Source organism: Ipomoea nil, unplaced genomic scaffold (assembly GCF_001879475.1).
Source record: "Ipomoea nil cultivar Tokyo-kokei standard unplaced genomic scaffold, Asagao_1.1 scaffold2942, whole genome shotgun sequence".
Taxonomy (NCBI): Eukaryota; Viridiplantae; Streptophyta; class Magnoliopsida; order Solanales; family Convolvulaceae; genus Ipomoea; species Ipomoea nil.
In genome coordinates, this window is record NW_017619370.1 from 1,908,107 (window position 1) to 1,974,970 (window position 66,864).

Genomic DNA, 66,864 nt, shown 5'->3' on the forward strand with positions numbered 1-66,864 from the left:
TAAACAAGTTGGCAAAAAGACGCATGCCACGTTTAATTAAAACCTGGTTTATACTTTATTTGCACACTTAATTAGTTATTAGGATGGACATTAAATTGAAGTTAAAACCCTAACACTTAATTAGTTATTATGAGTTTATGTGTATTATGTATTATGTTAGATTATGTGTATTATACTATTATGTTATGAGTTTATGGGTATTATGTTATGAATTTATGTGTATTATGTATTATGTTAGATTATGTGTATTATGTTATAAGTTTGTGTGTATTATGTGTCATGTTAGATTATGTGTATTCTGTTATGAGTTTATGTACATTCGAAACAGAGTTTTTTTTTTTTTTTTTTTTTTTTTTTTTTTTTTTTGAATTTATAACGGTAGAAACGGGAAACGGAATTTCTAAAAAAAATAAAAAATAGTCAAAACGATGTCGTTTTGGCCAGGGTGCACAATGCATTGTGCGCCCTGATGCACGATATAATTTGTCATCGACACTAGCAGGTAGCCTTTTTCACTTTGAATGATTTTATTGCGGACCTTATCAAGCACCAAATAATCTTTACTTAAGTCGTCTCCTCAATTATGCCAATATTGGGCGAGTAGACGATTCTCACTTTCGATAGTTTTCACTTTGGATTCTTATTAATTCCCTTTGAACCTTATCAAATACGGGAAAATTCTGATCTCTTTGATCTAAGCAGTACGTCTTTCTTGTCACTACACGCACCACCCTCAGTCCCTCACAACAAAGAGTAAAAAATGAGACACACAAGCTAAGACCCTCACAACAAAGAGTAAAAAATGAGACACACAAGCTAAGACTCTAATTTTACCACAAAAGATAGTTTCTTTTTTTTTTTTTTTTATTACAAAAGAAGGGGGATACTCATACAATCTACATCTACTACAAGGCTCAAACCTTAGACCTCCCACATAAGAGACTAATCAAATACCAATAGACCACAAGCCACTTTACTCATAAAAGTGAATAATTGACCCCAACTTAAATATCAGGCCGGCAACTTCACAATCTTTTATGGAGTAGATGTCAAATCATATCATTTTAGTTTCAATTTATTCAAGAAAATTTTAATGTGTCATATATGTAGTATAGTATAGTGATAAACTGATAATCATATATTACAATTTTACTAATTAAACGTAAAACACATAAAAATTCCTTTTATTTAAAGAGTAATACTAAAGGCATACATATTTTTGTTCACAGTCTGCACAACTTTTTAGACTAATTTCGCATTAAATCTTTTTTTTTTTTAGACCACAAGATTACTTAAGAGACCCTAACTATAGAAAGAACTTTCAAACCTAAATCATACTCACACTAATTTGGTCAAAGTACCTACGAGGTCCCTGTACTATAGCGTTTTGTTCAATTTAGTCCTTATACCTTTATTTTGTTCAATTTAGTCCTTGTACTTTAAAAAATGGTGTAATTAAGGACAATGGTTAATTGTGTTAATATTACGGCTATCTTAGGTTACGTGGCGCTGACGATATTTATATTCTTACTCATATATTTCTTTATAAATATTTAAAATTAGTTATTTTTACCACCAATATATTAAATTAGTATGTCTAAAATAAATAATTAAAACCATGTTCCTAATGAGATTTGGACAATTGTCCTTAGTTTCACCACTTTTTAAAATAGAAGGACTAAATTGAACAGAATAAAAGTACAAGGACTAAATTGAACAAAACATTATAGTACAAGGACTTTATATGTACTTTGACCCACTAATTTCATACTAGCTTTTTTTCAATTCAAAAGTTATCAAAGTATTGCGTTTAGTGGCATGGCCCAACTTATCAGAGATTCGTGATTAGATTAAAAGCACCCTTATTTGATAAATTGATACTCCCTGTCTCCCTCTATCATATACTCCCTCAATCTCACTCAATCACACTATATATATATATATATATATATATATATATATATATATATATATATATAGGAAGGTTCAAGTGCGGCGGTGCGGCGTCACCAATAGTTCAACAGATATACACCATCAACGTTAGGAAAATACACCGCAAGAAACAGAGGCAAATTAGGTACGCATCACAAAAAACACACCATTTGGTGTGAGTAAAAACACCATACAGTGTTCGGAAATACACCATTGGGGGTGGTGAGTTATATGGTGTATTTTTTTGGGTCTGTTGTGTAAAGATTATAAACTATACTTTATTGATGTAAAATAATGAGCTATAAATAGTGTACAAGAGAGGGAGAATAGTAGGAGGTTGTAACAACTTGTTCAACACACCTATTCTACAGGAACTTAACTACCACAAATACAAAGAGATAAAATGTCAGCCACACATATCCTTAACACGCCCCCGCAAGATTGAGGATCCGTCGGAGACTCCAATCTTGGAACGGAATAGAAAAAACAAAGAGCGGCCCAACGGCTTTGTGAGGAAGTCAGCTAACTGAGCCGACGAAGGAATGTGCCGCACTACCAGTGAACCATTAGAGACTAAGTCACGAACAAAGAAGTAGTCCAGCGCCAGATACTTCATACGTGAATGGAAAACCGGATTTCTGCACACATATGTCGCACTAAGGTTGTCACAGAACATAACAGATGTTTTCACTAGTTGCACCCGCAGCTCGTGAAGCAGATTCTTTATCCACAAGACCTCTGCAGCAGCATTCGCCAAGGCTCGATATTCATATTCCGTCGACGAGCGTGACACGGACTTCTGGCGGGTGGACTTCCAAGAAACAAGATTAGCACCAAGATACACCAAGTATGCGGTGGTGGAACGGCCATTGGTAGTGCAACCGCCCCAATCAGCATCTGTATAAACACTCAGTGACAGTGGTTGCCCAGTGCGGAGAAACAGCCCATGACAAACTGTTCCTTTTAGATAACGTAGCAATCGTTTGGCCGCCTGCCAGTGCAGCTCTGTCGGTGAATGCATGAACTGCGAGAGACGGTTAACTGCATAGGATACATCTGGCCTAGTGATGACCAAGTACTGCATTGCACCAAGGAGACGCCGAAATTGAGTGACATCCACCGCAACACTACTAGACTGCGCAGGTAGCAACTTGCTCGTAGTAGCCAATGGTGTTGAAACAGACTTTGCACCATCCATCTTAAACCGAACCAGAATATCTGTGATATATTGACTCTGAGACAGGAACATGTCATTAAGAGTCGAAACTACTTCAATACCCAAGAAATGATGCAAGGGACCCAAGTCCTTAAGAGCAAACTGAGCTGACAGAGTTCCAACAAACTTGTCAAGCCACGCAACATTATTTCCTGTTAGGATAATATCATCGACATACACCAGGAAATAAACAATAATATCATTAGCAGAATAAACAAACAAAGACGCATCTGCCTGTGACTTCAAAAACCCACAACGCAACAAGAACTGGGAAAGTTCTAAGTACCAAGCCCTGGGAGCCTGTTTAAGACCATATAAGTCTTTGGTCAGTTTGCATACATGAGATGGAAATGACGGATCAACAAACCCGGGAGGCTGCTCCATAAACACCTCCTCGTGCAATGTTCCATTAAGGAACGCATTATTTATATCTAGCTGGCGCAGACCCCAGCGATTACTCAAAACAATGGTTAGAACAATACGGATCGTGACCGGTTTCATAACCGAACTATATGTCTCAAAATAATCCCGTCCAGCAGTCTGCAAGAACCCCTTAGCGACAAGCCACGCTTTAAAACGATCAACCGACCCATCCGACTTGCGTTTAACACGGAAGACCCATTTGCAGCCAATCGGAACAGCTGCGCCACGGGGAACCAGTTGCCACGTGTTGTTACATTGCAGCGCTTCGAACTCCTCATCCATTGCTTTCCTCCACCGAGCGTCTTTAAGAGCCTGAGCGACGGTAGAAGGTTCTAAAGTAAGAGGCAAGGGATGGGAAGTGGCTTGATTAATGACATAATCGGAATATCGGGGATTAGGACGACGCTCCCGGGTGGAACGGCGAACATTATGCAACGGTTGAGACGTGTCGGAGGTGGAGATAGGTTGTGAATCAGACACGGATTGGGCTGCATGGTGACCATTTTCTGAGATAGTGGGAGACGACGAATTGGACGCATCTGACGGTGATGGTGTTGGAACTGGAGTTGGAACTAGACTCTGAACTGGAGTTGAAGCTGGTGTTGGAACTGGTGTTGGAACTGGAGTTGGAACCGGTGTTGGGACTGGTGTTGGAACTAGTGTTGGAACACCCACGGGCTCAACCTGTGTAGACAAAGGAGACGACTTGCACAAAATATTGCGTGATTCTGAATCATGAGAATCAGAAGGTAAGCTGTTAGAAGACTTTTGCAAATCGTTATAAGGAAACACATGGGGCACAAATCTCACATGCCTAGATACATATATACGATTCGAACCAAAATCTAAACACTTATAACCGGATTGGCTGTTCGAGTAGCCAAGGAAAATACATGGATGTGACTTTGGTTGTAGTTTCTTAGTGTTATAGGGACTCAACCAGGGAAAACATAGGCGACCAAAGGGTTGTAACTTGGCATAATTAGGCAATTGTTGAAACAAGACAGAAAATGGGGATTGGTTACCTAAAGTCGGAGTAGGGAGTCGATTAATAAGATATACGGCTGTCTGAAAGGCGTAGGTCCAGTATGAGGACGGCAAAGACGCGGAGTGAAGAAGAGACATGCCAGTTTCCACGACATGTATGTGCCGTCGCTCGGCGACACCATTGAGCTCAGGAGTGTGTGGCGGGGTGGTGAAATGAGAGATACCGTGAGTATTAAAAAACGGCCCAAGTCTCATGAACTTGCCCCCATTATCTGAGTAAACAGAAACAATTGACAGGCTAAAATATTTTTCCATTAGCTGTTTGAACTGAATGAATATTGGAAACACATCCGATTTACGTTTCATGGGATACAGCCAAATGTACTTTGAGAAGTGGTCTACAAAGATGACATAATAGCGAAATTCATCAATAGAGTACTCAGTAGGTCCCCACACATCAGTATAAACAAGTTGCAAAGGTTTAGTGCTAACAAGTGTATTTTTAGAAAAAGGCAGTTTATGGCTTTTATGAACATTGCAGGAGGAACAATAAAAATTTCGCAGAGATGACATGGAGACTGGAACATTACAGCGTTGTAACACAAGTTGCAACACCTTATTCGACGGGTGGTCGAGTTGTTGGTGCCACTGAGACAAACGAGCCAACTGCGTAGCATGAACTGTTGGGTGAGAGACAACTGGTCCAAAATAGACACCATTAATGTTCGCCCCCCGTAGCAGCGGAATCCCCGTTCGAAGTTCCTTAACCGAAAAATAAGAATCAAAGAATTCAACAGACACACGATTAGTCTTACATAACTGGGAAACAGAAACTAAATTAGTGTGTAACTGTGGGACACACAAGACATTATCTAGAGTGAGAACATTAGAAGGAGTGGGAATGACAGACTGGCCAATGTGGGATATTTGTAAGGAATTACCGTCACCCAGGCGTAGTTCATCCGATCCACTGTACTCGGTGAAAGTCTGCAGAGGAGTGAGGCTTGGTGTCACATGGTGCGACGCCCCACTATCAAACATCCAGGGAGGAGACGCCCCAGTCACAGCATTAGCTGTAGGAGACATATACGGTTGCATAGGGACAACATTATGCTCTTTAAGAAATCTGGCTAGCTTGCGACATACCTTGGTTTTGTGACCTGTAAGATGACAAAACTTACAAATAATACTCGAGCGATTACTACCCCTTTGTTGCCAATTTTGTCGGTGGGCGCCATTATTATAGGCATTATTGCGGGCCCTCCGGTTGGAAGCTGACTGCTGGTTAGACCATGGGGGTGGCGAAGCACGGTGAGTCATATTGGCAGTAACCAGTACCGATTGCCGCGTCTCATCCGCTGCCTTCAGCTGACGTTCATGGTTAGTCAGCACGTCCGCCAATTCACCAAAGGAAATTGGCTTTTCACGAACACGGACAACAAATATAATAGAGTTGTACTCCTCCCCTAACTGAGTTAATATATAAACAATTAGATCTTCATCCGAAACTGGACACTGAGCCAGCGCAAGATCATCAGCTAAGGCTCGCATGTCATTGAGGTAAGACATAATGGACCGAGACCCTCTCGGATTTTTCGTGAGCTTGGCCTTGAGGGATATGATACGTCCTCGAGAGGCACTGGCGTAACTAGCAATCAGACGTTGCCACGCATCGTGGGCTGTCGTAGCCGAGGAGATGAGGGGCTGTATGGTGTCAGTACAACTACCGAGAAGTGCACTGACAATGATTTGGTCTTGACAATACCAAATTAAATGGGCCGGGTTAACGGCAGTTTGAGCAGTATCAGTGAATTTAGCGGGTTCCGTGGTGGTACCATCGATGTAACCCAGAAGATTAAACCCAATAAGTGTGGAGTGGACTTGACGTCTCCACACTGGGAAATTCGTGGTATTGAGTTTAATGGGAAAGTTTGTAGGGGCATTTAGTTGGATTATATCGTTTGTGGCTGTAGTAGCGGAAGCCATGTGGGTAGGGGAAAAAAAAACTTCGTAGGAGATTCAAGGATCTTGATACCATGTAAAGATTATAAACTATACTTTATTGATGTAAAATAATGAGCTATAAATAGTGTACAAGAGAGAGAGAATAGTAGGAGGTTGTAACAACTTGTTCAACACACCTATTCTATAGGAACATAACTACCACAAATACAAAGAGATAAAATGTCAGCCACACATATCCTTAACATGTTGTGTATCTTTTGATGTTTTATTGCATTTCATTGTGGTGTGTTTTCCTTACATTGTTGGTGCATAATTTTAACACTATTGGTGTATTCTAAAATTCCGCCGCACCAATACACATATATACATATATACATATATACATATATACATATACACACATACACACATACACATATAGACATATATACCCTCCATGTGTGTGTGTATGTGTGTGTGTGTCTATTTTTTTTTTATGTGTTCTTGTATGCTTTTATGTTGATAATAATTTATAAATGGTAATTAAATCGTTATCTTACATAGCTGCATTTAAAATTCATTATTAAAAATGTCAATGTACAGCAATAGAACATCGTGACACATTTGACGCATTTATATGATGGCGAGACTACAACAATATTGCAATCAATCTAGCTTGCAAAGCCAGAAAATGAAGAAGTTTCAAAAATAACCACCGTTGTAGCATTCAATCCTGTATGTACATTACAAGAAAAATCGTGAATCGCGACGAAATGGGCAAAATTTCGTCGCTAATCACATTTTGCAACGGAATAGATTTCGTTGTGTATAGGTTTGTCGTATTATGATACACAAGACGGTAAAATAAGGCGACGGAAACCGGCGTCGCAAATTTTCCGACGAAAATATTTTCGTCGCAATGCGATCGCAATTTGCGCAATGGAAATTATTTCGACGCTAATGCCCTCGCCATATCTGAAACAAATATTCCGTCGCCTTATTACTTTTTCAGTCGGAAATGTCGTCGCATAAAAAATGACTGAATTGTTTACCATCGTGATTCCGTCGCATTTATTACAACAAAAATTCTGTCGCGAAATTTATATTTTGTCGCATTTTTTGAATTATTTTTTAAAAAATTTATTTAAAATTATTATTTTTAAATAGTAGTGAAAGTTTTTAAAATATTAATTTGAAACTAGAATGATATATTACAACACTATTAATTCTAAAATATAACATAATTCTAAAACATTATCCATTCACATTAAATTTAAGTAATAATACATTACCAATTCACATCTAATAAGTAAACAATTCTTCAACCTAACCGAAAATACCTTGCAAACAATTCTTCAACACTTTGAACCATAACCACAATCATGAGATCGAGTCTTAGTGGAGACGGTTCAGAAAGTATAGATGAACAGATACGTACTACAATGTAAAATAGAGTCAATAGTAGTAAAAAAAAAAAAGTCTCTATTTTTTAATTTTTTTTTTGTTTTTTTCCACACGTTATATACTTGCTTTTTGACTCTTTTTATTTTATTATTTTTAATCAAATAAGGGCACTTTCAAGGGCAGTCGTTATATCGTGCACCGCGGTGCACGTGCACCGTGGTCAAAACGGCGCGCCGTTACTATTAACGGAGCGCTCTTTTTTTTTTTTTTTTTTTGTGTTAATTAACAACTGGAACTACAGTGTATCTAAACCGATACTGCCTCATGTATTATTTTATATATTATCAAATGAAACTGTAGTTATATCAAAATGATACTGTAGTTGTGGTGAAATGAAACTGCAGTGTATATAAAATGAAACGGAATAACATTTCACATAATCGACTATGTATCGCGGTGCACGATATAATTTGCCTTTCAAGGGAACTCTGCCTGTCTGCTCTTAGCAAAACGAGAACAATATAACCAAATGAGTTAATTTATTTTTTTCTTAAATTTATCTGTCTCCTTTTTTTTTTTTTTTTCCCATTTCCTTTGGTCCTATTAGTATTATAAAGGTATGACCATTTTTTGTCATTTATCAATAAAACTTCTAAAATTTCTTAATGTCATTAAATATATGGACATTTCCATCTTCTTTTTTTTTTTTATACAAATGGGTTAACCCGTTATATATTTTTATTTTTATGTTTTTTGAAAAAAATATATCCCTAATTGAAGATCGAAATATGATTGTATTTAATTGAGTTAAACAATTTTGTTGACGGAGGACAAAAATTAATTTTCTCCAACCAAACTAGTGTAAGGGTTTATCACCTTTTTTTTTTTTGTTTTTTTGTTTTTTTTTTTTTTTTTTTTTTTTTTTGTGCTTGGTTTAGCTCCTCCTTAGTCATGGAAAAAACTAATCTAAAGCAAAGAAAGGAAAGTTTTAAAAATGAAGATGGAATATATATTAGTTTTTCCTTTCTACTTTTCTCTATTTGCTGTTTCAGACTTTCTTAACATTTCTTATAATATTTGTCAAACAACTTGTGCTCAGATTGCACTTCTGTGACTCCCCTTGTTGGAAGATTATAGGATCGAACGCGATCCATTGGTGGAGTATCGACTCTTTGGGCTGCAGTAGTTAGAGAAAGTATAAAAAAAAACATAAAGATAAAAAAAAAAAAAAGTCATTGCTTAAATTATTGCTGGAAATCTTTAATTTTTCGACCACTTAAAACATGGTTGAAAAGGGGACATTTTTTCAATTTTTTGTCGTAGGGAAATAGGTCGGAATTTCCAACCACCTTTACTTAGTGGTCAGAAATACCAACCATAAAGTAAAGGTGATCGAAAAAAATTCGTCAGTTTAAATTTTTAAAAAGGAATTGGGAATTTCCGTCAATCTTTCTAGTAGCCAATTTTTCTGACCACTTTACAAAATTGGATACTATTTCCGACCATCTTGTCCGGTGGTCGGAAATAACAACAAAAGTTTTTCTGGAAACCAAAAGTGATCAAAACAAGGACTTTCGACTTGACTTAAGATCACTTTCAGGTGGTCAAAAATTCCTTGATTTCCAGCCGTGAATTACAGGACCTACCATTATTCCCATATGACATATACACACGCTGACACACATTTATTTATGTGTGTGTATGATGAATAAAGATGAGAACACACACTCGATCAAGCGTGAACGTACACCATTATAGGTGAGCAAATTATCTATTAATCACCCGAGAATTGATTTTAGATTTAGAATTATTTAGCATTGTATATTTTGAATTTTTAGCTATTAATGTGTGCTCTTATTCAGGTTTTTCCGTAACCAGTATAACCAACCGAAATCAACGTTTGATTTTTAAGTTTGTTATATTATTCTTTGATTGATTTCGATTAGTTATAAAGATCTAAAGTGTTAGTCAGTTATTCCATTGTTTGGTTGGTTATGTAACGGACCAATGTAACCGTTTGCTAATCTCTATATGCAATGCAACTATAATGTGCATCAGTGCACTATATGATATTAAAATTAAAGTGGACTCATGAACATATGCATTCTATATATAATAAGTAAATTTAAAACTTAAGATCTTTTCTACCGCAAATGGTTGCTACTTTGAACTTTAATTTCCACACTAAACCCTAAACCCGAAACTTACACTCTAAATTGTATATGATCTCAACAATAGCATCATTGATAAATGATATGTATATATATATATACACACACACACATACTAGCATATTCCTATATAAAATGTGAGATAGTATTTCTTTGACGTACACAAGCAAATGCATGGGTAAAATAATTTAAAAGCGGACAATTACAATGTTTCAAGTTCGACTCTCGGTGATTTATTGGTTTTCTTAGTTTAAGCTAGTCAATTATAAAACACTTAAATTAGTTTACAATTAAGTAAATAGTGACTATGAATTTTTTTGTCGTCATTAAAAAAAAAATATTTAACAGTCGTAGAAAGTATGGCTTGATTAACGTTAAAAAAAAACTTTAAAATAAAAAACAAATTAAAACAAAAGGGTAAACCTAGAGGCTGTACTGGTCTTTTTTTTTAATTATTATTTAGTAATAAAAAAAAAAACACCTGAATGGTTGAAAGAATCATTTCAGATATTTGTTGTGCAATTATACGTCATGGCTATTGCGTAATGCACTGATGACGTGTTTCTGGACATACTTAACTCGAATTAATTGTGAGTATAATGTATTAGTAACTCTATTTTGTTTTAGTACTATTGACTTTGATACTATATTACAATATAGTATCTGTTCATGTAATGTAATTTTATTTAAAATTTTAAAAATAATATAAGATACTTTTACTCAATTTAGTTGTGAGTACGTACGTGTAAGATAAATTTAGTTCCTTGAGAAATGTATGTAGTAAAATGTGTTTCAATAATGGGCTGTTTGGTTCACAAAATATGCCTAGAATGTCATAGCATTCTCAGTAATAGGCATATTCCTCTATTTGGTAACCACTTGTATTCTCAGGAACATATATTCCTCTATTTGGTAACCACTTGTATTCTCAGGAACATTGTTCACGGGAATGACATCTTCCTTGCCTATTCCATTCTTTATGGAATAGCATTCCTATTACCTCAAAATTCATTCCGTGAACCAAACGTGCCGTAAGATAGAGAATTCAGTACAAATGATATATAGAGTGTGCATGTCTATACATTACATGAGTTGTCCTCTAATACATATTAAGTTGAAAGTGAATGTTTTTTTTTTTTTTTTCTTTTGAAAGGAAGTTGAAAGTGAATGTTAATGTAGTATTACTTACGTTTTATTGTCACCTTCAACACGTATACATAGGCAAAGGGATCGATACTTTCGCACTATTCCACAAAAATAAAATTTTATAAGTTTTCAGACTGTATTCCACGCATAACTTAACTTTGCATAATACAATTGCATGCATGCATATCTTATCAATAATTGCATCAAAAATAGACAACATGATTTATTCCTTTTTTAAAAATTCTTTTTCTATCCGATTTTGTTCAATCAGTGAGAAATGTGTGATAAAAATATTCTCTATACAAATTTGCATCGATAATAGACCACATAATTTATTCCCTTTAAAAAATTCTTTTCTATCCGCTTTTATTCAATCAATGAGAAATGTGTGACAAAATTATTCTCTATACAAATTTTCAACATTAACAAGAGAACATGGTCAAGAATCTAAAAAAGGCTGAAAAATGTCGTAAACAATTAGCGGTCGACTTTAAAGGTTACCACTCACCACAGAAGATTGAAACTCAAGGAAAAAGTGCATATGTAGTTACTTTTTTGTTGGCAATTTTATTTTTTTTCCTGTAGTATCTTATCCACAAAGTGTCTGTGTGTGTGTATATATAAGAGTCCATTTCATTATTTTGTGTTAATGATCTGTGTTAGTATTTTATATTTATATGTGACAGGAGTACATTGGAGATTTTTTTTTTTTTAAATCCTACGAAAATATAAACGAATCAAATGTCTAAAATAACATTCTAAATAATTTAATTGTTATGATTATACTGTTAGATCTAAATAGTCTAACTAATACTGAACAATAGTATACGAGAGATCTGACCTCGTATGAGCGGAAGCGTAGCCATGTTGATCTCCAGCCACAGTCGATATTCCTGTTGTGTTGCCTCTTAACGGTGGACCGTTAGCCATTATTTGCCTCATACCTGACTCAGAGCCCTAGACGGTGTATTGGTGTCTACTGAGCAGTATGAGTACCGTAACTAAATGTGCTAACATCAATCATCCTGTATCCCATCAATCCAGGTAAGGATTATATTAGGCACAGAGTCTGGTGGACTAACAACTTCTAGTTATTCAGTCCAACCAGGGACGGAGCCAAAGGGGGGGCACCTGCCCCCCCTCACCCCACCCCCGCCCCATATATAATTTTTGTATGTATATATGTATATATAGTATAGGTTTTAGTATTAGTATAAAAAAAAAATAGTAAATGTTAACTAGTAAAGAGTTAAATTAGTTGGTAAGGCATATGATTGGTAATGGGAAAGGTCTTGGGTTCAAATCCTTGCATTAATATAGTTTTACATATTTTTGAGTTCTTCCCGGCTTCAACACAATTACTTTTTTAATATTTAATATGTGTAATTTATAATGTGTTTTCTATTCAAATTATTTTATCAAATTAATTATGGTTCATATTTTGTTATGAACATTTTTATAAAGTTTCGATGTGTTTTATTTTTCGCACATATCCAATAATATTTACAACTATATTTTCTAGGTAATAGTTATAAAAAAAAAATTTCTTAGGTAATTTATTTATTTTTTTAAAATCATCTCTTTTGTATTTAATGTTTCGCTTTTACTGGAAATTTTTTTTGAATCTGTCCTACTTCTTCGCGCCCCCCCCCCCCCCCCCCCCCCCAGTCGAATTTCTGGCTCCGTCCCTGAGTCCAACCAGACCACTTAATAAGGCTAGTCAACTTGCTCCACTTAATTAAGGCCATAATATATAATATACAATATATATTATTAAGGGAAAATCTAATTACATTCTCCCACTTGGTGCAAGTACTAGCACAACCTTCATCAAAAAACAAAACACACGAATAATCATAGTGATATGTCCTCTATTAAATCAGAGTAGTATCCATTATGTTCACATGCATTTTAATTCTCCAACTTAGGTCTTTTATGAACAAACCATATGTTTATTCTTGGTACCTTAAGGGATGTTTCTCAAAATACATTATGTGCACAACTGAAGGAGAAAACACATCCAAATTGTACAAAAGAGTACACTGTATGATCTCTAAAACCTTAGAAGCATGCCTTAAGTTGAGATCTCTTAATGTTAGAACAATGCTAACTATATTCTATGACTTCTTTATAAGTTAACTTTAAGCACTATCTCTAACGGCTAAGAGCTTGGAGTTAACACGTCTGTTACTCCCACTCATCAAAAATAGCCAAAAGATACTCAAGTCACATAAGCATTCCAACAACTTAAAGAATAAATCAAAAGTCTAAGTCCTTAAATTTGGAATCTTAATCATACACCATAACTTCCCAAATAATTTCAATGTCCATTTTAAATGAACTGAACATAATGAGTCTTACTTATATGTCTCACAAAATTGTTTTGAGCCTTACAAACCAAAATGGCCCAGGATCAATTTTGAAGAAACTAAAGACCCTATTAATCACTAAAGAATTTATTAAATGACAGTGCACCACAAGTTAAATGCTTTTGTTCTAATAAATTTCATAATAATGTTACAACATTTTCATAAATATGTTGCACAACCAAATGTTCAATAATTTGAACTTATGAATTTATATGAACAAATACAAGATTGATACTTGTGGAATCTTTTGGAATTATTGTTTATCATACAACCCAATTTAGAATGTAAGAATACAATAATTAAATCCAAAAACTTTAGTGGAGTATTGATGAGTACGATTTATATATTTAATTTAGATTTATTTTTTATAATAAATCAGTTTAATTTATTTAATAATCTATTTATTTTGAACTTTATTTTATGTTTTGCACTAATATAATATTAGTTGAATAATTAGGCTTAATCAACAAATTAATAAGTGTTGGGCTTAATTAGTTTATGAAAAAATTAAATAGGCTTAGTAGTTATTTGGCCCACTAAAATGAAGCCCAAATCCTATAAACTAATTATCTTTTCTTTTAGGTGAATTATGTGCGCAAGAAATAAGACCAGAGAACATCTTCAACGGCGTGACTTGTTCTACGATTTCTCCGTGAATTTATGCTACGTACGTAGACAGCAAACGACGACTCCGCTGCGATGAAGACGAACTGCACGCTCCGTTCGTAAACTGCCGTCGACTCTTTCTGTGGCTTCTTCGAATTGTGGTCTGCTGCTGTACGGACAAATTAATTGAATTAGAGGTTGGAGCTTGTTCTACTGATTTTCTATGGTTTCTTAGAAATTAGGAAAATAAAGATTATTTATTTTCTAGGTTCTATGTGGTTGAAGAAATTGTTTTATTTTGTGGATGTTAGGGAAATTAGGGTTATTTTGAGCTGATTAGGGAGCCTGAACTAGTATAAATAGGGATGAATTTTGCAGTATAATATAGTCAGTTTTTTTTTTCAGAATCACTTTATTTTACTGTAAACACTCTCTGCAATGTACTGCTGAGTTCGAATTTTCCAATTCAAGGATTATTGAAGTTTGATTCTACAAGACCAGTGAGATTTATTTAGCTTAATTTTATTCTCTGCACTTTATTATTTATATATCTCCTGTTATCTGAGTTTAAATTATTGCTTGATTAATTGTTGCAAAGGGCCATTGTTCAATTGTCAAGTTATTATATTGCTAATTAGAACTTTGAATCCGTAATTGTTTAAGTGTTCTAAAGGTAGTAGCTAATAACCTAGTTGATTATATATTAGATTTTCAATCTTATGTTATGAAGATATATAGTCTAGTTTAAATGAACCATGCTTTTGAGTTTGTTGGCTAGCATTGGTAATCTCTCTAATTCTTTTAATGTTGTTAGTAAACTAAATCCTAAGAGCCTGTTTAGGATTGTTTATTAGCTAGGGAAGTAATCAAATAGTTTGTTTTGATTATCGACAAAGTAAGGAAAGATAGGTTATTAGAGCTTGTTAATAACCATAACCAATTTGGTAAAGAGTAGAGTAATTTATTTTTGGAAATCAATGATCTGTCTTGTTAGAATTGAATTGATATTATTCCTTGAGTTGGATACTAGTTGATATTGATTATTTAATATTTTGTATTGTTTGCCTTTTTATTGTTGCTATTTAATTTCCAATTCCCATCTCATTCTTTATTGAATCTTTGATTAAAAATAAGTCTGACCAATCTCTGTGGGTACGACCTTACTCATCACTATTGCAAATTATAGGGTAAGTAATTTATTATTTGTTGGTTTCGACACCCATCAAATTTTTGGCGCCGTTGCCGAGGATTGGTGTCAAATAGATTTATTTTTATGTCACGTTATTCTCGTACAGGTCAATTGCAATACGATCCTGAGATCGAGAAGACTGCTAAAAGGTTGAGGAAGGAAACTAAGTTGCGCAAAAATCAAGCCCTTTCATCAACATCCCTTAAGGAAACTAAGTTGCGCAAAAATCAAGCCCTTTCATCAACATCCCTTCAATCAAATACCACAACTGAATCAACTGCCTCTTGTTGCAATCCCGAAGTAGAGCAAGCAATGGCCGAAGAACAAAGGACGTTGCGGGAGCTTTCTGCACCAAATGTTAATCAACAACGACTTTGTATTCAACATCATGCATTAGAGGTTGGTTTTGAATTACGTTCAGGTTTGATTCAATTACTTCCAACTTTTCGTGGACTTGAAAATGAAGATCCACATAAGCACCTAAAGGAGTTCCACGTGGTGTGTTCGAGCTTCAAACCACAAGGAGTAACGGAAGATCAAATCAAACTGCGTGCCTTCCCATTCTCACTAGCCGATAGAGCAAAGGATTGGTTATTTTACCTTCCTCCTAGCACAATAACCACATGGGCGGATATGGTAAGACTATTTCTTGAAAAGTTTTTTCCAGCTTCATGAGCAGCTAGCATTAGAAGAGAAATATGTGGCATTAAGCAAAGAGACGTAGAGACCCTCCACGAATATTGGGAGCGCTTCAAGCAACTGTGTGCAAGTTGCCCCCAACATGGAGGTTCTGAACAACTCCTTATTCAATACTTCTATGAAGGATTGCTGCCCATGGAAAGAAATATGATGGATGCAGCTAGTGGAGGTGCTATAGTGAACAAAACTCCTCGTGAAGCTAGAGATTTAATATCCATCATGGCTGCTAATTCACAACAATTTGGATGTAGACAAGACGCATCTCCAAGAAGAGTGAATGAGGTAAATATTTCTTCCATTGAGAATAAACTATCTCATTTAACTACTCTTGTTCAACAGTTAGATGTAGGAAATATGCAGCAAGTAAAAGCTTGTGGGATATGTGCTGCTACTGGACACCAAACTGACATGTGCCCAACACTTCAATATGATTCGTGTGAGCAAGCTAATGCAATTGGAGGGTTTCCGGGCCAACCACAAAGAAATTATGATCCCTACTCAAATACATATAACCCAGGATGGAGGGATCATCCAAATTTCAGCTACAAGCCGCGTCCACAATTTCCACAGTTTCACCCTAGACAACCAATTCAACAACCTTCATCTTCACAACAATCATCCTCTAATTCAGGTATGTCACTGGAAGATATTGTTAAAACACTTGCTACTAACACACAACAATTTCAGCAAGAAACAAGAACAAGTATTCAACATTTGGAAAGTCAGGTGAGCCAACTAGCATCTACCGTGAGTAGATTGGAGTCTCAAGGTAAATTACCCTCGCAAACTGTTGTAAATCCAAAGCAAAATGCAAGTGCAGTTACCTTGAGAAGTGGAAAAGAACTGCAAGAACCTACTCAAGTGAAAAGCAGACACAACCGAGATGAAGAAAAGGAAAAAGAAGTCCATCCACCCCAAAATGACCAAAAGCTTGTCAAAGAACATCCGGAGGCTGTGGTAATTCCTCCCCCTTTTCCTAGTAGATTGGCAAAATCAAAAAAGGATGAAGAACAAAAAGAAATACTTACACATTTCGAAAGGTTGAGGTAAATATTCCTTTACTTGATGCTATTAAACAAATTCCTCGATATGCTAAATTTCTTAAAGGGTTGTGCACAAATAAAAGAAAATTGAAAGGCAATGAAATGGTAAGCATGGGGGAAAATGTTTCAGCTGTTCTACAAAAGAAGTTGCCTCCTAAATGTAAAGATCCTGGTATGTTTACTATCCCTTGTAAAATTGGAAATGTTAATGTTGAAAGAGCAATGTTAGATCTAGGAGCTTCAATTAATGTGATGCCTTTATCTATTTATTCATCTTTGAATATTGGTTCCTTAAAAGAAACTGGTGTAATTGTTCAACTTGCTGATAGATCTAATGTTTATCCTGTGGGGGTTTTAGAAGATGTTTTAGTGCAAGTTGATGGGTTGATTTTTCCTGCTGATTTTTATGTGTTAGATATGGAAGAAGATAATTCTACTAATTCTTCATTAATCTTATTAGGAAGGCCATTTTTGAAAACATCTAGAACTAAAATTGATGTTCATGATGGTACACTCACAATGGAATTTGATGGTGAACTCATTGAGTTTAACATTTATAATGCTATGAAATATCCTGATGATGTATCGTCTGTTTCTCTAGTAGATGTTGTTGACCCTTTTGTGCAGAAAATTTCTTATTTGACTTATAATAATGCCTTAGAGGTTGCACTAAACTTGAATCTTACCCCTGATGGGTTGAAGAAAATCATGAATAAGTTTTCTTTGGATATTGATTTGCAAGATATTGTTCATGAGTTGGAGTCGCTTAAGCCAATGAAATATAATGCTTATTATATTGAGTTGCCTATATCTGACACAAAACTCCTTCCTTCTGTTGTTCAAGCTCCAAAGATAGAACTGAAACCATTGCCAGATCATTTAAAGTATGCATTCTTAGGGGATGAAGAGACTCTTCCCGTGCTAATCTCCAAAAAACTATCTACATTGGAAGAGGAAAAATTGGTCCGAGTGCTTAGGAAATATAAGCAAGCTATAGGTTGGACTATAGCTGACATTAAGGGATTGAGCCCTTCTACTTGTATGCACCGGATATTGTTAGAAGATGAGTGTAAGCCTTCCAAACAGGCCCAACACCGATTGAACCCACCCATGATGGAAGTGGTTAAAAAATAAATATTGAAACTTCTTGATGCAGGTATAATCTATCCAATCTCAGATAGCAAGTGGGTAAGTCCTGTGCACGTTGTCCCAAAGAAAACAGGTATAACAGTGATAGAAAATGATAATGGTGAGTTGGTGCCCACTCGTATTCAAAATGGGTGGCGAATGTGTGTAGATTACAGAAAATTAAATGCATCAACTAGAAAAGATCATTTCCCACTCCCTTTTATTGATCAAATGCTTGAACGTTTAGCAGATCGTTCCCATTATTGTTGCCTGGATGGTTTTTCAGGCTTTCATCAGATTCCAGTTGCACCTGGAGACCAAGAAAAAACGACCTTCACCTGCCCATTTGGCACCTTTGCATTCCGGTGGATGCCATTTGGTCTTTGCAATGCTCCTGCTACATTTCAAAGGTGTATGGTTAGTATCTTTTCAGATTTTGTAGAGATTTTTATAGAGGTATTCATGGATGACTTTACAGTCTATGGTGATTCTTTTGATGCCTGTTTAGCTAACCTCACAAAAGTGCTTGAACGATGCATTGAAAAGAACCTTATTTTAAATTTTGAAAAATGTCACTTCATGGTTGATCAGGGTATTATTTTGGGTCATGTGGTATCTTCTAAAGGGATTGAAGTGGATAGAGCTAAGGTAGAAGTTATTAAATCTTTGCCTTACCCTGCTAGTGTGCGGGAGGTTCGTTCTTTTCTTGGTCATGCAGGTTTCTACAGGAGATTTATGAAGGATTTTTCAAAGATTAGCAATCCATTGTGCCGATTGTTGCAAAAAGATGTGGCATTTGAGTTCGATGAAGCGTGCAAAGATTCATTTGATACGCTAAAAGATATGTTAACATCTTCACCAATAATTCAGCCACCGAATTGGGATCTTCCATTCGAACTTATGTGTGATGCCAGCAATCATGCAGTTGGCGCTGTACTTGGGCAAAAAGTTGGAAGAGCTTCACATGTTATTTATTATGCTTCGAGAACACTTGATAGTGCACAAAGCAATTATACCACAACAGAAAAAGAACTTTTAGCTATTGTATTTGCTTTAGAAAAATTCTGTTCATACTTGTTTGGTACTAAAGTGATTGTTTATTCTGACCATGCAGCTCTTAAGTATTTGCTTTCAAAGAAAGAAGCTAAGCCCAGGCTCATTCGGTGGATGCTCTTACTACAAGAGTTTAACCTGGAGATACGAGATAAAAAGGTGCAGAAAATTTAGTTGCTGATCATCTTAGTAGGATAATTACAAGTGAAAAACCTTCGCCATTGCAAGATGATTTTCCTGATGAACATCTTTTTTTTCTGTTCAAAAGACGATTCCCTGGTATGCTGATATTGTGAATTACTTAGTTACTAGAACATTACCAATCGATTTATCTAAATTTCAAAAAGATAAAATAAAGAGTGATGCTAAATACTATGTTTGGGATGACCCTTATTTGTGGAAGCATTGTTCTGATCAAATAATCCGAAGGTGTGTATCTCAAGAAGAAATTCCTTCCATTTTGAATTTTTGTCATTCATATGCATGTGGAGGACATTTTGGTCAAAAAAGAACTGCTCGTAAAGTGTTGGAATGTGGTTTATTTTGGCCATCCTTATTCCGTGATTGTTATATGTTTTGCAAAACATGTGCGCAATGTCAAAAAACTGGAAATTTGGGTTATAGGGATCAAATGCCACTTACTCCTATACTTGTTTGTGAAATATTTGACGTTTGGGGTATTGATTTTATGGGTCCTTTTCCTTCTTACAATAATTTTTACATTATTCTTGCTGTGGATTATGTGTCAAAGTGGGTTGAAGCTAAGGCTACCCGGACTGATTGTGCTAAAGTTGTTGTTGAGTTCGTTAAATCTAATATTTTTACCAGGTTTGGGATGCCAAGAGCAATAATAAGCGATCGTGGAACTCATTTTTGCAACAGAGTTGTAACACCCCGTGTTACGGCCTTCAATCCCGGATTAATTATTTAATTAATCCCGTTAATAATAATTAAATATGATTTAATTCGGTTAGGTTTCCCTTTAATTAATTAATAAGGCCCACCATGAACTGTGGGCCCTTGCCTAAATTAGTGCCTTAAGCCTATTAGGAATAAAGAAAGTAAACCTTTTACTATTCAGATTCTGATTAGGAATCCTAGACCTAGTTATCTATTAGGAATAAAGGAAGTAGGTCTTTTACTATTCAGATTATGATTAGGATTCTCTTTAATTAATTAATATGGTCCACTATTGACCATGGAACCCAATCCTTAGTCCCAAAAGGAATAGAATTAGCAAGCCTATAATATTAGTTCCTAATTAGGACTCCTAAATATATAAATAGGGGACTTAAGAGGCACCTAGAACCCCCCACCACAATAAACGACTCACCATCCCAAAAGAGCTCCAAGAATTCCCTTAGAAGAAATCAAGAAAGCAAGAAAGCTTAAAGAAAGACCCTTCATAGCCAAGGAATTAATTAAGGCTAAGAGGTAACCCATGTCTCAACAAAACCTATTTTCATAGCTATGATTCCCCCTTAGGGTTTCCCCCATATTATTGTGTATTGGCGAGATATGACGATTATTATTGATGTTTGATGTGATGATCCCATGAGGGATCTTGATAATCTTGATATTGGGAGATTCTTGATAATTATGGTGTTCTTGGTAATTATATGGAGTTCTTGATGATTATGTGTTGTTCTTGATGATTATGTGATGCTCTTGATGTTTATGTGTTATTCTTACCGAATCTTGCAATTAGAAGACGAACCGTATTCTTGTTGATATAAAAGTGATTAGAACCCTAGGTTGTATCGTATGATCTTATTCTTGGATTATCGGGTGGGGAAATCACATGTTTGGGTGTTGATTATATTTAGAAAAGCATGATAGGTTATGTGCCGTTCGTTTCTTGTATTTGATTCGTTAATTGTCTACGTGTTGTCATTAATTGCGTTGTAAAGTGTCTAAGCATGGTTTCGGGTTCCACAACGGTTCCCGGGGCGTAAAGTGTGTGAAAAGAGTCAGTGGGGGGTAGGGGACCCGCCACCTACCCACGGCCGTGAAACACCGCCCGGCAGCGGGTGGCCGGCGGGCGGGCAGCTGCCCGCCGGCGACCCGCTGCCCGGAACAGTATTATCCGGCGGGTGGCCCCCACCCACCGGCTACCCGCTGGAAATTCATCCCACCCGGGATCCCGGCTTCCCCGTTTGATGTTCCCCCGTTCCCCGTGGTGTCCCAACGGACTCCGTTTATCGTGCCTATGTCTAGTTTGATATTTCGGGTACCGTTCGTAGGTTTATGAGTCTATTATATTGCATGCTAGTTGAATTGGTACCCCATTGACCTAGGTGGTAGAAGCATGAATCCCTTAGGACTATTCTTAGTATGTGATGGATCACGCATAGGTTTTGTTATACGTTTTCTCCCCCTTCCTAATGTGTAATGTGGGTTGCATGTGCTTGCTATGTGTTATGTGTGTGTGTTACCCCAATTCGGTTGCGATCGGATTGGTTATCCTGAGCTGCGGTTCAGAAGCTGGCTGCGGTCAGATTGATACTCTTGGGCTGCGGTCCACCGTTTGGTTGCGATCAAACGTTTCTATACGAGCTGCGGTTCGTCCTCTTTCCTGGCTGCGGTCAGATGACATTCTCTTGGGCTGCGGTCCACTGTTTGGTTGCGATCAAACACTATGATGAGCTGCGGTTCATCGGTCGGTTGCGATCGACCCCTCCGTGTTGCGATACGGGGCAGGGTGCTGCGGGGCCGTGTCAGAGCTATATGCGCTGACCCTCATGTATGGGCATGCGATTGGTCCTGTGGCGCCAACAAAGTGTGTTATGTGTTGTGATGTGGATGAGTTGTGATTAATGAGTGTCTTGAAGGTTGTGACTATGGGTTTTATGTTGGGGACTGTTTACGTTGGGTTGTGGCTATTGTTTATGCTTTGCCCTATCTGCTTTGTCTGTTGTGAACTGCATATGCTTGTTATAACTGTTGCTTGTGCCTGGCCTTATCTGTCGAGTCATTCCCGGTTTTAAAGCTAGAGTTCGTAGGATATATCTTCATGCTCAAAATAGTTTTCGTATATCTATATATATCTCTATATGTATTGTATTTCAACGCGTTGGAGTGGGTTACCAGCATCTCTCGCTGAACAGATATATTTGGCTTTCAGGCACAGAAGATCAAGTCACTGGAGTGCGCTAGAACTTAGAAGTAGATAGTTTCCCTTTTGGCCTGCGTGCCACGTTTACGTATTTACGCTTTGAGGATATTAGTTAGTTAGCCTGTGCACTTGGGTTCTCTAGCCCAGGTGTGGCATAGCACCCCGAACGCTTGTATTTATATCTTGGGATTTAATAAGATTCTACCTTTATTATAAGTTTTAAATGTCTTGAAAATCTGGGGTGTTACAAGAGTGGTGGAAGCATTGATGAAAAAATATGATGTTACTCACGGTGTTTCTACAGGTTACCATCCACAAAGCAATGGACAGGCAGAAATCTCAAACAAAGAAATTAAGTCCATACTAGAGAAGACTGTTAACCCCGAACAGGAAAGATTGGAGTACACGACTTGATGATGCTTTATGGGCTTATCGAACGGCCTACAAAACTCCAATAGTTATGTCTCCTTATCATTTAGTATTTTGGTAAACCGTGTCATCTTCCTGTTGAGTGGGAACACAAGGCTTATTGGGCTGTTAAGCAATGTAACATGAGGATGGATGAATCTGGTGAGTTGAGAAAGTTGCAGCTGCAAGAGCTTGAAGAAATTCGTAATGATGCATACGAAAGCTCTAGAATTTACAAGGAAAAAACAAAAGCATTTCATGATCAAAAGATTTCTAGGAAGAATTTTGTTATTGGTCAGAAAGTTTTACTTTATCATTCTAGATTGAAACTTTTTCTTGGTAAATTGCGTTCTAGATGGGTAGGACCTTTTGTTGTCAGTAATGTTTTTCCTCATGGTGCAGTTGAGATACACAGTTTAGAGACCAGAAAAGTTTTTAAAGTTAATGGACATCATTTAAAGCCATTGTATGAAGGTTTTCAGGCATACAATGTTGAAGAAATTAGTCTGCAGTGCCCAGTTTATGAAGGTTGAAAAGAGATGATCACCAACAAATGACATGCTACTTATGACAAGGGGAATTTGTTCCATTCTTTATTGTTTACGTGCATTAATTTTAAATTCTATTTAACATTTGGGACAATGTTAAGAATAAGTGTGGGGAGGGGATTTAACTATTTTTCATTATTTGATTTTCCCCCCTTCAAAAAAATTAAAAATTTCAAAAAAATATAGTATTTTTATTAGAATTCATAACATAATTGAATAATTGGTCTTGCATATTATGACTATTTAGTTTAGTATTTTGTTTGATATGGTGGTGGCTAAACTAAGCAAGCATGAACCTGTGAGATTTTGAGCCTTAGACTGACACTTCAGTCCAATTGTTTTGTTCTTGTGTGATATCTTCCATGGATTTGTATCTCTAGAACTTGCCTTGATTCTCTTAAAAGCTAATTTGATGCATGCATGATTTTAATATGATTAAGGCCATCTTTGATTTCTAGCCTCACTAGCCAAATAACCTATTCATACCATGATTGATTTATCCTTTGTTAGCCACTTTGAGCCTTTTTAACCGTGTTTTTTGCTATGGAACCACATTATAAGCCTCATACCTGAAATTGATTTCCTTAAACTTGCCTAAAGGACTAGGGGAGCTTTGATTGGGTAAATGCATAAAGAGTGAGTGTGGGGAAAGATGTTTGGCGAAATGTCTATTAGTGGAAATAATGACTTTGTCATTTTATGAGCTTTTTGGTTGGTATTTTTGAAAAGAAGAAAAAAAAGAGAAAAAAATAGTAGAATAAAGAAATTGAAGAGTGCATGGGTGATGAACAAAGTGTATGTTGCTTGTTATTGAAGCAGAAATGAAGGAAAATTATATATAATGATTCTTCAAAAATGAAAAAGAATCAAAAGAAAATGAAAAGAAAAGAAAAAAGAGAAAAAGTGACAGTACAAAAGAGAAAAAGGAAAAAAAAAAAAAGAGAATTATTATTATTTTGTTATTATTATTATTTTTCATGTTGAATAGAGTATGATTTGTTTATGATTTTATGGGGATGTGATTTTTATCAAAACAACAAGAGAGATTTGGTTCACTTGATCTTTATTTTGAATTATTAGTTCATTCAATCATGCTCCTCTAAGTTTTTAAGGCTTTTTGAACTATTTCCTAAATGATTCCTACCCTTTACCCTAGCCCCATTACAACCATGAAAAAGTCCCTATGATTTGATCATGCATGTTATCTTGTAGTGGAGAATGAGAAGATATGCAAGCCTATGGTAGAGCATTTCTATAGGAATTGATTTGAGTGAAATTTATACATGCACCCTTCAAACACTTTTGAGTGATGAGTGATATTTCCGTGAGGGCTTGGTTATTTAGTTTACTCATTATCTAATAAACTGCTAGCTAGTTATTTATAATGTGTTTGAGACCAATGTTCATGAAATGTTATGAGTTTTTATATTTATATTTTTCTTAAATAATGTTTTTGCTTGAGGACAAGCAAATGATTAGTGTGGGGAATTTTGATGAGTACGATTTATATATTTAATTTAGATTATTTTTTATAATAAATCAGTTTAATTTATTTAATAATCTATTTATTTTGAACTTTATTTTATGTTTTGCACTAATATAATATTAGTTGAATAATTAGGCTTAATCAACAAATTAAAAAGTGTTGGGCTTAATTAGTTTATGAAAAAATTAAATAGGCTAAGTAGTTATTTGGCCAACTAAAATGAAGCCCAAATCCTATAAACTAATTATCTTTTCTTTTAGGTGAATTATGTGCGCAAGAAATAAGACCAGAGAACATCTTCAACGGCGTGACTTGTTCTGCGATTTCTCCGTGAATTTATGCTACGTACGTAGAGAGCAAACGACGACTCCGCTGCGATGAAGACGAACTGCACGCTCCGTTCGTAAACTGCCGTCGACTCTTTCTGTGGCTTCTTCGAATTGTGGTCTGCTGCTGTACGGACAAATTAATTGAATTAGAGGTTGGAGCTTGTTCTACTGATTTTCTATGGTTTCTTAGAAATTAAGAAAATAAAGATTATTTATTTTCTAGGTTCTATGTGGTTGAAGAAATTGTTTTATTTTGTGGATGTTAGGGAAATTAGGGTTATTTTGAGCTGATTAGGGAGCCTGAACTAGTATAAATAGGGATGAATTTTGCAGTATAATATAGTCAGTTTTTTTTTTTTCAGAATCACTTTATTTTACTGTAAACACTCTCTGCAATGTACTGCTGAGTTCGAATTTTCCAATTCAAGGATTATTGAAGTTTGATTCTACAAGACCAGTGAGATTTATTTAGCTTAATTTTATTCTCTGCACTTTATTATTTATATATCTCCTGTTATCTGAGTTTAAATTATTGTTTGATTAATTGTTGCAAAGGGCCATTGTTCAATTGTCAAGTTATTATATTGCTAATTAGAACTTTGAATCCGTAATTGTTTAAGTGTTCTAAAGCTAGTAGCAATAACCTAGTTGATTATATATTAGATTTTCAATCTTATGTTATGAAGATATATAGTCTAGTTTAAATGAACCATGCTTTTGAGTTTGTTGGCTAGAATTGGTAATCTCTCTAATTCTTTTAATGTTGTTAGTAAACTAAATCCTAAGAGCCTGTTTAGGATTGTTTATTAGTTAGGGAAGTAATCAAATAGCTTGTTTTGATTATCGACAAAGTAAGGAAAGATAGATTATTAGAGCTTGTTAATAACCATAACCAATTTGGTAAAGAGTAGAGTAATTTATTTTTGGAAATCAATGATCTGTCTTGTTAGAATTGAATTATATTATTCCTTGAGTTGGATACTAGTTGATATTGATTATTTAATATTTTGTATTGTTTGCCTTTTTATTGTTGCTATTTAATTTTCAATTTCCATCTCATTCTTTATTGAATCTTTGATTAAAAATAAGTCTGACCAATCTCTGTGGGTACGACCTTACTCATCACTATTGCAAATTATAGAGTAAGTAATTTATTATTTGTTGGTTTCGACACCCATCAAGTATATTAATGATATTTTTCTAAATGATCACTCCCACTGATTAAGATATTCTTCAGCGAAATTAATAAAGTGAACTTAATAATATACATACTCATAATTGATTTGACCAACTAACAAATGAAGACATAATTCCTCACCATTAGTTGGACATACTAAATAATCAATTTTTTGTTCCAATTAAAGTCCAACTAAATAATGAAGATATGTTTCCCCACCATAGTTGGACATACTAAAAAAACAAAATACGTCTTCCAAAACCAAGTTAGAATTTGGCTCAAAAGATACATTTTAGTATTATTGGAATCCAAAATATGTATATGTCAAATCACGTAACTTACTACAGTTAGTCCGAAGAACCGAGCAAGATTCGTGGATTAATTAATAGAAGTGGCTAAATTTTGGGAAGTGACTGAAAACATGTTTTGCCAATGCAAACCATGAACCTTAGAATTATAATTGAGCTAAATTTATAAATTCTAAGAAATTGTGATAAAATTATCATCTAATGGGTTGAGGGATTTATTGACATAAAACTTGCATGTGGGCTAAAGTTTTAATTCTATTAAATCCAATTAAGAAACCCTTATGATAATATTTTTCACAATTACTAAAGAGCCAGAAGAATCTAGTTACACAAAACTTGCCTGTGGGCTAAAGTTTTACTCAATTAGACCCAACTGAAAAATTTATTTATGATGAAACCATTATCAAATGAGTTGAAGAATCAAATGACATAAAACTTGCGTGTAGGCTAAAGTTTTACTCAATAAGATTCATTACAACCATTATGATAAAAAAAACTTAAGAGATCATGTTTATTTTCTTAATCCCTTTGGGCAAATTAAGAAATATGATCTAAAGTTTACATCATAAAATTAAACTTCATGATAGAATTGGAAATTATTTACAAATAACCATAAAGTAAATAAATTGATTTATTTCTCGTCACTGATAAAACTACTAAACTACATTCCGATACATAATTGTCTGTGGGCAAAATTATGACTGTAGTACAGTATTTCATCCTGATTAATTATACAAATATAACGAAATTGCCTGTGGGCTAAATTTCATCATATTACATACAATTAATCACAAATGATATGTCCAAAACTTTATGTGATCAAAATAAACCGCTTAATATATAATTTTAACAGATTTAGGATGCTGTGGCTACTCCCAAACCAAATTAAAATTATAAGATCACTAGACAATTATCAAATCCTTGCCTAAACTTTATGTGATTAAAACTTAATAATCTGAGGTAGCTGAATATGCTATAGCTATTCCTTAATTAACCAAGATTGAAAACATAAAAGACTTCAGTAAATTAAAGATGCTTTGGCTATTCTTTAACGAACCGAAATAAAATCACATTGGCAAGGAATACTTAAAATTTTGGCAAACAGATTATACCAAATTGTGATGGGAAAATCTAAATATACTCTAAGGAAAGGCGGTTAGAGACAAAGTCTCACTGAAAACCAATTCCTTAAATGGAGTATCAATTTAAGGAGACTCGTAGCTCAAGATGTCCTTAACTCATGGCCATTAAAACTAGTATGTCTCCTCGATTCATATATACTTAATGTATAACTGTTTGGGGTTATGAACCTAAAACTGTAGGGTATACACCAAAAACTGTAGGGTTCACCTATGATTAAAGCTTAAATGGTGAACTAAAAATAGGGGACTAAACGTGTTTAAATTCAGGCACTACCACGACTAAAGTTTATGCATAAGTCCAACTTAAATAGGAACTAATATAATTCCATCTCAAAGTATGCATTGCTAAAGGCATAATAAAATTGCATAATTTAAAACATAATATGATGCCTAGGACGAATATGCATAAAATTAAACATTAAACTCATATATTTCAAATAAATTGCATAACTTAAAGCAATTTACAATATGAGATTTCAAAGTATAAACTTAATAAACTCAAGCTCATGACAAAATGTTTTAATGCATAAAGATCAAATTTATGAGAAATAGCTGAATTTACAAATTCAAACAATATCAAACCAAAAGGATATGCTATCATTTGTAAATCAAAATCTCACAAACTCTAATTGCATAATTAAACTTAATATTATGCATTTAATATGATCGAATGCATAAAATAATCTAAAGAGTATGAACCAACTAAAGAATATGAATTTACACCAAATATTTATATATTCATACTTAACCAAATATGGGCAATCAGATCTAAAATCATAATTCAAAGAACTAAATGAATTATGAAATTAATGGCAAAAGTCAATTGCCTAGAAAATATGTTTTTCCAAAATTACTAAATTGATTCAAAATCATTCTCCATAACTTAGTTAATAATATTATTATTATTAATGACAAAATTACAAATAACCAAAATAGCAATAAATAGCCATAATATTATTATCACATTTTGTAGGAGACTAAATATGAAAAAACAATGGTCAAAATCGCTAACATTTATAAATATTTTCGGATAAAATTTTGAAAACTTAATAACATTTGAAGTCCGAAAAATATTAATGTTAAGAAAATTATTTTCTGTACTAGAATATTGTCACATAAATTTATTTGGAAACAATTTAAGATACATATCTGAATACCATAACAATATTAATGTTATCATTAATTAATTATTAATAGCAATAAGTAACATTATAATCACTATTAACATTAGTAATGACAAACTAAAGTATGGTAATGCACTTTTAATGTTTCCATTTTTCTAAAGATAAAATATGTGACTAGTTCAAATTAGCGGTTAACCGTAACTGTAGCACTAATTATCAATAACAACCATAAAAGATAATTAATGGCTAACCTTAATGATTCAAACGACATCTCCTCATTGCGCTAACAACGATGACGATCCATAAGAGAAGAAGAACTCCAGAATTCTCCCATCTTCACTGTCGGTGTCAGTAGCCTCGATGTAGCGTCCAATGGTACATTTAAAAATTTTATTGGTAGGACTTAATTACCAACATTAATAGTCATGTAAAATGAAGTGGTAATCATACCAATGTACCAAATATAGTAGATTACCATGAAATAGTAATTATTATGAAGAGCTAATAAATGAGATTAGCCCCTAAACTTAATAACAGTAATTAATAATGCCGAATTTAATTTAAAAGTGGCAAAACTGTAATTAAGGGATGCTAAATACTAATCTCAATTTTACCACATAATAATTAATTATGACTATTATGATACTTAGGGAGACTAAAGTTAGGTAATAACCAAATTACCATTATTCTGACAATATACCAACTATATTGCTTTTGTCATAAATTAAAGACTTAATATTATTATTAAGGCCCTGAAAACTATTGATAGATTAAAAATTTAATCAACTTAAACAATAGTTGTAGTTCTTAATGGCCAAAAAAACAATGAAATCCTTAATGTCTTTAAACAGGCCAAGACAATAATTATAGCACTTAATCACTCAAATTAGGCTCATAAACCTCAATGACCCAAGTGAATTATGGCATGGATGAAAATGGTCTAATACTGAAGTAGACTCAAAACTTAATATTATTACCAACGATGAATACCAAAATATGGTAGTTAGTAATAATTAAAACTTAATAAACATGTTACAATTAAAAAAGAGCTACAATTATCATTAAAATATCAATCAAACTGGTGGGATCCATACTTTAATGACCCAAGATAGGTCCCGAATAGCTTGTTCAAAATAGGTTCTAAAGTTCCAGAGACACATAAAACTAAAATGTGATCAAAATTAAGAGGAAACCAAAACAAGCTACCTTAATAGGCCTACATAGCATGCTTTGATTTTGCATATAAATATATTATTAACTATAAATTGTAAAACTTGATACAATTAAATTTGCACCTTAACATTAAATTAAAATTCAAACAGCAAATTTAAAACTTAAGATTTGCCCTAAATTGAATAATAACTTAATAATGAATGAATTCAATTGGATGATTAGTTAGAAGAAATCCAAATATGATGGAGAAAAAACTGAAGTAAGACCCAATAACTTTAGAGGCCTTTTTAAAAAAAATTTGTATATACAAGATCCAGGTCTGGCCGAATGGGCCAGACCTGGCCCATACAATATAACCCATCATCTTCCTCATCTCTAATCAGCAATGCCAAACCCTAGCAGCCATGAGAGACTTCATAAGCTGAGAGAGAACAGCAGCCCGGAGCCGGCGCCGCCTGGAGGAAGAGAGAGAGCAATGACGTCGCCGCCGCAGTTTCTCCTCTTCGCTGCGCCAACATCCGCCGCCGTCCTCACCGCGAAGCCACCGGAATACTCTCGTCGTCGACTGGAGGTTGAGGGGCAGCGACAAGCCGTCGCCAGCGTCGCCTGAATGAGGAGGAAGCAGGACGTTGTCGGGAAAGCCAGCCCCGTCATCGCCTTCTCTCCTGGTCGCAACGTCAGCCTCACCATCGTCGTCTTAGACACCAAGTTGCGACGACCACGCTTGGCTCAACAGCATCACCATGGTAGCCGAAAAACTGAAGGATTTTTTTTTAAATCAGTCGCAGGTAGAAAAGAAGTCCGGCGAACCAAAGGCCGGCAATTCTCGATGAAGGCAGTGGCTCGTCTTACAGATTCAATAATTCACTCAATCATGTGGCTTATTTTGAATCAGTGGCTAATTCACTCACTCAACCAAAGGCCGGCAAACTGGAAGTGTAACACCCTTAAAATTTAAAACTTTGAATGCTTATGAAATAAAGGCAATACTATTATTAAAACCCGAAACAGAGCATAACTAACATAAGTGTTTGGGGTGCTATGCCACATCTGAACTGAAGAACTCAGATGCACAGGCTATACTATCTAAACATCCTCAAAACAGTGTCAATACATCATCATGGCACGCAGGCCGATAAGGAAACTAACTAAGCTTCGGGTCCTCTAGCGCGCTACGGAGCTACTCATTTGTACCTGGAAGCCAAATATATCTGTTCAGCGAATAATGCTGGTAACCCACTCTAACACGTTAAAATACAATATAGGAAGACATATATATATATATATATATATATATATATATATATATATATATATATATATATATATATATATATATATATATATATATATATATATATATATATATATATATATAAATAAGGAAAACCATTTTGAAGCCGGAAGATATATATACTTATGAAACTCTAATTTAAAACCGAGAATATACTCAACAAGTAAGGGTAAGCATATTCAGCAGTTATAGTCACGCATATCAAGATACTAGCATACACCCTAAGGTCACAAGATTATTTCACATCAAACATATCAGTATTCAATCATTATCTCAACACATAAACACATTTGGTGGTGCCGCAGGACCCTTCACGCGCCCATACACGAAGCTCCAGCGCATATAGCTCTGGCATGGCCCCGAAGCACCCTGCCTGTACCGCAGCACAAGGAGATTGATCGCAACCAATCGATGAATCGCAGCTCATCTAGTAACGTTTGATCACAACCAGACGGTGGACCGCAGCCCGAATAGTGTGTATTTCTGATCGCAACCAGATTGATGAACCGCAGCTCATTTATAACGTTTGATCGCAACAAAACGGTGGACCGCAGCCCTATATATATATATATATATATATATATATATATATATATATATATATATATATATATATATATATATATATATATTTATATTTATATACCTGACCGATCGCAACCGACATGGTTAACAACCGATGGTTCTCAACCCATCCAACTGCCTGTATAGCCAATTGATCGCAACCAATTGGAGTATCATGCACACATAACACATAGCCAAGCACATGCAACCCACATTAACACATAGGGAGGGGGAAAACATATATATAAAACTTAAGCGTGGTCAACCACATTACTAGAGATATGCCTAAGGGGTTTATACATCTTTCCCTAGGCCGACAGGATACCAATTCGACTAGCATGCAATATATAAGAATCTATTATCCTACGAACGGTACCCGAAACATCAAACTAGACTCAGGCACGACAAACGGGTTCCAATGGGACACCACGGGACACGGAGAAACATCAAACGGGGAAAACCACCATATTCCACTTGGAATTTCCAGCGGGTAGCCAACGGGTGGAGGACCACCAGCCTGCTGCCCGCCGACAGCGCAACACTGGGCAGCGGGTGCCCGGCGAACAGTCGCCTGCCCGCCGGCTGCCCGCTGCCGGCGGCCTTGTTGAGGCAGCGGGTAGGTGGCAGGTACCCCTGCCCCCACCTACCCCCACTGACTCTTTTGTAATAAATTGGTCCCGGGATCCCTCGTGGAACCCGAAACCATGTCCAGACACATCTGGACACAAACGACGACACCACGTAATCAAGTAATGGATTAAGATCAAGAATCACATTAAATACATCCTAACTTGACTTCTAAACATAATCAAGACTCAATACCTGAACATGAAAAATCCCGCCCAAACATACCAAGAATATCACAATACGAAATCCACGATTTAACCCTAGGGCTCTAGTCATATTAAAATCAAGAACATCAAGATTACCAAGATCAACACATAAATATCAAGATCACCTTATAGACATCAAGATTATCTCATAATCATCATAAAAAGCCTTATCAAGACACAAGTATCGAATTGCATATCAAAGAAGCCAAGGAAGAAGATTATAGCAAGGAAAATAGGTTTTGTTGAGACATGAGTTACCTCTTAGCCTTAATTAGAATCCTTGGCTACTAAGGTTCTTTCTCTAAGATCTCCTCTTCTTGATTTCTCCTACGTTTGGTGATATGGGGAATTCTTGGGAATTCTTGTGTGGTGGAATCTATTGTGGTGTGAAGTCTAGGTGCCTCCTATGTCCTTATATGTATATCTAAGAGTCCTAATTAGGGTCTGAGTGGTAGGGATTTACTTATTCTATTCCTTATAGGACTAAGGATTTGGTTTAGGGATAAGGGTCCATGGTCTATGGTGGACCCTTTCGTAATTAATTAAGGGAATTCAATCCCCTTTTGAAGGGTAAGTTATTAAATAATTAGTTTAGGTTAGAGGCCATAACACGGGGTGTTACACCCTCCCCCCCTTACAAGAGGCTTCGTCCCCAAAGCCTGTGCGTGGATCCATTCTTTCACACATAGACATCACGTATTTGGCCTCCTGATTTTAGGAAATGTGGCTCCACGTGTCGCTTGCTGGGGGTAGAGTGGAACTTGGTGAGGTGGTGTTTGGAAGGTTTTGGTCTACCTTGGTTTCCTGCTCCCGAGCTAGATGCCCCGCGTGTGCCCAACATGGCCTCGATTGCCGCCACTCTCCGATCTAATGAGCGTGTTGCGAGGATTAGGGATGAGAACCCTTCATCCTTGATTCGGTTCTGCCGAGTGAGTTGCGCGAGGATGCGCTCATTGACGGATCTTTCGTCTTGGCCTTCCGGATTCCCTCTTTCTTGTGCAGGTGCAGGTAGGTTTGGCTCGCTATCTTCTTCCTGTTCTTCATGTTCCCCACATTCCTGCATTGCCCGTCTCAGTTTCTTGTTGGATATTTCCAACTGGTCAACCAACTCTCGCCGTTCTTCTGTGGGCTTCAAGCAAACCTCCTCGAGGGTGATGTACTGTCCCTCTCCGATATGGTAGATGTCATTGCGGCGGAGGTTCTGGGTATTGAAAACCATTCCACTTACTGGTTTGGTTTCCATGTGGCTTTGGTCCACCCCTTTTCTTTCCATGATCCAACTTAGGATCATCCCGTAGGGTAAGCTGAGCCGGTTGCTAGACTTGCAGAATTCCATGTGTTTCAACATAAGGGCGGGTAGGTTGAACTTGACCTTATGCTTAAGGAAATAGGCAAAGGTGCCCTCTAAGTGTAACACCCCTTAAAACCACGCTATTTAAAGCCTTAAAACATGCAAATAACTTAAACCAAAACACTAAACACAGCGGAATACTGAAAGAGAAGATATATATAAAACGAGGGAACGGGGTGCTATGCCACGCTCACCCAGGGGTGAACGCACATGCTAAATCTGCATTGTTTAAATCTACAACCATCCAACAGAGTACTACGTCTATATTGGCTCACAGGCTACAAAACACAAAGGGGAAATTATGCTAGCTGGCACTAGACCGCGCACTCGTCTAAGCATCACCTGAAAGAAGCATATAAAACATGGGACGACGCCCGGTCAGCGAAATATCATACATAGGTAAGATATAAGTTTGTAAAACCATTTTCGAAATGGAATATATATATAAGTCAAAAACCAAGAGTAATAGTCAACACAAGACTCAACACTCTCAACAAGAACACGGGAACACATCCCAAGACTACAAAGAACAACAACGACTCACAAGAAGTCCCAAGGTACAATCTATCATCACTCAATAGATTAATACCCGACATGCATAACTCAAAGGAATAAAGACACAACAAACGGCAACACATGCCAAGGCAACACATGCCTTTGTGACTACACACGTCACAAGAAGAGAACTCACAACAACGGCTACACAAGCCCTCGTGACATCACCCATCACGAGTTGATATGCCTTCCTTATGCCCGGTTCCAACCTTATGCCTACCCCCAACCTTATATCTAGTTCCAACCTTTACCTCCAGGACCCCTGTACACCAAGTCAAACCTTATTCCCCCGGGAACCGTCGTTCCCCCTCTAACAGTCCCTCCAACAGAACCACCGATTTCATAGTACACGAGGGTACCGATCACACATGGCAACACATGCCCTGGATAACACATGTTATCCCAGAAATAAACACGTGAACCTTACACAAAGGACACAGCTCCATAATCACGTCATGGCCACCACGAGGACCACTGCAATACCTTGGTGACTAGTGTCCCATACCACTAATCGTGCAATCCAGGTAAAGCCACACACACATCACACCACGACAGGAATCAATCAACAGATCACAACGAAGATAAGAAACCATACTCAATCAAGGAATGGGTCACAGCCCAACAGCAACAACGATGAATAACACAAGTTATCATCAACCATTAAGAAGGTACAAACAACACACATGCTAGCATTTAAACACCGAACTAGCATGCTCATCAAACGGGTAAACCGAAAGTAGTTCCGAAGAACACACAAGACTCATCACCGTTCAACGAAACACAATGTTGAACACTTAGCACGATTCAAGACACCAAAACCTACATGGATCCCTACCATATAGTTCTAGACATACGAAACATCAAGAAGACACTCAAATAGTTCCACAAAAGAACATCGGGAAGTCAAAAGACCAAATACCGAGTCAAAAGAATCACGGGGAACAAATCCCCCAACAAGCATATACTGTACCTCGCGGGTGGACCCACGGGTAGGCCCCTACCCGTGGTTCTGCCCGCGGGTACATACCCACAAACAGCCTGTACCCCGCGGGTGGGCGACGGGTGGACCTCTTACCCGCCGTTCCGCCCGCGGGTACACTCCTGTACCACAATAAATCCCTTCGCGGATTTTCATCTCCAAACTCAAATTCAAGTCCAAAACATGCCAAATCTCACCCAATACAACAAAATGACTTGAATCAAAGGAATAGCCAAGCAATGGCATAAAGAACCCTAAACACAAGCTCTAGATATGCATTTTCACAAGACAATGCATAAACACTCACATTTCATAGCAAAACACATGTAGAATCCAAGAAATATTCATATAGGTAAGCAAAATAGATTTTGTAGAGCATGGGTTACCTCTTGTAGACTAAAAACCTTCACTTAACACCACACCAAGCTCTTATCAAAGCTCACCTTCCAAACCCACTTCAAGAACATACCAAAAGATCATAAAGATCCTATCTTTAAGAAAAGACACCTAAGAGAACACTAAAAACACAAGATGAACATGGATCTTACCCTCCTAGATGTCCAAATGTATGAAAGGTAGAATCTTGGAGACAACTCTTGAAGTCTTGACAAAGCTTCAACTTGGCTTGGAAGAAAAGCTATCCACCTTTTTAGAGAGAAGATGGAGCTAGGATTTTGGAAAGTGTAAGGATAGAAATGAGGGTGTTCTTACTAGGTTAGGTTACAATACTAACACAAGGTGAAAGGTCAAGAATACCCTTACTAACATGGAAAGGTGTAAGGAACAAGGGAACTCCTTACAAAGCTCAAGGTACAACTTTGACTTTGGGGTTGACTAGTCAATTACTAGTCCCCGACTATTGAATTTCAGGAATTAAATTACAAATTGAAATAGGACTAATTACTTAATTAATTCCTTAACGGAATTTGGATTTCGGGGTGTCACACTAAGCTCCCCACATCCTTGCTTTTGTTGTTCATGGGCAACAAGTTGTCTGTTACAATCATGACTAGCAACTTCTGTTCGGCGGTTAGTCATTTCTGTTTGGCCGGGTGGCCGAAGTGAAGCCATCTTCCTTTCCTAGTAGGTACCGGAGGAAGTCCTTGTACCCCGTGTCTTGGGTACCGATCCATGCCTTTCGGTTATAGTCTGACACACCCGTGGTGGTCAATTTCAGGAGTTTGGCCAAGCGGCCCTCGGAGAGCACTATTTCTTTTCCCCAGACCTTGGAGGTGACTTCCAACTTGTCCCCCCGTTTGGTGGCTATTAAGTGGCAATAGAATTCCTTCACCAACTTGGGGTACGTATCTCCTTTGATTGTGAGATAGGTATCCAAAAGCCCTTGGAAATTAAGCATATCGACCAACTCCAGAGAGAATTGGTCGGGTTCGAGGGCTTTACCTCCGTTCACCGTGTAGTCGGTGTTGTTCCATTCCGGGGTTCGGGTACAAATGGGCTTTTTTGGCATTGTGAGATTTTCCAAGAAGTGGTGTTTTCCGGTGATGCTCCGGTGAGACTCCGGCGGTGACTCTAGCGATGAGGCGGCGGCGTGGCTCGACTTCGGTGGCGATTTGGGATCGACGGCGAGGGGGCGTCTGACCTGGGTGGAGCAGGAGGCTGTGTGCGGCAGCGGGAGTTGGCCGGGCGTGCGACGGTGGGGGCGAGCGTCGGTCGTGGTGGCGTGCGGTTTGGTCGCGGTGGGGAACGGCGTTGTGTTGGTGGTCGTCGGCTGGCGTGATGGCGGCGACGGGTCTCCGGCGGGAGCTAGGCAGTCGGATGTCGGGTGGTTGACGGCGATTAGGTGGTAGGCCGTGCGGCGGGTTGTTTCTTTCGGCGGTGTGGGGGGAAAGAGAGAGAGAGAGAGAGAGAGGGATTGTGTGGGATCAAGAAGAATGAGGGTTTTTGATTTGGGGGTTTTGTGGGTTTTAGGGATTTAGATGGGTTTAAGAAGGGAGTGTTCCCTTGAGTTTTCAAGAAACACTCATAGCCTAGTAGTTAAGGCTTTGGTCTTGTAAGTGAGAAGTCTAAGGTTTTATCCCCATTGGTAGCATTAGTCCTCTTTGTTGTGCATTTTTTTGGGTTTTTTCCCCTATCCTTCTTTTGACCCGAAGTGGTAAGAGGTTTGACCGGACCTCCTTGTCAAACTTTCGCCTCCACTTGTGTGTTGATTTTTGTGACTCGCGGATCTGTGGGGGATGTTAGTCATCCTTCTTATGCTAATTTAATTGTCTTTGTCTTTTATTTATAAAAAATTTCTAAATAACTAAACTAAACAAGCGGTTTCCATTAAGAGGGTGGTTTACAGGGGTTCACAGATCATCCTAAGCAGAATTCTTCTCCTCGATTTTCTTCCGATTGATTTGCGGGATCCTCATCTCCTTGGGCCACGTTTTCTTCGTCGAAGTCGCCCTCGTTTTCAATATCGACCTGGGTGCAGCTCCTGACGAATACCTTTCCGGGAGTACCGTAATTCCCTTGGTTGCTTGCGCCACCTTGTTGGCCCATGACTGTAGGCCGTGAGTTTGGGGGTTGAGTGCACTGGAAGGACTTGTGTCCTTCTCCTCCGCAGTTGAAGCATCGCCAGGGGTTTCCCAACCAGTTCTTGCCTCTATGGTCCTTGTTGCATCTTCGGCAAAGGAAGGGTCTTGTATTTGCTTCGTTGTTCCTCAGGGGCGGCCCTTGGCCAGCTGGGCTGCCTGGCCGTGTGTTAGCGTCGTTAATCCTTTTTACTGGTGGCGCCACACCTCCTGTGTTCCTTTTACGGATCTGTTCCTGAACTCCGCGTTGTAGTAGTTGGATTCGATAGAGGTCGGCAGCGCTGGTGTAAGCTTCATTGAGGGTTCGGGGTCTGCTCACGATTAGGGCCTTTCGGGCTTTGAAATTGAGACCTGACACAAACTTCTCTATCTTGGTTGTCTCCGTAGGAACTAATTCGGGCGCGAAACGGGCCAACTCGAGGAATCGTTTGTGGTATTCCATGACGGTGGACATCCCTTGTTTTAGGTGGAGGAATTCCTCGTACATGGTTGCTCTTACGTGTGCGGGGTAGAACCATTCCCGCAGCCGTGCTTTTAGGTCCTCCCAGTTGAATCCCAGTTCTTGCCTATAAGTGGGTCTTTCGTGGATCCACCAAAGGTCGGCCTCGTGTCCGTAGTAAAATGAGGCTATCTCTACGCGGCGTTCCTCTGGGCATTCCACTAACCCGAGGATTTTGTCGAAGGTTCGGATCCATTCTTCGAGGATCGTGGGGTCCTCTTCTCCTGAGAAGATGGGTGACCGATGATTTGAAACTTGTCGAGGGACATCCGAGTTTCCGTTTGGTGGTGGTGGTGGTCGATTGTTGTTACGGAGGACTGCGTCGCTCAGTGTCTGGGCGACCTGAGTTAGTTGTTGTAAATCCTGAGTTAATTATTCTAATATAGCAAATAATTATATCAAGTAAATAACTAGTAGGCCTCCCTAGCAATTAAATGATACAACTATTCAAATAACTTAGAAGAATATTTAATACCCAAATGCATAAAAATTATATAATAAAAATAAATAAATAACCTTACAGCGTTATGAACTCCGGGGCTTCAATTCACTAAACCAACTAGAAATTAGCCACAAATGGACATTGATAACAACTTCAACGAATACTATAGAGGAGGGAAGAATGAACGTTCAACAAGAAAATTCTTCTACTATTTATACATCTCCCTAATTATTTTCAACCATTAAATTTTCCTATTATTGCGTCGTTTGATAAAGTCTTCCATAATTCGATCAACAAAGCCGACGTTTGCGCTGAAGCTGACGAAGTCTTCCGCTTCACCTGTCATCCTGTACGAAAAGAAACATAATGTGTTTGTCATCTTTGTAAGAAACTAGGAATTTAGACAATCAATGTTTTATATTAAAGGAAACACTTATTTAACTAATTGCATATTAAACTATAAAATAAAATAATTATTAGGACTAATTGCAAATCAATTTTGCGTTAGTTATTTATAAAATAAAATATTTAACTAAATATTATTAGTAACCACTTATTTAACTAATTTCATATTAAACTCTAAAATAAAATAATGGAATAAGGGTCAAATAGGCCATTGAACTGCACCCAATAATGCAATTAGGCCACTGAACCAAAAAAAACAACAATTAGGCCACTAAACTAAGCAATTTCATTCAACTATTCTAATTTACAGGTTTTGTAGGTTACTAAAAGGTCACCCAAACAATTTAAAATATTTTTTTAAAAAAATATTATTTAAAAATAATAAATTGAAAAAAAAAAAAAAAAAAAAAAACTCGTCTCTGCCGGAGACGAAGAAACTTTCTTCGTCCATGGCCGGAGACAAGAAACTCGTCTTCGGCGGAGACGGTTAATGTTTTTTTTTTTTTTTTTTTTTTTTTAAATTTTAATTTATTATTTTTTAAATAATAATTTTTTAAAAAATATTTTAAATTGTTTGGGTGACCTGTTAGTAACCTACAAAACTTGTAAATTAGAATAATTGAATGAAATTGCTTAGTTTAGTGGCCTAATTGTTGTTTTTTTTAGTTCAGTGGCCTAATTGCATTATTGTGTGCAGTTCGATGGCCTATTTGACCCTTATTCCTAAAATAATTATTAAATAATTATAAATAACTAATGCAAAATTATTATAAAGATGTACATAAAATAAAAGTGTAAAATATGCCCATCAAATTCCCCCACACTAAAACGTTTGCTTGTCCCCAAGCAAAAATATTATTTGCGAAGTAAATAGAAATGAAATTCCCAAAACTCATAACATATCATGAACAACAATCTGAAGCACCCTGCAACTAATAAGTTAGCACCCTGTTTGAAAATGGAGAAAACTAAATAAGTAAGCCCTCACAGGAATATCACTCATCACTCAAGTGTTTGATGGGTATAAATTTCACTCAAGTTCATTCCTATAAAATTGATCTACCATAAGCTTGCATATCTTCTCAATCACCACTACAAGAGTCATGCATGACACAAATCATAAGGACTTTTCACAGGTTGTAATGGGGCTAGGGTTAAGGTAGGGAATTTTTAGGAAATTAGCTTAAACAAAAGCTTCAAACTAGAGGAACAAATAAATACAAGTAATCCAACACCCTCAATTTCCAATCAAAAAACACATCCCATTGAGGTACAGAATGCTTCCTCAGTATTACCAGAATTTCCCCTTACTTCATTTATTTAGAAGTAACTTCAACTCAAAATCAATTGCTGATTCTTTTTCATTTTCTCATAAATTTTCAGCAATATTCTTCTTTTTCAAACGTATATTCTCCATTTTTCCATTTCATTTTTTTCAATTTTTCATGCTTTTTTTTTTTTTTTGAATCGTGAACTGCTTCCTCTTTTCTTTTTTCATAGAAGACCAACGACATATTGGCAACGAAGATACAACTCACCTCACTCTCAATCATATTAATAAGAGTAAGTGATCTCCCCCACACTTATCCTTCCCAACCTCACGTAGATTACAAAAATAATCCAAAATTTGCTCCACTAGTTATTCAGCTGGGTGAAGGCATTATTTTAGATATAAAAGGCTTGTAATGTGGTCCAAAATAAAGAAAGGAATGGCCATAAAGCTCAAAGTGGTTAACAAAGGGAAATAAATCATAGGACAAACCGGTTATTTGGCTAGTGAGGCTCAAAGTCAAATAATGGCCTTAATCACATTTGAATCATGCATGGTCTAATTAGCTTTAAAAGAGAATCAAGGCAAGTTCTAGAGAAGCAAAATTATGGAAGAAATCACACAAAAGAAAGAAAATAAGACCGAAGTGTCAGTCAGTGGCTCAAAACACTCACAGGTTTATTGCTTACTTAATATAGCCACTACATATCAAACAAGAGATGCTAACAAACTAATCACAACTTGCCAAACTATTTATTCAATCATGTTATGCATTCCAAGAAAGAAAAAAAATATTATTTTTCAAAATAATACTTATTTTGCATAAAATAATAGTAAAATATTTTTTGAAAATTATGAAATAAGAAAATAAATAATAATTTTTTTTTTGACATAAGCAAACAAACAATAAAACTAAATTAATCAAACAAACAATAAAACTAAATTAAGCAAAGAAATAATAAAACTAAAACTAAATCTCCTCCCCTCACACTTATTACCAACATTGTCCCCAATGTTGAATAAAAACATGCAGAAAAGGATTATTAAATGAAAAATAACGATTAAGAAAAAGAGAATAGAACAAACTCCCCTTCTAGTTGTGCATATTATTCAAAGTAGCTGGGATCTTCAAGAAGTATATCGGCAATATAATCAACTTGAGCCCCTTCATGGTAGGGTTTAAGCCGATGACCAGTCACCTTGAATATCTTAGAAGTCTGTAAACTTTGAATCTCTATCGCACCATGAGGAAAAATATTAGTGATAATAAATGGACCAACCCATCGAGAACGTAACTTACCTGGGAATAGCCGAAGACGTGACTGGAAGAGTAGGACTTTTTGTCCAATTGAAAATTCCTTTCTCAAAAGCATCTTGTCATGAAATGCTTTTGTCTTTTCTTTATAGATTCTTGAATTCTCGTAGGCCTCATTGCGAATCTCCTCCAACTCAGAAAGTTGCAACTTCCGGTGTAGGCCACTTTCATCAATGTTCATATTAAAGCTCTTGACAGCCCAATAAGCTTTGTGTTCCAACTCGACGGGGAGGTGACAAGCTTTCCCAAACACAATGCGATAAGGGGACATACCAATAGGTGTTTTGTATGCGGTTCTGTACGCCCATAATGCATCATCTAATCGCAAACTCCAATCCTTCCTGTTTGGGTTGACTGTTTTCTCAAGGATTGACTTTACTTCTCGGTTGGATACCTCTGCTTGCCCGTTAGTCTGCGGGTGGTAGGCAGTTGACACCTTATGGGTGACATGATACTTTTTAAGCAAAGCTTCGATGGTGCGATTACAAAAGTGAGTACCCTGATCACTTATTATAGCCCTTGGAATGCCAAACCTGGAAAAGATGTTAGATTTGATAAAATCTGCAACAACTGTAGAATCATCAGTCCTGGTGGCTTTAGCTTCCACCCACTTTGAAATATAATCAACAGCAAGTAAAATATAAACAAAACCAAAAGATACAGGAAATGGGCCCATAAAATCAATGCCCCAAACATCAAAGACCTCACAAAATAGGACCGGAGTTTGTGGCATTTCATTTCTCCGGGATAAATTACCTGACTTTTGGCAAGCATCACAACACTTGCAAAATGAGTATGAATCTTTAAACAAAGTTGGCCAATAAAATCCAGACTCCAATACCTTCCTTGCTGTTCTCTTAGCACCAAAGTGGCCTCCACAAGCATAAGAATGACAAAAGGTAAGGATTGAAGCAATTTCATCATCAGGTACACACCGCATTACCACTTGGTCAGCACAATGTTTCCAGAGGTACGGTTCATCCCATACATAGTACTTGGCATTACTCCTGATTTTATCTTTTTGTGCCTTAGAGGAATCAAAAGGAAACTTGTTAGCAACCAAAAAGTTGACTATGTTAGCATACCAAGGTAAAACCACAGTTGCAGCCAATAGGTGCTCATCAGGGAATGCTTCTCGCAGTGGAGGTTCAGGTTCAATGTGTACCAACCGACTCAAATGATCGGCCACAAGATTTTCTGACCCCTTCTTATCTTTGATCTCCACATCAAACTCACTTAAGAGGAGTATCCATCTTATTAATCGTGGTTTGGCTTCCTTCTTTTGCATCAAGTAGCGAAGAGCTGCATGGTCAGAATAAACTATAACTTTTGTGCCCAGCAAATAAGACCTAAATTTTTCTAAAGCAAAAACAATGGCTAAAAGTTCTTTTTCTGTAGTAGAGTAGTTTTTCTGAGCATCATATAAAGTCCTAGAAGCATAATAAATAACGTGGGAAGATTTCCCGATCTTTTGGCCCAACACAGCCCCAACTGCGTGATCACTTGCATCACACATAATCTCAAATGGGTAGTCCCAGTTAGGTGGCTGAATGATCGGCGCAGATGTCAACAACTCTTTCAATTCGTCAAATGCTCCTTTACACTCTTTGTCAAACTCAAAGGATGTCTCTTTCTGCAACAATTTGCTCAAAGGTAAGGCTATTTTCGAGAAGTCTTTGATAAACCTTCGATAAAAACCTGCATGTCCAAGAAAAGAGCGGACTTCCCGCACATTAGTGGGATACGACAGAGATTCTATAATATCAACCTTGGCTTTATCAACCTCAATCCCACTAGACGAAATAACATGCCCTAAGACATTACCTTGTTCAACCATAAAATGACATTTTTCAGAATTTAGCACAAGATTACTCGCTACGCATCTTTTCAAAATAAGTGAAAGGTTATGTAAGCAGGTATTAAAAGAGTCACCATAAACTGTAAAATCATCCATGAAAACTTCAATCATATGCCCTACATAATCAGAAAATATACTAACCACACACCTTTGAAAGGTACCTGGGGCATTACAGAGGCCAAACGGCATGCGTCGATATGCAAAAGTGCCGAAGGGACATGTAAAAGTCGTCTTTTCCTGGTCTTCTGGAGCAATTGCAATCTGGAATAACCTGAATAACCATCAAGAAAACAAAAATAAGAGCGACCAGCTAACCTTTCTAACATTTGGTCAATAAACGGTAAGGGGAAGTGATCTTTTCTTGTAACAGCATTCAACTTCCTATAATCTAAACAAACTCGCCACCCATTTTGAATACGAGTGGGGACCAGTTCATCATTTTGGTTTTTGACAACCGTAATCCCTGTTTTCTAAACAAACTCGCCATCCCATACATAGTACTTGGCATTACTCCTGATTTTATCTTTTTGTGCCTTAGAGGAATCAAAAGGAAACTTGTTAGCAACCAAAAAGTTGACTATGTTAGCATACCAAGGTAAAACCACAGTTGCAGCCAATAGGTGCTCATCAGGGAATGCTTCTCGCAGTGGAGGTTCAGGTTCAATGTGTACCAACCGACTCAAATGATCGGCCACAAGATTTTCTGACCCCTTCTTATCTTTGATCTCCACATCAAACTCACTTAAGAGGAGTATCCATCTTATTAATCGTGGTTTGGCTTCCTTCTTTTGCATCAAGTAGCGAAGAGCTGCATGGTCAGAATAAACTATAACTTTTGTGCCCAGCAAATAAGACCTAAATTTTTCTAAAGCAAAAACAATGGCTAAAAGTTCTTTTTCTGTAGTAGAGTAGTTTTTCTGAGCATCATATAAAGTCCTAGAAGCATAATAAATAACGTGGGAAGATTTCCCGATCTTTTGGCCCAACACAGCCCCAACTGCGTGATCACTTGCATCACACATAATCTCAAATGGGTAGTCCCAGTTAGGTGGCTGAATGATCGGCGCAGATGTCAACAACTCTTTCAATTCGTCAAATGCTCCTTTACACTCTTTGTCAAACTCAAAGGATGTCTCTTTCTGCAACAATTTGCTCAAAGGTAAGGCTATTTTCGAGAAGTCTTTGATAAACCTTCGATAAAAACCTGCATGTCCAAGAAAAGAGCGGACTTCCCGCACATTAGTGGGATACGACAGAGATTCTATAATATCAACCTTGGCTTTATCAACCTCAATCCCACTAGACGAAATAACATGCCCTAAGACATTACCTTGTTCAACCATAAAATGACATTTTTCAGAATTTAGCACAAGATTACTCGCTACGCATCTTTTCAAAATAAGTGAAAGGTTATGTAAGCAGGTATTAAAAGAGTCACCATAAACTGTAAAATCATCCATGAAAACTTCAATCATATGCCCTACATAATCAGAAAATATACTAACCACACACCTTTGAAAGGTACCTGGGGCATTACAGAGGCCAAACGGCATGCGTCGATATGCAAAAGTGCCGAAGGGACATGTAAACGTCGTCTTTTCCTGGTCTTCTGGAGCAATTGCAATCTGGAATAACCTGAATAACCATCAAGAAAACAAAAATAAGAGCGACCAGCTAACCTTTCTAACATTTGGTCAATAAACGGTAAGGGGAAGTGATCTTTTCTTGTAACAGCATTCAACTTCCTATAATCTAAACAAACTCGCCACCCATTTTGAATACGAGTGGGGACCAGTTCATCATTTTGGTTTTTGACAACCGTAATCCCTGTTTTCTAAACAAACTCGCCATCCCATACATAGTACTTGGCATTACTCCTGATTTTATCTTTTTGTGCCTTAGAGGAATCAAAAGGAAACTTGTTAGCAACCAAAAAGTTGACTATGTTAGCATACCAAGGTAAAACCACAGTTGCAGCCAATAGGTGCTCATCAGGGAATGCTTCTCGCAGTGGAGGTTCAGGTTCAATGTGTACCAACCGACTCAAATGATCGGCCACAAGATTTTCTGACCCCTTCTTATCTTTGATCTCCACATCAAACTCACTTAAGAGGAGTATCCATCTTATTAATCGTGGTTTGGCTTCCTTCTTTTGCATCAAGTAGCGAAGAGCTGCATGGTCAGAATAAACTATAACTTTTGTGCCCAGCAAATAAGACCTAAATTTTTCTAAAGCAAAAACAATGGCTAAAAGTTCTTTTTCTGTAGTAGAGTAGTTTTTCTGAGCATCATATAAAGTCCTAGAAGCATAATAAATAACGTGGGAAGATTTCCCGATCTTTTGGCCCAACACAGCCCCAACTGCGTGATCACTTGCATCACACATAATCTCAAATGGGTAGTCCCAGTTAGGTGGCTGAATGATCGGCGCAGATGTCAACAACTCTTTCAATTCGTCAAATGCTCCTTTACACTCTTTGTCAAACTCAAAGGATGTCTCTTTCTGCAACAATTTGCTCAAAGGTAAGGCTATTTTCGAGAAGTCTTTGATAAACCTTCGATAAAAACCTGCATGTCCAAGAAAAGAGCGGACTTCCCGCACATTAGTGGGATACGACAGAGATTCTATAATATCAACCTTGGCTTTATCAACCTCAATCCCACTAGACGAAATAAAATGCCCTAAGACATTACCTTGTTCAACCATAAAATGACATTTTTCAGAATTTAGCACAAGATTACTCGCTACGCATCTTTTCAAAATAAGTGAAAGGTTATGTAAGCAGGTATTAAAAGAGTCACCATAAACTGTAAAATCATCCATGAAAACTTCAATCATATGCCCTACATAATCAGAAAATATACTAACCACACACCTTTGAAAGGTACCTGGGGCATTACAGAGGCCAAACGGCATGCGTCGATATGCAAAAGTGCCGAAGGGACATGTAAAAGTCGTCTTTTCCTGGTCTTCTGGAGCAATTGCAATCTGGAATAACCTGAATAACCATCAAGAAAACAAAAATAAGAGCGACCAGCTAACCTTTCTAACATTTGGTCAATAAACGGTAAGGGGAAGTGATCTTTTCTTGTAACAGCATTCAACTTACTATAATCTAAACAAACTCGCCACCCATTTTGAATACGAGTGGGGACCAGTTCATCATTTTGGTTTTTGACAACCGTAATCCCTGTTTTCTAAACAAACTCGCCATCCCATACATAGTACTTGGCATTACTCCTGATTTTATCTTTTTGTGCCTTAGAGGAATCAAAAGGAAACTTGTTAGCAACCAAAAAGTTGACTATGTTAGCATACCAAGGTAAAACCACAGTTGCAGCCAATAGGTGCTCATCAGGGAATGCTTCTCGCAGTGGAGGTTCAGGTTCAATGTGTACCAACCGACTCAAATGATCGGCCACAAGATTTTCTGACCCCTTCTTATCTTTGATCTCCACATCAAACTCACTTAAGAGGAGTATCCATCTTATTAATCGTGGTTTGGCTTCCTTCTTTTGCATCAAGTAGCGAAGAGCTGCATGGTCAGAATAAACTATAACTTTTGTGCCCAGCAAATAAGACCTAAATTTTTCTAAAGCAAAAACAATGGCTAAAAGTTCTTTTTCTGTAGTAGAGTAGTTTTTCTGAGCATCATATAAAGTCCTAAAAGCATAATAAATAACGTGGGAAGATTTCCCGATCTTTTGGCCCAACACAGCCCCAACTGCGTGATCACTTGCATCACACATAATCTCAAATGGGTAGTCCCAGTTAGGTGGCTGAATGATCGGCGCAGATGTCAACAACTCTTTCAATTCGTCAAATGCTCCTTTACACTCTTTGTCAAACTCAAAGGATGTCTCTTTCTGCAACAATTTGCTCAAAGGTAAGGCTATTTTCGAGAAGTCTTTGATAAACCTTCGATAAAAACCTGCATGTCCAAGAAAAGAGCGGACTTCCCGCACATTAGTGGGATACGGCAGAGATTCTATAATATCAACCTTGGCTTTATCAACCTCAATCCCACTAGACGAAATAACATGCCCTAAGACATTACCTTGTTCAACCATAAAATGACATTTTTCAGAATTTAGCACAAGATTACTCGCTACGCATCTTTTCAAAATAAGTGAAAGGTTATGTAAGCAGGTATTAAAAGAGTCACCATAAACTGTAAAATCATCCATGAAAACTTCAATCATATGCCCTACATAATCAGAAAATATACTAACCACACACCTTTGAAAGGTACCTGGGGCATTACAGAGGCCAAACGGCATGCGTCGATATGCAAAAGTGCCGAAGGGACATGTAAACGTCGTCTTTTCCTGGTCTTCTGGAGCAATTGCAATCTGGAATAACCTGAATAACCATCAAGAAAACAAAAATAAGAGCGACCAGCTAACCTTTCTAACATTTGGTCAATAAACGGTAAGGGGAAGTGATCTTTTCTTGTAACAGCATTCAACTTCCTATAATCTAAACAAACTCGCCACCCATTTTGAATACGAGTGGGGACCAGTTCATCATTTTGGTTTTTGACAACCGTAATCCCTGTTTTCTAAACAAACTCGCCATCCCATACATAGTACTTGGCATTACTCCTGATTTTATCTTTTTGTGCCTTAGAGGAATCAAAAGGAAACTTGTTAGCAACCAAAAAGTTGACTATGTTAGCATACCAAGGTAAAACCACAGTTGCAGCCAATAGGTGCTCATCAGGGAATGCTTCTCGCAGTGGAGGTTCAGGTTCAATGTGTACCAACCGACTCAAATGATCGGCCACAAGATTTTCTGACCCCTTCTTATCTTTGATCTCCACATCAAACTCACTTAAGAGGAGTATCCATCTTATTAATCGTGGTTTGGCTTCCTTCTTTTGCATCAAGTAGCGAAGAGCTGCATGGTCAGAATAAACTATAACTTTTGTGCCCAGCAAATAAGACCTAAATTTTTCTAAAGCAAAAACAATGGCTAAAAGTTCTTTTTCTGTAGTAGAGTAGTTTTTCTGAGCATCATATAAAGTCCTAGAAGCATAATAAATAACGTGGGAAGATTTCCCGATCTTTTGGCCCAACACAGCCCCAACTGCGTGATCACTTGCATCACACATAATCTCAAATGGGTAGTCCCAGTTAGGTGGCTGAATGATCGGCGCAGATGTCAACAACTCTTTCAATTCGTCAAATGCTCCTTTACACTCTTTGTCAAACTCAAAGGATGTCTCTTTCTGCAACAATTTGCTCAAAGGTAAGGCTATTTTCGAGAAGTCTTTGATAAACCTTCGATAAAAACCTGCATGTCCAAGAAAAGAGCGGACTTCCCGCACATTAGTGGGATACGACAGAGATTCTATAATATCAACCTTGGCTTTATCAACCTCAATCCCACTAGACGAAATAACATGCCCTAAGACATTACCTTGTTCAACCATAAAATGACATTTTTCAGAATTTAGCACAAGATTACTCGCTACGCATCTTTTCAAAATAAGTGAAAGGTTATGTAAGCAGGTATTAAAAGAGTCACCATAAACTGTAAAATCATCCATGAAAACTTCAATCATATGCCCTACATAATCAGAAAATATACTAACCACACACCTTTGAAAGGTACCTGGGGCATTACAGAGGCCAAACGGCATGCGTCGATATGCAAAAGTGCCGAAGGGACATGTAAAAGTCGTCTTTTCCTGGTCTTCTGGAGCAATTGCAATCTGGAATAACCTGAATAACCATCAAGAAAACAAAAATAAGAGCGACCAGCTAACCTTTCTAACATTTGGTCAATAAACGGTAAGGGGAAGTGATCTTTTCTTGTAACAGCATTCAACTTACTATAATCTAAACAAACTCGCCACCCATTTTGAATACGAGTGGGGACCAGTTCATCATTTTGGTTTTTGACAACCGTAATCCCTGTTTTCTAAACAAACTCGCCATCCCATACATAGTACTTGGCATTACTCCTGATTTTATCTTTTTGTGCCTTAGAGGAATCAAAAGGAAACTTGTTAGCAACCAAAAAGTTGACTATGTTAGCATACCAAGGTAAAACCACAGTTGCAGCCAATAGGTGCTCATCAGGGAATGCTTCTCGCAGTGGAGGTTCAGGTTCAATGTGTACCAACCGACTCAAATGATCGGCCACAAGATTTTCTGACCCCTTCTTATCTTTGATCTCCACATCAAACTCACTTAAGAGGAGTATCCATCTTATTAATCGTGGTTTGGCTTCCTTCTTTTGCATCAAGTAGCGAAGAGCTGCATGGTCAGAATAAACTATAACTTTTGTGCCCAGCAAATAAGACCTAAATTTTTCTAAAGCAAAAACAATGGCTAAAAGTTCTTTTTCTGTAGTAGAGTAGTTTTTCTGAGCATCATATAAAGTCCTAGAAGCATAATAAATAACGTGGGAAGATTTCCCGATCTTTTGGCCCAACACAGCCCCAACTGCGTGATCACTTGCATCACACATAATCTCAAATGGGTAGTCCCAGTTAGGTGGCTGAATGATCGGCGCAGATGTCAACAACTCTTTCAATTCGTCAAATGCTCCTTTACACTCTTTGTCAAACTCAAAGGATGTCTCTTTCTGCAACAATTTGCTCAAAGGTAAGGCTATTTTCGAGAAGTCTTTGATAAACCTTCGATAAAAACCTGCATGTCCAAGAAAAGAGCGGACTTCCCGCACATTAGTGGGATACGGCAGAGATTCTATAATATCAACCTTGGCTTTATCAACCTCAATCCCACTAGACGAAATAACATGCCCTAAGACATTACCTTGTTCAACCATAAAATGACATTTTTCAGAATTTAACACAAGATTACTCGCTACGCATCTTTTCAAAATAAGTGAAAGGTTATGTAAGCAGGTATTAAAAGAGTCACCATAAACTGTAAAATCATCCATGAAAACTTCAATCATATGCCCTACATAATCAGAAAATATACTAACCACACACCTTTGAAAGGTACCTGGGGCATTACAGAGGCCAAACGTCATGCGTCGATATGCAAAAGTGCCGAAGGGACATGTAAAAGTCGTCTTTTCCTGGTCTTCTGGAGCAATTGCAATCTGGAAATAACCTGAATAACCATCAAGAAAACAAAAATAAGAGCGACCAGCTAACCTTTCTAACATTTGGTCAATAAACGGTAAGGGGAAGTGATCTTTTCTTGTAACAGCATTCAACTTACTATAATCTAAACAAACTCGCCACCCATTTTGAATACGAGTGGGGACCAGTTCATCATTTTGGTTTTTGACAACCGTAATCCCTGTTTTCTAAACAAACTCGCCATCCCATACATAGTACTTGGCATTACTCCTGATTTTATCTTTTTGTGCCTTAGAGGAATCAAAAGGAAACTTGTTAGCAACCAAAAAGTTGACTATGTTAGCATACCAAGGTAAAACCACAGTTGCAGCCAATAGGTGCTCATCAGGGAATGCTTCTCGCAGTGGAGGTTCAGGTTCAATGTGTACCAACCGACTCAAATGATCGGCCACAAGATTTTCTGACCCCTTCTTATCTTTGATCTCCACATCAAACTCACTTAAGAGGAGTATCCATCTTATTAATCGTGGTTTGGCTTCCTTCTTTTGCATCAAGTAGCGAAGAGCTGCATGGTCAGAATAAACTATAACTTTTGTGCCCAGCAAATAAGACCTAAATTTTTCTAAAGCAAAAACAATGGCTAAAAGTTCTTTTTCTGTAGTAGAGTAGTTTTTCTGAGCATCATATAAAGTCCTAGAAGCATAATAAATAACGTGGGAAGATTTCCCGATCTTTTGGCCCAACACAGCCCCAACTGCGTGATCACTTGCATCACACATAATCTCAAATGGGTAGTCCCAGTTAGGTGGCTGAATGATCGGCGCAGATGTCAACAACTCTTTCAATTCGTCAAATGCTCCTTTACACTCTTTGTCAAACTCAAAGGATGTCTCTTTCTGCAACAATTTGCTCAAAGGTAAGGCTATTTTCGAGAAGTCTTTGATAAACCTTCGATAAAAACCTGCATGTCCAAGAAAAGAGCGGACTTCCCGCACATTAGTGGGATACGGCAGAGATTCTATAATATCAACCTTGGCTTTATCAACCTCAATCCCACTAGACGAAATAACATGCCCTAAGACATTACCTTGTTCAACCATAAAATGACATTTTTCAGAATTTAACACAAGATTACTCGCTACGCATCTTTTCAAAATAAGTGAAAGGTTATGTAAGCAGGTATTAAAAGAGTCACCATAAACTGTAAAATCATCCATGAAAACTTCAATCATATGCCCTACATAATCAGAAAATATACTAACCACACACCTTTGAAAGGTACCTGGGGCATTACAGAGGCCAAACGTCATGCGTCGATATGCAAAAGTGCCGAAGGGACATGTAAAAGTCGTCTTTTCCTGGTCTTCTGGAGCAATTGCAATCTGGAAATAACCTGAATAACCATCAAGAAAACAAAAATAAGAGCGACCAGCTAACCTTTCTAACATTTGGTCAATAAACGGTAAGGGGAAGTGATCTTTTCTTGTAACAGCATTCAACTTACTATAATCTAAACAAACTCGCCACCCATTTTGAATACGAGTGGGGACCAGTTCATCATTTTGGTTTTTGACAACCGTAATCCCTGTTTTCTAAACAAACTCGCCATCCCATACATAGTACTTGGCATTACTCCTGATTTTATCTTTTTGTGCCTTAGAGGAATCAAAAGGAAACTTGTTAGCAACCAAAAAGTTGACTATGTTAGCATACCAAGGTAAAACCACAGTTGCAGCCAATAGGTGCTCATCAGGGAATGCTTCTCGCAGTGGAGGTTCAGGTTCAATGTGTACCAACCGACTCAAATGATCGGCCACAAGATTTTCTGACCCCTTCTTATCTTTGATCTCCACATCAAACTCACTTAAGAGGAGTATCCATCTTATTAATCGTGGTTTGGCTTCCTTCTTTTGCATCAAGTAGCGAAGAGCTGCATGGTCAGAATAAACTATAACTTTTGTGCCCAGCAAATAAGACCTAAATTTTTCTAAAGCAAAAACAATGGCTAAAAGTTCTTTTTCTGTAGTAGAGTAGTTTTTCTGAGCATCATATAAAGTCCTAGAAGCATAATAAATAACGTGGGAAGATTTCCCGATCTTTTGGCCCAACACAGCCCCAACTGCGTGATCACTTGCATCACACATAATCTCAAATGGGTAGTCCCAGTTAGGTGGCTGAATGATCGGCGCAGATGTCAACAACTCTTTCAATTCGTCAAATGCTCCTTTACACTCTTTGTCAAACTCAAAGGATGTCTCTTTCTGCAACAATTTGCTCAAAGGTAAGGCTATTTTCGAGAAGTCTTTGATAAACCTTCGATAAAAACCTGCATGTCCAAGAAAAGAGCGGACTTCCCGCACATTAGTGGGATACGGCAGAGATTCTATAATATCAACCTTGGCTTTATCAACCTCAATCCCACTAGACGAAATAACATGCCCTAAGACATTACCTTGTTCAACCATAAAATGACATTTTTCAGAATTTAACACAAGATTACTCGCTACGCATCTTTTCAAAATAAGTGAAAGGTTATGTAAGCAGGTATTAAAAGAGTCACCATAAACTGTAAAATCATCCATGAAAACTTCAATCATATGCCCTACATAATCAGAAAATATACTAACCACACACCTTTGAAAGGTACCTGGGGCATTACAGAGGCCAAACGTCATGCGTCGATATGCAAAAGTGCCGAAGGGACATGTAAAAGTCGTCTTTTCCTGGTCTTCTGGAGCAATTGCAATCTGGAAATAACCTGAATAACCATCAAGAAAACAAAAATAAGAGCGACCAGCTAACCTTTCTAACATTTGGTCAATAAACGGTAAGGGGAAGTGATCTTTTCTTGTAACAGCATTCAACTTACTATAATCTAAACAAACTCGCCACCCATTTTGAATACGAGTGGGGACCAGTTCATCATTTTGGTTTTTGACAACCGTAATCCCTGTTTTCTAAACAAACTCGCCATCCCATACATAGTACTTGGCATTACTCCTGATTTTATCTTTTTGTGCCTTAGAGGAATCAAAAGGAAACTTGTTAGCAACCAAAAAGTTGACTATGTTAGCATACCAAGGTAAAACCACAGTTGCAGCCAATAGGTGCTCATCAGGGAATGCTTCTCGCAGTGGAGGTTCAGGTTCAATGTGTACCAACCGACTCAAATGATCGGCCACAAGATTTTCTGACCCCTTCTTATCTTTGATCTCCACATCAAACTCACTTAAGAGGAGTATCCATCTTATTAATCGTGGTTTGGCTTCCTTCTTTTGCATCAAGTAGCGAAGAGCTGCATGGTCAGAATAAACTATAACTTTTGTGCCCAGCAAATAAGACCTAAATTTTTCTAAAGCAAAAACAATGGCTAAAAGTTCTTTTTCTGTAGTAGAGTAGTTTTTCTGAGCATCATATAAAGTCCTAGAAGCATAATAAATAACGTGGGAAGATTTCCCGATCTTTTGGCCCAACACAGCCCCAACTGCGTGATCACTTGCATCACACATAATCTCAAATGGGTAGTCCCAGTTAGGTGGCTGAATGATCGGCGCAGATGTCAACAACTCTTTCAATTCGTCAAATGCTCCTTTACACTCTTTGTCAAACTCAAAGGATGTCTCTTTCTGCAACAATTTGCTCAAAGGTAAGGCTATTTTCGAGAAGTCTTTGATAAACCTTCGATAAAAACCTGCATGTCCAAGAAAAGAGCGGACTTCCCGCACATTAGTGGGATACGGCAGAGATTCTATAATATCAACCTTGGCTTTATCAACCTCAATCCCACTAGACGAAATAACATGCCCTAAGACATTACCTTGTTCAACCATAAAATGACATTTTTCAGAATTTAACACAAGATTACTCGCTACGCATCTTTTCAAAATAAGTGAAAGGTTATGTAAGCAGGTATTAAAAGAGTCACCATAAACTGTAAAATCATCCATGAAAACTTCAATCATATGCCCTACATAATCAGAAAATATACTAACCACACACCTTTGAAAGGTACCTGGGGCATTACAGAGGCCAAACGTCATGCGTCGATATGCAAAAGTGCCGAAGGGACATGTAAAAGTCGTCTTTTCCTGGTCTTCTGGAGCAATTGCAATCTGGAAATAACCTGAATAACCATCAAGAAAACAAAAATAAGAGCGACCAGCTAACCTTTCTAACATTTGGTCAATAAACGGTAAGGGGAAGTGATCTTTTCTTGTAACAGCATTCAACTTACTATAATCTAAACAAACTCGCCACCCATTTTGAATACGAGTGGGGACCAGTTCATCATTTTGGTTTTTGACAACCGTAATCCCTGTTTTCTAAACAAACTCGCCATCCCATACATAGTACTTGGCATTACTCCTGATTTTATCTTTTTGTGCCTTAGAGGAATCAAAAGGAAACTTGTTAGCAACCAAAAAGTTGACTATGTTAGCATACCAAGGTAAAACCACAGTTGCAGCCAATAGGTGCTCATCAGGGAATGCTTCTCGCAGTGGAGGTTCAGGTTCAATGTGTACCAACCGACTCAAATGATCGGCCACAAGATTTTCTGACCCCTTCTTATCTTTGATCTCCACATCAAACTCACTTAAGAGGAGTATCCATCTTATTAATCGTGGTTTGGCTTCCTTCTTTTGCATCAAGTAGCGAAGAGCTGCATGGTCAGAATAAACTATAACTTTTGTGCCCAGCAAATAAGACCTAAATTTTTCTAAAGCAAAAACAATGGCTAAAAGTTCTTTTTCTGTAGTAGAGTAGTTTTTCTGAGCATCATATAAAGTCCTAGAAGCATAATAAATAACGTGGGAAGATTTCCCGATCTTTTGGCCCAACACAGCCCCAACTGCGTGATCACTTGCATCACACATAATCTCAAATGGGTAGTCCCAGTTAGGTGGCTGAATGATCGGCGCAGATGTCAACAACTCTTTCAATTCGTCAAATGCTCCTTTACACTCTTTGTCAAACTCAAAGGATGTCTCTTTCTGCAACAATTTGCTCAAAGGTAAGGCTATTTTCGAGAAGTCTTTGATAAACCTTCGATAAAAACCTGCATGTCCAAGAAAAGAGCGGACTTCCCGCACATTAGTGGGATACGGCAGAGATTCTATAATATCAACCTTGGCTTTATCAACCTCAATCCCACTAGACGAAATAACATGCCCTAAGACATTACCTTGTTCAACCATAAAATGACATTTTTCAGAATTTAACACAAGATTACTCGCTACGCATCTTTTCAAAATAAGTGAAAGGTTATGTAAGCAGGTATTAAAAGAGTCACCATAAACTGTAAAATCATCCATGAAAACTTCAATCATATGCCCTACATAATCAGAAAATATACTAACCACACACCTTTGAAAGGTACCTGGGGCATTACAGAGGCCAAACGTCATGCGTCGATATGCAAAAGTGCCGAAGGGACATGTAAAAGTCGTCTTTTCCTGGTCTTCTGGAGCAATTGCAATCTGGAAATAACCTGAATAACCATCAAGAAAACAAAAATAAGAGCGACCAGCTAACCTTTCTAACATTTGGTCAATAAACGGTAAGGGGAAGTGATCTTTTCTTGTAACAGCATTCAACTTACTATAATCTAAACAAACTCGCCACCCATTTTGAATACGAGTGGGGACCAGTTCATCATTTTGGTTTTTGACAACCGTAATCCCTGTTTTCTAAACAAACTCGCCATCCCATACATAGTACTTGGCATTACTCCTGATTTTATCTTTTTGTGCCTTAGAGGAATCAAAAGGAAACTTGTTAGCAACCAAAAAGTTGACTATGTTAGCATACCAAGGTAAAACCACAGTTGCAGCCAATAGGTGCTCATCAGGGAATGCTTCTCGCAGTGGAGGTTCAGGTTCAATGTGTACCAACCGACTCAAATGATCGGCCACAAGATTTTCTGACCCCTTCTTATCTTTGATCTCCACATCAAACTCACTTAAGAGGAGTATCCATCTTATTAATCGTGGTTTGGCTTCCTTCTTTTGCATCAAGTAGCGAAGAGCTGCATGGTCAGAATAAACTATAACTTTTGTGCCCAGCAAATAAGACCTAAATTTTTCTAAAGCAAAAACAATGGCTAAAAGTTCTTTTTCTGTAGTAGAGTAGTTTTTCTGAGCATCATATAAAGTCCTAGAAGCATAATAAATAACGTGGGAAGATTTCCCGATCTTTTGGCCCAACACAGCCCCAACTGCGTGATCACTTGCATCACACATAATCTCAAATGGGTAGTCCCAGTTAGGTGGCTGAATGATCGGCGCAGATGTCAACAACTCTTTCAATTCGTCAAATGCTCCTTTACACTCTTTGTCAAACTCAAAGGATGTCTCTTTCTGCAACAATTTGCTCAAAGGTAAGGCTATTTTCGAGAAGTCTTTGATAAACCTTCGATAAAAACCTGCATGTCCAAGAAAAGAGCGGACTTCCCGCACATTAGTGGGATACGGCAGAGATTCTATAATATCAACCTTGGCTTTATCAACCTCAATCCCACTAGACGAAATAACATGCCCTAAGACATTACCTTGTTCAACCATAAAATGACATTTTTCAGAATTTAACACAAGATTACTCGCTACGCATCTTTTCAAAATAAGTGAAAGGTTATGTAAGCAGGTATTAAAAGAGTCACCATAAACTGTAAAATCATCCATGAAAACTTCAATCATATGCCCTACATAATCAGAAAATATACTAACCACACACCTTTGAAAGGTACCTGGGGCATTACAGAGGCCAAACGGCATGCGTCGATATGCAAAAGTGCCGAAGGGACATGTAAAAGTCGTCTTTTCCTGGTCTTCTGGAGCAATTGCAATCTGGAATAACCTGAATAACCATCAAGAAAACAAAAATAAGAGCGACCAGCTAACCTTTCTAACATTTGGTCAATAAACGGTAAGGGGAAGTGATCTTTTCTTGTAACAGCATTCAACTTCCTATAATCTAAACAAACTCGCCACCCATTTTGAATACGAGTGGGGACCAGTTCATCATTTTGGTTTTTGACAACCGTAATCCCTGTTTTCTTAGGAACCACTTGAGTTGGGCTAACCCATTTGCTGTCTGAAATTGGATAGATTATCCCGGCTCCAAGGAGTTTGATGACCTCTTCCTTGACTACTTCCATCATGGGCGGGTCTAGCCTTCTTTGTGGTTGACGAGATGGTTCTGCTCCTTCATCTAGAAGGATTCGGTGCATGCAAGTAGATGGACTTATCCCTTTGATGTCTGCAATTGCCCACCCAATGGCAGTTTTGTGGTCTTTTAGCACTTGGACAAGTTTTTCCTCTTCTATGGCAGACAATTTAGTTGAAATTATGACTGGCAATGTTTTATTTTCTCCTAAGAAAGCATATTTAAGGTGTTCAGGAAGGGGTTTCAATGCGGGGATCGGTGCTTGCACAACAGATGGTAACAATTTTTCACTAGAAGCAGGTAAAGCCATATAAGAAACATTACTTTGTTGGTGCAATTTAGGACAATGATTCAATGATGCAATAATTTCGCGTAAATCGTCACTCATAGCAAATTCATCATTTTCAAGGTGTTCACAAATAACAACTACCAATTTATCTTTACCATTAAATTCAAAAACTTCTTCAACCAATGAATCAATAATATCAACAGAATAAGCAACACAATCACCTCCAGGGTATTTCGTAGCATTATAAATATTGAATGTAACAACATTACCATCAAATTCCATAGTAAGTGTGCCACTATGAATATCAATTTTTGTTTTTGCAGTTTTTAAAAATGGTCTTCCTAACAGAATAGGTGCAGAATGATCATTATTTTCCATATCTAGCACATAGAAATCAGTAGGGAAGATTAAATTATTAACTTGCAACAATACATCTTCAATTGCACCCCTAGGATATGCATTAGACCTATCGGCCAATTGGATAACTACACTAGTTTTATTCAAAGGTCCAAGTTTTAAAGACGCATACACAGAATATGGCATAACATTAATAGATGCTCCTAAGTCTAACATGGCTTTCTCAAGTTTAGTATCGCCTATCATACAGGGAATAGTAAACATACCTGGATCCTTGCATTTTTCAGGAAGCTTGCTTTGAATTACAGCAGAAACATTCTTACCCATTAGCACTTTATCACCCTTCTTTGGCCTTTGTTTCCTTTTTGTTGTACACAACTCCTTTAAGAACTTAGCATACCTAGGAACTTGTTTTATTGCATCAAGTAACAGGATATTCACTTCACAATTTTTGAAAGTTTCATATAACTCTTCATCTTTCGTTCCTTTTATAGATTCTGACAAAGCTTGGGGGAATGGGGGAACTGGTTCATAATCAGTAGGGTTGGAAGACTTACCTTGAGATTTTTCATTGTTGTTAGTTCCCTCTTTTTCTTGGTTCACTGATGGGGTAGCAACCACAGGCCCTTCAATTTCCTTACCACTTCTCAACACAATTGCACTTGCATTTTCTCTTGGATTAACCACCGTTTGCGAGGGTAGTTTGCCAGAACTCTATGATTCCAACCGACTTACCGTAGTCGCGAGTTGACCCATCTGCCTTTCCAAGTTCTGAATACTAGCCTTCGTTTCTTGAATACTAGCTCTTGTTTCTTGTTGAAATTGTTGTGTTTCCTGCTGAAACTGTAAAGTGTTAGTAGCAAGGGTTTTAACAATTTCTTCTAAATTCATACCTGTGCTAGAGCTTTGGACTGGTTGTTGTTTGGAAGGAAATGGTTGTCTATACTGCTGAAAATTGGGACGATTCTGAGCAAACTGGTTTCCTTGTGAGTTCCCATAACTAAGGTTTGGGTGATCCCTCCATCCAGGATTATATTTATTAGAAAACGGATCATACTTACCTTGGGGTTGTCCAGGAAAACCTCCAGCCATGTTAACTTGTTCAATAGGTTCTTCTTGAAGAGTTGGGCAGGCATCAGTTTGGTGCCCAACTACCGAGCAAATTCCACATGCTTTTACAGATTGCACATTGCCGACAGCTAATTGACGAACAAGAGTAGTTAAACCAGTAATTTGTTGCTCAAGAGCAGAAATATTTACCTCATTCACTTGCTTAGACGGTTGGACAAGCCTATTGCCAAATCGTTGAGAATTTGCAGCCATGTTTGCAATTAGAGTTCTCGCAGCGTCCGGTGTCTTGTCAACTAAAGCACCACCGCTCGCGGCATCAATCATGCTCCTATCAGTCGGAAAAAGTCCTTCATAAAAGTATTGAATGAGTAATTGATCACTGATTTGATGGTGTGGGCAGCTTGCACATAACTTTTTGAAACGCTCCCAATATTCATACAATGACTCTCCATTGTTTTGCCGTATACCACATATTTCCTTTCTAATGTTGGCCGCCCTTGAAGCTGGGAAATATTTTTCAAGGAACATTGTCTTCAAGTTGTTCCATGTGGTGATGCTTCCGGAAGGTAGATAGCATAGCCAATCCTTCGCTGAATCTTTCAAAGAAAAGGGAAAGGCTCTTGACTTGATTTGTTCTTCAGTAACCCCAGTGGGTTTCATACTTGAACACACCACATGGAATTCCTTTAAGTGCTTGTGAGGATCTTCACCTGCAAGTCCATGAAAAGAAGGCAAAAGATGAATTAATCCAGATTTCAGTTCGAATTGTACATTAGCATCTAGAGCGGGAAAAGTGATGCATAAAGGTTGCTGATCCAAATTTGGAGCTCCAAGCTCTTTTAAAGTCCGATTTTGAGCCATGGGTTCCCCTTCTGAATCAGAATTGTTGGAAGGTTGAGGGTCGGTAGCCAGATCACTAAACTCCATTTTTCCATTTCATTTTTTTCAATTTTTCATGCTTTTTTTTTTTGAATCGTGAACTGCTTCCTCTTTTCTTTTTTCATAGAAGACCAACGACATATTGGCAACGAAGATACAACTCACCTTACTCTTATTAATATGATTGAGAGTGAGGTGAGTTGTATCTTCGTTGCCAATATGTCGTTGGTCTTCTATGAAAAAAGAAAAGAGGAAGCAGTTCACGATTCAAAAAAAAAAAAAAAAAAAGCATGAAAAATTGAAAAAAATGAAATGGAAAAATGGAGAATATACGTTTGAAAAAGAAGAATATTGCTGAAAATTTATGAGAAAATGAAAAAGAATCAGCAATTGATTTTGAGTTGAAGTTACTTCTAAATAAATGAAGTAAGGGGAAATTCTGGTAATACTGAGGAAGCATTATGTACCTCAATGGGATGTGTTTTTTGATTGGAAATTGAGGGTGTTGGATTACTTGTATTTATTTGTTCCTCTAGTTTGAAGCTTTTGTTTAAGCTAATTTCCTAAAAATTCCCTACCTTAACCCTAGCCCCATTACAACCTGTGAAAAGTCCTTATGATTTGTGTCATGCATGACTCTTGTAGTGGTGATTGAGAAGATATGCAAGCTTATGGTAGATCAATTTTATAGGAATGAACTTGAGTGAAATTTATACCCATCAAACACTTGAGTGATGAGTGATATTCCTGTGAGGGCTTACTTATTTAGTTTTCTCCATTTTCAAACAGGGTGCTAACTTATTAGTTGCAGGGTGCTTCAGATTGTTGTTCATGATATGTTATGAGTTTTGGGAATTTCATTTCTATTTACTTCGCAAATAATATTTTTGCTTGGGGACAAGCAAACGTTTTAGTGTGGGGGAATTCGATGGGCATATTTTACACTTTTATTTTATGTACATCTTTATAATAATTTTGCATTAGTTATTTATAATTATTTAATAATTATTTTATTTTAGAGTTTAATATGAAATTAGTTAAATAAGTGGTTACTAATAATATTTAGTTAAATATTTTTAGTAACCACTTATTTAACTAATTTCATATTAAACTCTAAAATAAAATAATTATTAAATAATTATAAATAACTAATGCAAAATTATTATAAAGATGTACATAAAATAAAAGTGTAAAATATGCCCATCACACGATAAACGGGGTCCAATGGGACACCACGGTACACGGGGAAACATCAAACGGGGAAAATCACCATATTCCACTTGGAATTTCCAGTGGGAGGCCGGCGGGTGGAGGACCACCCGCCGGCTGCGCAACACTGGGTAGCGGGTGCCCGGTGGGCAGTCGCCTGCCCGCTGCCGGCGGCCTTGTTGGGGCAGCGGGTAAGTGGCGGGTACACCTGCCCCCACCTACCCCCATTGACTCTTTTGTAATAAATTGGTCCCGAGATCCCTCGTGGAACCCGAAACCATGTCCAGACACATTTGGACACAAACGACGACACCACGTAATCAAGTAATGGATTAAGATCAAGAATCACATTAAATACATCCTAACACGACTTCTAAACATAATCAAGACTCAATACCTGAACATGCAAAATCCCGCCCAAACATACCAAGAATATCACAATACGAAATCCACGATTTAACCATAGGGCTCTAGTCATATTAAAATCAAGAACATCAAGATTACCAAGATCAACACATAAATATCAAGATCACCTTATAAACATCAAGATTATCTCATAATCATCATATTCCTTATCAAGACACAAGTATCGAATTGCATACCAAAGGAGCCAAGGAAGAAGATTATAGCAAGAAAAATAGGTTTTGTTGAGATAAGGGTTACCTCTTAGCTTTAATTAGAATCCTTGGCTACTAAGGTTATTTCTCTAATATCTACTCTTCTTGATTTCTCCTACGTTTGGTGATAGGGGGAATTCTTGAGAATTCTTGTGTGATGGAATCTATTGTGGTGTGAATTCTAGGTGCCTCCTATGTCCTTATATATATCTAAGAGTCCTAATTAGGGTCTGAATGGTAGGGATTTACTTATTCTATTCCTTATAGGACTAAGGGTTTGGTTTAGGGATAAGGGTCCATGGTCTATGGTGGACCCTTTCCTAATTAATTAAAAGAATTCAATCCCCTTTTAAGGGTAAGTTATTAAATAATTAGTTTAGGTTAGAGGCCGTAACACGGGGTGTTACAGGAAGGAACTCAGGCAGCAGGTTCCAGATTCAATAAATAAAAAGCTTGCTTAATGTTGAAAATAAATTTCAAACAGTCCGAAAATTAATTCTTCAATTAAACATATACAAGTTATTCAATAAATCATAATCAAGAGATATCTTGTATGTTAATTTTGAAGAATTAATATCCAAAGCCATATAAGAAAAATTAATGTATATGAAAACTGAATATTGTTTCACGCAAAATAATCAACCAGACAGAGATTATAAAGGCTCTGATACCAAATGTTAGATCTAAATAGTCTAACTAATACTGAACAATAGTATACGAGAGATCTGACCTCGTATGAGCGGAAGCGTAGCCATGTTGATCTCCAGTCACAATCGATGTTCCTGTTGTGTTGACTCTTAACGGTAGATCGTTAGCTATTATTTGCCTCATACATGACTCAGAACCCTAGATGGTGTATTGGTGTCTACTGAGCAGTATGAGTACCGTAACTGAATGTGCTAACATCAATCATCCTGTATCTCATCCATCCAAGATTATATTAGGCACAGAGTCTGGTGAACTAACAACTTCTAGTTATTCAGTCCAACCAGACCACTTAATAAGCCTAGTCAACTTGCAGCACTTAATTAAGCCCCTAATATATAATATACAACATATATTATTAAGGGAAAATCTTACATATACTAGTAACACCAAGCATTGTTAACTAAGCTTTCTAACAAAATTATTTTCAACAAATATATTCTTATTAATTATTTTTCTAAAAATTTAACTAATGGTAATTGGTAATGCAACAAACCACCTCTTAACGTAAGAAAAAAAATAAGAAAGATGATATAAAGCTGATATGCTGGTCCATTTTATAGTCTTTGCATTTGCTAATAAAAATCAGCTGAATAATTGAAAGTTGGTTTAGAAATGACAATCACGTGTTTCAAGTAATTCATAAATTGGAATATCTTTACTACACTTTTGGAAAAGTTAAAGAGTTTTATTACATGCATTCTTAAATCTTATTCCCTTTCCTTTCAAAAAACAAATCCTATTCCCTTAATTTTTTTAATTTTTTTTTTAATTTGGCGGACTTTAATTAACTATTTTTTATATAGATCCCAATACAAAAGTCTAAATCAAGATTGTGTGTGAAAATAGAAAGAAAAAGTATTTGATGCACCGTCAATGTATAAATGCTATACATCGGCGGTAAATGAAAAGACGTCACCTCATTTAAAAATAAAATCAACATTAACCAAGTCCTTGTTTATAAATTTTATATTCCTTTTTAAATTATTATATTTTTAATAAGGAAACTCTTTATTTTTTATTAACAAAATCTATCTAATGAAATGCATTATTTTATTTACTATCGTTTTGTTATCCTCCATTACATATTTGTGGCTTAAGGACCACAAATTTGTGAAGTCACCTTCACTATTGCATTATTCCACAACAATGAAATTAAAGTTACGTTACTTTTATAACTTTCCAGACTGTATTCCAATTTCCACACAAAGGGTAAGTTTGCACAATCCAATTGCATACTTCGCAATAATTGCATCAATAGTAGAGTAAAGACTACATTATTCCCTTTAAGAATGTATTAAGTTTGATTTAATTTCTTTGTTCAATCGATCAAAAATACGTGACGAGAATATTATCCGTAGAAATCCTCAACAATAAAAAGAGAACATATTGGTCAAGAATCTAAAAAGGCTGAAAAATGTCGTAAACAATTAGGGGTGGCCTGGTGTGGTGATTTGCTGTCAATTAAATTCTTTAAGAATAATTTTGCATATAAAATGGATGAAAGTGGTCATTGTGAGGTATAATTTTTAGTGAGGTCTACTTTCAATTTAGGTTGGATCAAAGGGAATTCAGATTTTCTTAAGTTAGAGACTTAGAGGTTTAATTTGATATATTATACGCTAAAAATGAAGAATGAGTGGGGAAAATTAATTCTCAAAGTGTACGGTACCTATTTGAGTTGGGAAAATGGAGTTAGAAAAGCTTTTAAGTAGTCTCGGAAATTTAAAAAGTCGGAATATTATTACCATCTTTGGTGAAGCCTTTAATTTGACAAGGAAAAGTTCGGGTCAATTATGAATCAGATTCCTTAACAGTGCGTTTGGTTGGAGAGGGGGAATTACGTGGGAAAGGAATTACAATTCCTTGGGAGATGAATTACTAGGAATAAAGTGGAAATTTAAATTCCAGTGTTTGGTTTACAAGAATATAATTACTGAGAATTTCAATTCCAATATTTGGTATACATGGAAATTGAAAGGGAATAAGTAGTATAAAGTCCAAAATGTCTATTGTTATTGTCAAGCATTAATTTTAGGTTAAAAAAGGAATGGGTAATTTTGACTCATCATTATCTTTTTTTCTTCCTAAAATTCCAGGAATTAAAATCCCGGGGGGGGGGGGGGGGGGGGGGGAACATGAGATTTTAATTCCATGAAATTGTAGGATTTTAGAATTAAAATATGTTTTGGTGTTGAATTAATTTAAAATGTACTCAAAATAATTTATTCAAAAATTTTTAATGGAGTGAAAATGACTACTTTGGAATTTCTAAAAATTGGATTTATAAAATTAAATTTTGGGTTGTCACAAAACCAAACACCTTAAATTTACCTATATGCAAAAATTACCAAAATGCCACCACATTTTTTAATTTAATTTTGGTAATCTAAACGTTGATTTAAGTCAAATCAATGGTTCTCCTTTCACCGCACAACCGCACCTGACACCCTCAAAATTCCTAGAAAAGTTTAAATGCATCAAATGTTTGAAATAAATTTTCAAGTAATTTAATTGTTATGATTATATAGTAACGGTAAACCTGTTAATTAATTTTTCTAACAAAATTATTTTAAACAAATATATATATTCCCTACAATTATTTTAAAAAAAAAAAAATTAATTGGTGATAGTTGGTAAAGCAACAAACCTTTTAACGCAAGAAAAATTAAATAAGATGATATAAAGCTGATAGGCTGGTCCTTTTCTTATTCTTTGTACGTATTTGCTAATAAAAATCACCTGAACAATTGAAAGTTGGTTTAGTATTTTGTTTCACAAGTTGATGTCATAGCTATAATTACTTGTGAGTTAGTTATTTAAACTTGATTTAACAAATATTTGAATTTGATTCAATTATTGTAGAGCCGAGCTTAATTAAGCTTGAATAATTCAAATAATGAGTGAAGCTGAATTGACAAATTATACTATGGATTAGGGTCCACCTGACACTGTGGACGTACTCTAGCCCAAAATGACATTCAGATAATAAGATAATGTGTATACAATTATCATATTATATGTTTTCAGTTAACAGATTATGTGTCTGTAAATAAATTGAAGGCACATAATATGTATATTAACTATAAGCACATAATATGTGTATGTATATTATGTGTTTGGAGGTAACATATTATGTGCAGATATTTAACATATATATTATGTTTTAATTTTATTTTTTTATATTTTAAAATTTTGACTCATATTTATAAATAAAAAAAGAACTTGAAAAAAGTTTTTGAAACTAGCTAGAGATTTGGTTTCCTAAGAAATGATATGAAAAAGTTTCCAAACAAATTTTGAATACAAAACTTTTTTGAAATAAGGAAATTAAACATTATCCTCTTAAAGTTTACATATGTCAGAGGTTTTCATATTTCATTTCTTGATGGTTAACAAAATAATATTATCTTGAACAGTGTTTTAAAATACAATTTTTTTTATAAATAAAATTTTAGTTGTGTATTTTAGCATATATATTTTATGTGTA

The 66,864-nt window shown here is 36.9% G+C and overlaps 1 long non-coding RNA gene and 1 pseudogene across 1 annotated transcript; one reads left to right on the forward strand and one right to left on the reverse strand.

The window, feature by feature from the left end:
* The first annotated feature begins 25,556 nt into the window (after positions 1-25,556).
* Positions 25,557-29,872, forward strand: LOC109162404. The gene is made up of 3 exons (XR_002051085.1): positions 25,557-25,718; positions 25,883-25,889; positions 29,862-29,872. It is a non-coding gene; the product is annotated as an uncharacterized LOC109162404 (long non-coding RNA).
* Positions 29,873-41,955: 12,083 nt separating this feature from the next.
* LOC109162452 lies at positions 41,956-60,720 on the reverse strand (annotated as a pseudogene).
* Between the last annotated feature and the right edge of the window lie 6,144 nt (positions 60,721-66,864).